Here is a 72,089-nt window from a genome sequence, read left to right on the forward strand (position 1 = left end):
GGTTTCTGCGAGTCTCTGTGGGACTTTATGATTCTATATGAGTATGGCTTTCTGTGGATCTCTGTGGAACTCTATGATTCAATATGAGTATTGGTTTCTGTGGGTCTCTGTGGGTCTCTATAGTTCCATATGAGTATGGGGTTCTGTGGGTCTCTGTGGAACTTTATGATTCTATATGAGTATGGGTTTCTGTGGGTCTCTGTGGGACTTTAAGATTCTATATGAGTATGGGTTTCTGTGGGTCTCTGTGAGACTTTATGATTCTATATGAGTAGGGGTTTCTGTGGGTCTCTGTGAGACTTTATGATTCTATATGAGTATGGGTTTCTGTGGGTCTCTGTGGAACTCTATAGTTCTATATGAGTATGGGTTTCTGTGGGTCTCTATGGGACTCTATAGTTCTATATGGGTATGGGTTTCTGTGGGCTCTGTGGAACTCTATAGTTCTATATGGGTATGGGTTTCTGTGGGCTCTGTGGAACTCTATGATTCAATATGAGTAGGGGTTTATGTGGGTCTCTGTGGGTCTCTATAGTTCTATATGAGTATGGGTTTCTGTGGGTCTCTGTGGGTCTCTATGTGTTTATATTAATATGGGTTTCTGTGGGTCTCTGTGGAACTCTATAGTTCTATATGAGTAGGGGTTTCTGTGGGTCTCTGTGGGTCTCTATAGTTCTATATGAGTATGGGTTTCTGTGGGTCTCTGTGAGACTTTATGATTCTATATGAGTATGGGTTTCTGTGGGTCTCTGTGAGACTTTATGATTTTATATGAGTATGGGTTTCTGTGGGGCTCTGTGGAACTCTATAGTTCTCTATGAGTATGGGTTTCTGTGGGTCTCTGTGAGACTTTATGATTCTATATGAGTAGGGGTTTCTGTGGGTTTCTGTGAGACTTTATGATTCTATATGAGTATGGGTTTCTGTGGGTCTCTATGGGACTCTATAGTTCTATATGAGTATGGGTTTCTGTGGGCTCTGTGGAACTCTATAGTTCTATATGAGTATGGGTTTCTGTGGATCTCTGTGGAACTCTATGATTCAATATGAGTATTGGTTTCTGTGGGTCTCTGTGGGTCTCTATAGTTCCATATGAGTATGGGGTTCTGTGGGTCTCTGTGGAACTTTATGATTCTATATGAGTATGGGTTTCTGTGGGTCTCTGTGGGACTTTAAGATTCTATATGAGTATGGGTTTCTGTGGGTCTCTGTGAGACTTTATGATTCTATATGAGTATGGGTTTCTGTGGGTCTCTATGGGACTCTATAGTTCTATATGAGTATGGGTTTCTGTGGGCTCTGTGGAACTCTATAGTTCTATATGAGTATGGGTTTCTGTGGATCTCTGTGGAACTCTATGATTCAATATGAGTATTGGTTTCTGTGGGTCTCTGTGGGTCTCTATAGTTCCATATGAGTATGGGGTTCTGTGGGTCTCTGTGGAACTTTATGATTCTATATGAGTATGGGTTTCTGTGGGTCTCTGTGGGACTTTAAGATTCTATATGAGTATGGGTTTCTGTGGGTCTCTGTGAGACTTTATGATTCTATATGAGTATGGGTTTCTGTGGGTCTCTGTGGAACTCTATGATTCTATATGAGTATGGGTTTCTGTGGGTCTCTGTGGGACTTTAAGATTCTATATGAGTATGGGTTTCTGTGGGTCTCTGTGAGACTTTATGATTCTATATGAGTATGGGTTTCTGTGGGTCTCTGTGGAACTCTATGATTCTATATGAGTATGGGTTTCTGTGGGTCTCTGTGGGACTTTAAGATTCTATATGAGTATGGGTTTCTGTGGGTCTCTGTGAGACTTTATGATTCTATATGAGTATGGGGTTCTGTGGGTCTCTGTGGAACTTTATGATTCTATATGAGTATGGGTTTCTGTGGGTCTCTGTGGGACTTTAAGATTCTATATGAGTATGGGTTTCTGTGGGTCTCTGTGAGACTTTATGATTCTATATGAGTATGGGTTTCTGTGGGTCTCTGTGGAACTCTATGATTCTATATGAGTATGGCTTTCTGTGGGTCTCTGTGAGACTTTATGATTCTATATGAGTATGGCTTTCTGTGGGTCTCAGTGGGTCTCTATAGTTCTATATGAGTATGGGTTTCTGTGGGTCTCTGTGGACCTCTATGATTCTATATGAGTATGGGTTTCTGTGGGTCTCTGTGAGACTTTATGATTCTATATGAGTATGGGTTTATGTGGGTCTCTGTGGGTCTCTATAGTTCTGTATGAGTATGGGTTTCTGCGAGTCTCTGTGGGACTTTATGATTCTATATGAGTATGGCTTTCTGTGGATCTCTGTGGAACTCTATAGTTCTATATGAGTATAGTTTCTGTGGGTCTCTGTGGACCTCTATGATTCTATATGAGTATGGGTTTCTGTGGGTCTCTGTGGAACTCTATAGTTCTATATGAGTATGGGTTCTGTGGGTCTCTGTGAGACTTTATGATTCTATATGAGTATGGGTTTCTGTGGGTCTCTGTGGGACTTTATGATTCTATATGAGTATGGCTTTCTGTGGGTCTCTGTGGAACTCTATAGTTCTATATGAGTATGGGTTTCTGTGGGTCTCTGTGGACCTCTATGATTCTATATGAGTATGGGTTTCTGTGGGTCTCTGTGGAACTCTATAGTTCTATATGAGTATGGGTTCTGTGGGTCTCTGTGAGACTTTATGATTCTATATGAGTATGGGTTTCTGTCGGTCTCTGTGGGTCTCTATAGTTCTGTATGAGTATGGGTTTCTGCGAGTCTCTGTGGGACTTTATGATTCTATATGAGTATGGGTTTCTGTGGGTCTCTGTGGGACACTATGTGTCTATATGAGTATGGGTTTCTGTGGGTCTCTCTGGGACTTTATGATTCTATATGAGTATGGGTTTCTATGGGTCTCTGTGGGACTCAATGTGTCTATATTAGTATGGGTTTCTGTGGGTCTCTGTGGGACTTTATGATTCTATTTGAGTGTGGGTTTCTGTGGGACTCTATGATTCTATATGAGTATGGGATTATGTGGGTCTCTGTAGTTTGTTGTTGTTGTGCTTAGTTTGATGTCCTTCCCCCGCACCTCCGATTGGGACGGTGACTATGTACGGTGTGAAGGAAGTTCAACATACATAGTACTACACACGACATTGCTATATACTACACTATACACTACACTATAAACTACACCACTATATTACATTGCTATTTACTACACTATAGACTACACGATAAACTACACCACTATACTACATTGCTATATACTACACTATACACTACACTATAAACTACACCACTATATTACAATGCCATATACTACACTATACACTATAAACTACACCGCTATATTACATTGCTATATACGACACTATACTCTACACTATAAACTATACCACTATATTACATTGCTATATACTACACTATACAGTACACTATAAACTACACCACTATATTACATTACTATTTACTACACTATAGACTACACTATAAACTACACCTCTATATTACATGGCTATATATTACACTATACACTATAAACTACACCGCTATATTACATTGCTATATACTACACTATACACTACACTATAAACTACACCACTATACTATATTGCTATATACTACACTATACACTACACTATAAACTACACCACTAAACTACATTGCTATATACTACACTATACACTACACTATAAACTACACCACTATACTACATTGCTATATACTACACTATACACTACACTATGAACTACACCTCTATATTACATTGCTATATACTACACTATACACTATAAACTACACCGCTATATTACATTGCTATATACTACACTATAAACTACACCACTATACTACATTGCTATATACTACACTATACACTACACTATAAACTACACCACTATATTACATTTCTATGTACTACACTTTACACTACACTATAAACTACACCACTAAACTACATTGCTATATACTACACTATACACTACACTATAAACTACACCACTATACTACATTTCTATATACTACACTATACACTACACTATATACTACACCACTATACTACATTGCTATATACTACACTATACACTACACTATAAACTACACCACTATACTACATTGCTCTATACTACACTATACACTACACTATAAACCACACCACTATATTACATTTCTATGTACTACACTTTACCCTACACTATAAACGACACCACTAAACTACATTGCTATATACTACACAATAATCTACACTATAAACTACACCACTATACTATATTGCTATATACTACACTATAAACTACACCACTATACTACATTGCTATATAATACACTATACACTACACTATAAACTACACCACTATACTACATTGCTCTATACTACACTATACACTACACTATAAACTACACCACTATACTGCATTGATATATACTACACAATACACTACACTTTAAACTACACCACTATATCACATTGCTATGTACTACACAATACACTACACTATAAACTACACCACTATACTACATTGCTATATACTACACTATACACTACACTATAAACTACACCACTATATTACATTGCTATATACTAAAATATACACTACACTATAAACTACACCACTATACTACATTGCTATATACTATACTATACACTACACTATGAACTACACCACTATTTTACATTGATATATACTACACTATACACTACACTATAAACTACACCACTATACGACGTTGATTTATACTACACTATACACTACACTATAAACTACACCACTATATTACATTGCTATATACTACACTATACACTACACTATAAACTACACCACTATACCACATTGCTATATACTACACTATACACTACACTATAACTACACCATTATATTACATTGATATATACTACACTATAAACTACACCACTATACTACATTGCTATATACTACACTATACACCAGACTATAAACTACACCAGTATACTACATTGATAAATACTACACTATACACTACACTATAAACTACACCGCTATACAACATTGCTATATACTACACTATACACCACACTATAAACTACACCATTATATTACATTGATATATACTACATTATACACTACTCTATAAACTACACCACTATACTACATTCATATATAGTACACTATACACTACACTATGAACTACACCACTATACTACATTGCTATATATTACACTATACACTACACTATAAACTACACCTCTATACTACATTGCTATATACTACACTATACACTACACTATAAACTACACCATTATATTACATTGACATATATACTACACGATACACTACACTATAAACTACACCACTATACTACATTTCTATATACTACACTATACACTACACTATAAACCAAACCACTATAGTACATTGCTATATACTACACTATACACTACACTATAAACTACACCGCTATACTACATTGAAAAGTCATTTCTTTAGAATTTGCTTTTTGTGTTTAAATTGTTGACGTTCCCCCCGCACCTCCGATTAGCTACGTACGGTGTGAAGGAAGTTCATACGTACATGCCTCGGGTCATCGGGAAAGCCACGGTGGCTATGAGATGTTAACTACCTCGCCCGGTATGCAGGAGGGCGTGGCGTCGATCCCGATCCCGATCCCGACGCCTGCTGCTGTCTATTTGGACTGTGGCCCTGTGGATTTTTCTCCGGGCACTCCGGTTCTTTTCCCATCCACATTTGGCTGCTATAAATGTCCACGTGATGATAAGCCACTTCGTTGAGCTATCATTTGTGATGCTGATGATGTTGCTGATGCTGCTGATGATAATGCTGCTGCTGATGATGATGCTGATGATGACGATGCTGCTGACAATGATGGTGATGATGATGCTGCGGATGATGGTGCGGATGCTGCTGATGATAATACTGCTGATGATGATGCTGATGATGATGCGGATGATGATGGTGCGGATGCTGCTGATGATAATACTGCTGATGATGATGCTCATGCGGATGATGATGGTGCGGATGGCGTGCAGACATCATGGACACCTCCACGCTGCACTGGCTGGCTGCTCTGCTGGTGTCCACCGCAGTCTCTATGGCGGCTCCTGCACGCTGGGGATTTCGGGACCCACAGTCGTGCGACAAAGTGGCCTACACACGGGAGCACGTGCGGGAACTCAAGAGCGTCATGGGGAAGCATGTGAGTGTCTATGGGTCTCTGTGTGAGTCTGTGCGTCACTGTGTGAGTGTGTATATGGGTTTCTGTGTGAGTCTGTGGGTCTCTGTGTGATTCTATGGGTCTCTATGTGAGTCTGTGCGTCACTGTGTGAGTGTGTATATGGGTTTCTGTGTGAGTCTGTGGGTCTCTGTGTGATTCTATGGGTCTCTATGTGAGTCTGTGCGTCACTGTGTGAGTGTGTATATGGGTTTCTGTGTGAGTCTGTGGGTCTCTATGTGAGTCTATGGGTCTCTATGTGAGTCTATGGGTCTTTGTGTGAGTGTCTATGGGTTTCTGTGAGTGTCTATGAGTCTCTGTGTGAGTAAATGGGTCTGTCTGTCTGTCTATGGATCTCTGTGTGAGTGTCTAAGGGTATCTGTGTTAGTCTTTGGGTCTCTACTGTGTACAGAGTCTATGGGTCTCTACTGTATACAGAGTCTATGGGTCTCTACTGTGTACAGACTCTATTGGTCTCTACTGTGTACAGATTCTATGGGTATCTACTGTGTACAGAGTCTATGGGTCTCTACTGTGTACAGTCTATGGGTCTCTACTGTGAACAGAGTATATAGGTATTCTTAGTTTTTTCGGTAAAGTCACGTTGAAGAGAAACAACAAAATATATATATTTTGTTATTTTGTTGTTTCTCTTCAACGTGACTTTACCGAAAAAACTAAGAATACCTATATACTCTGTTCACAGTAGAGACCCATAGACTGTACACAGTAGAGACCCATAGACTCTGTACACAGTAGATACCCATAGAATCTGTACACAGTAGAGACCAATAGAGTCTGTACACAGTAGAGACCCATAGACTCTGTATACAGTAGAGACCCATAGACTCTGTACACAGTAGAGACCCAAAGACTAACACAGATACCCTTAGACACTCACACAGAGATCCATAGACAGACAGACAGACCCATTTACTCACATTTACTCACACTCACACAGAGACTAACAAAATATATATATATTTTGTTATTTTGTTGTTTCTCTTCAACGTGACTTTACCGAAAAAACTAAGAATATGAATTACTGCAGTCACGAAAGCTTTAAATCAAAATTTAGAGTATATAGGTCTCTACTGTGTACAGAGTCCATGGGTCTCTACTGTGTACAGAGTTTACAGGTCTCTACTGTGTACAGAGTCTATGGGTCTCTACTGTGTACAGAGTCTATGGGTTTCTACTGTGTACAGAGTCTATGGGTCTCTACTGTCTACAGAGTCTATGGGTCTCTACTGTGTACAGAGTCTATGGGTCTCTACTGTGTACAGAGTCTATAGGTTACTACTGTGGACAGAGTCTATGGGTCTCTACTGTGTACAGAGTCTATGGGTCTCTACTGTGTACAGATTCTATATGTTTCTACTGTGTACAGAGTCTATGGGTCTCTACTGTGTACAGAGTCTATGGGTCTCTACTGTGTACAGATTCTATAGGTTACTACTGTGTACAGAGTCTATGGGTCTCTACTGTGTACAGAGTCTATAGGTTATTATTGTGTACAGAGTCTATGGGTCTCTACTGTGTACAGAGTCTATGGGTCTCTACTGTGTACATAGTTTATCGGTCTCTACCATGTACAGAGTCTATGGGTCTCTACTGTGTACAGAGTCTATGGGTCTCTACTGTGTACAGACTCTATTCGGTCTCTACTGTGTACATAGTCTATGGGTCTCTGCTGTGTACAGATTCTATGGGTCTCTACTGTGTACAGAGTCTATGGGTCTCTACCGTGTACAGAGTCAATGGGTCTCTACTCTGTACAGAGTTTATAGGTCTCTACTTAGTACAGAGTTTATGGGTCTCTACTGTGTACAGACTCTATGGGTCTCTACTGTGTACAGAGTTTATAGGTCTCTACTGTGTACAGATTCTATGGGTTTCTACTGTGTACAGAGTCTATGGGTCTCTCCTGTGTATAGAGTCTATAGGTCTCTACTGTGTACAGAGTCTATGGGTCTCTACTGTGTACAGAGTCTATAGGTTACTACTGTGTACAGAGTCTATGGGTCTCTGCTGTGTACAGAGTCTATAGGTTATTATTGTGTACAGACTCTATGGGTCTCTACTGTGTACAGAGTCTATAGGTCTCTACTGTGTACAGAGTCTATGGGTCTCTACTGTGTACAGAGTCAATGGGTCTCTGCTGTGTACAGAGTTTATGGGTCTCTACTGTGTACATACTCTATGGGTCTCTACTGTGTACAGATTCTATGGGTCTCTACTGTGTACACAGTCTATAGGTCTCTACTGTGTACAGAGTCTATGGGTCTCTACTCTGTACAGAGTCTATAGGTCTCTACTGTGTACAGAGTCCAAGGGGTTCTACTGTGTACAGAGTCTATAGGTCTCTACTGTGTACAGAGTCTATGGGTCTCTACTGTGTACAGAGTCTATGGGTCTCTACTGTGTACAGAGTCTATGGGTCTCTACTGTGTACAGAGTCTATGGGTCTCTACTGTGTACAGAGTCTATGGGTCTCTACTGTGTACAGAGTCTATGGGTCTCTACTGTGTACAGAGTCTATGGGTCTCTACTGTGTACAGAGTCTATGGGTCTCTACCGTGTACAGAGTCAATGGGTCTCTACTCTGTACAGAGTTTATAGGTCTCTACTGTGTACAGAGTCTATGGGTCTCTACTGTGTACAGAGTCTATAGGTCTCTACTGTGTACAGAGTCTATGGGTCTCTACTGTGTACAGACTCTATGGGTTACTACTGTGTACAGAGTCTATAGGTTACTACTGTGGACAGAGTCTATAGGTTACTACTGTGTACAGAGTCTATGGGTCTCTACTGTGTACAGAGGCTATGGGTCTCTACTGTGTACAGAGTCTATAGGTTACTACTGTGGACAGAGTCTATAGGTTACTACTGTGTACAGATTCTATGGGTCTCTACTGTGTACAGAGTCTATGGGTCTCTACTCTGTACAGAGTTTATAGGTCTCTACTGTGTACAGAGTCTATGGGTCTCTACTGTGTACAGAGTCCATGGGTCTCTACTGTGTACAGAGTTTACAGGTCTCTACTGTGTACAGAGTCTATGGGTCTCTACTGTGTACAGAGTCTATGGGTTTCTACTGTGTACAGAGTCTATGGGTCTCTACTGTCTACAGAGTCTATGGGTCTCTACTGTGTACAGAGTCTATGGGTCTCTACTGTGTACAGAGTCTATAGGTTACTACTGTGGACAGAGTCTATGGGTCTCTACTGTGTACAGAGTCTATGGGTCTCTACTGTGTACAGATTCTATATGTTTCTACTGTGTACAGAGTCTATGGGTCTCTACTGTGTACAGAGTCTATGGGTCTCTACTGTGTACAGATTCTATAGGTTACTACTGTGTACAGAGTCTATGGGTCTCTACTGTGTACAGAGTCTATAGGTTATTATTGTGTACAGAGTCTATGGGTCTCTACTGTGTACAGAGTCTATGGGTCTCTACTGTGTACATAGTTTATCGGTCTCTACCATGTACAGAGTCTATGGGTCTCTACTGTGTACAGAGTCTATGGGTCTCTACTGTGTACAGACTCTATTCGGTCTCTACTGTGTACATAGTCTATGGGTCTCTGCTGTGTACAGATTCTATGGGTCTCTACTGTGTACAGAGTCTATGGGTCTCTACCGTGTACAGAGTCAATGGGTCTCTACTCTGTACAGAGTTTATAGGTCTCTACTTAGTACAGAGTTTATGGGTCTCTACTGTGTACAGACTCTATGGGTCTCTACTGTGTACAGAGTTTATAGGTCTCTACTGTGTACAGATTCTATGGGTTTCTACTGTGTACAGAGTCTATGGGTCTCTCCTGTGTATAGAGTCTATAGGTCTCTACTGTGTACAGAGTCTATGGGTCTCTACTGTGTACAGAGTCTATAGGTTACTACTGTGTACAGAGTCTATGGGTCTCTGCTGTGTACAGAGTCTATAGGTTATTATTGTGTACAGACTCTATGGGTCTCTACTGTGTACAGAGTCTATAGGTCTCTACTGTGTACAGAGTCTATGGGTCTCTACTGTGTACAGAGTCAATGGGTCTCTGCTGTGTACAGAGTTTATGGGTCTCTACTGTGTACATACTCTATGGGTCTCTACTGTGTACAGATTCTATGGGTCTCTACTGTGTACACAGTCTATAGGTCTCTACTGTGTACAGAGTCTATGGGTCTCTACTCTGTACAGAGTCTATAGGTCTCTACTGTGTACAGAGTCCAAGGGGTTCTACTGTGTACAGAGTCTATAGGTCTCTACTGTGTACAGAGTCTATGGGTCTCTACTGTGTACAGAGTCTATGGGTCTCTACTGTGTACAGAGTCTATGGGTCTCTACTGTGTACAGAGTCTATGGGTCTCTACTGTGTACAGAGTCTATGGGTCTCTACTGTGTACAGAGTCTATGGGTCTCTACTGTGTACAGAGTCTATGGGTCTCTACTGTGTACAGAGTCTATGGGTCTCTACCGTGTACAGAGTCAATGGGTCTCTACTCTGTACAGAGTTTATAGGTCTCTACTGTGTACAGAGTCTATGGGTCTCTACTGTGTACAGAGTCTATAGGTCTCTACTGTGTACAGAGTCTATGGGTCTCTACTGTGTACAGACTCTATGGGTTACTACTGTGTACAGAGTCTATAGGTTACTACTGTGGACAGAGTCTATAGGTTACTACTGTGTACAGAGTCTATGGGTCTCTACTGTGTACAGAGGCTATGGGTCTCTACTGTGTACAGAGTCTATAGGTTACTACTGTGGACAGAGTCTATAGGTTACTACTGTGTACAGATTCTATGGGTCTCTACTGTGTACAGAGTCTATGGGTCTCTACTCTGTACAGAGTTTATAGGTCTCTACTGTGTACAGAGTCTATGGGTCTCTACTGTGTAGAGAGTTTATGGGTCTCTGCTGTGTAGGGAGTCGACGTGAATGCATGTCTCCATTCGTTGTTGTTTCAGGTGTGGAACCTAAACTTGACGAGCGACATGTCGGTGTATGGGAAAAAGATCGTGGGATCAGCTGAGCCAGGGAACCTCGCTGCTGTGTTGGAGGAGTTTAGCTCTGCCCTCAGAGAATGCTTCCTGAAATCCAAATGTAGCAGGTACCACGGGCATAGCCCCAGCCTCAACGATCCATCACACAGCCTACAACAGACTGTTCGGGGCAAGTGCTGTTAGTGAGTAGCAGCACCTATGAAAGCCGGGACTGTGGCGCACGAGGGGGTGAATGGCCAGCACCATGCCCGGCCGCCTTTGTCTCCCCAGTGGCGATATTTACTACACACCGAACCAGGTACTCGTTTGAGGCTGAGTCGACCTAGCGGAGGCCCAGAGCAGGTTCAGATAATCGTCACTGGGGATTGATGGCCGTGAGCGGGAATCAAACTCGGGTCACAGATGCGTTCGTAATTCTGACCACTGAGCTACAGCCCCAGCACCCCGCACACACAGACAACAACAACACGGATCAGCTTCTTTGGTTCTTTCGGTAAAGTCACCACGTAGAATGAGAATAAAATAATAAATTGATAAAATAAAATAACACAATACTATTCTCACGACGTTTCGGCCACAACACAAGCAGCCTTCATCAGGTGAAGGGACGAGACTGTCTGGTAGGACAGCGCTGGAGTGAAAAAGCCACGTTCAGATCACGACCTTCAAGCCTCAACTTTAGCAAGCCTCAACTTTAGCAAGTTGAGGCTTAAAGGTCGTGATCTGAACGTGACTTTTTCACTCCAGCGCTGTCCTACCAGACAGTCTCGTCCCTTCACCTGATGAAGGCCGCTTGTGTTGTGGCCGAAACGTCGTGAGAATATTATTGTGTTCTTTTATTTTATCAATTTATTATTTTATTCTCATTCTACGTGACTTTACCGAAAGAACCAAAGAAGATGAATCATTGCAGTCACGAAAGCTTTAAATCGAAATTTAACACGGATCAGGTCCAGCAACAGCAGCAGCCATGGTCTATTCACTGATGGACGAACACGTGTGTTTTTATTATTGTTTAATTATACTGGTAGGAACCTCCTGGTTACACCAGCCCACAGGGGATTATTATTATTGTTGTGTCCGTCCGTCCGTCGTGCATCCACAAATCGGAGGGGTGGGGCTGGGTGGAGAGGGAGGGGCTGGGTGGGGAGGGAGGGGAGGGGCTGGGTGGGGAGGGGAGGGGAGGGGCTGGGTGGGGAGGGAGGGGCTGGGTGGGGAGGGAGGGGAGGGGCTGGGTGGGGAGGGAGGGGAGGGGCTGGGTGAGGAGGGGAGGGGCTGGGTGGGGAGGGAGGGGCTGGGTGGGGAGGGAGGGGAGGGGCTGGGTGGGGAGGGAGAGGCTGGGTAGGGTGGGAGGGGAGGGGCTGGGTAGGGTGGGAGGGGTGGGGCTGGGTGGGGAGGGGCTGGTCACCCCGTGGTGCCCTTATAAATCTCAACGTGTAACCTACTCACGCCGGCTTGTGCCCGCCCTCACAGTCGGGCATATTGTGCTGAACACACCACGTGGTGGTGCCGCCGTGTGACCCTGGCCATTGACCGAGCAACCCAACGTTCCTACCAGCTCCTCCCTCCGCAGGAGAATGTGTTTACACGCTTTTATTTAACTCACTCCGTCTGTTGTATCCTCAAAAATGAAATCTTGTAACTAAATTTTTACCCACTTCCCAATGTGCCATCGACTGCAAACTTGAAATACCTATGTCATACTGACGACAAGACTATATTCTATCATAAAAAAAAATCCAAAAATATTTTAAAATATTTTGCACGATTTTATTTAACTTACTCTGTGTGTTGTCGTATCCTCAAATCTTGTAACTAAATTCCAACCGTCTTCCCAATATCGTATCGACTGCAAACTTGGTATAGGTATGGCATACTGATGACAATACTATATTCTATCATTGAAAATTACAAATCAATATTTTTAAACAATCTTTTTTACGGCTCTAATTGTCCACGTTTACGGCTGTAATTGTCCACGCTCAACTCACGTTGCCTGTAAATCACCACCACGGTCCCCTTACGTTACGGCAAGCCTCGGGGAGCCACGCCGAGGGGCGGGGGATGTGGAAGGAGGGGAGGGGCAATGGGGGAAGGGGGCAGAGGGGCAGCTCGGACAGTACATTTCATTAAAGCGTGTTTTTTTTAAAAAGTATTTTAAAATATTTTTTGTTGTAGTTGATCACGAAGCGTTGTATGTCAGACGCGGTGTGCGAGGCATGGAGACACTCCCAGGGAGCGTTCCACGTTGCTAATTATTCTGGGACATGCATTCATTCATTTTATAAGAACAATAATCATTAAAATGTATTGACTTTATAATACGTGAAATTACTTTTATAACAAATAATAAACTTCGTTAATTTTATAACCAAAAATATAACGTATTGATGCTATAACAAATAAATACCATTTATTAACGTCATAATACATTTAAAAAAATCACTTTCATAATAACTAACAAAATTCATTTCTCACACGCGTCCTTATTTATTCACTAACTTGAGAACGGCTCCGTTTGCTTTGTCCAAAGCGCCCGGGGCCGCGAGCAGGAGACGCGCTCCATCGTCAACAACATTGACATGGGCCTGGGGGTGCTGGCCTGCAACCTGCGGCACGGCGAGGCCGCCGCCAGCGCCGACAACTCGACGCTGAGCTCCCGCATCGTGGCCATGGAGGAGAAGTTCGACGCCGAGGGTAACGACTTCGCTCGCAGCCTCGTCGCCTACTCGCTGGCGGACCACCTCCAGCGCACCCTGGGGCACATCGGATGCTGAGCTACCACGACGGCCACAACCACAATAACAATCAGCATTATCAGGCGACAGCCAGAGTTGTGGAGAAATCATCAATTGTGGAGCTATGGCTCTCAGCACCACCACCGCCACTCAGTACCACCACCCCCACCGTTCACCGCCAGCATGGCCGCTTATCACCCGCTTCTCACCACCACCAACCTCACCGGTACCCTCTCACCACCACTTCCACTCAGCCTCACCACGTCCATCAGCTACTCACAAAGGAGACCCTCACCACGAGTCGCAGCGGAGTGGCGATTCCAGAAAGTGGGCGTCTCGTGTTATCATAAAGTGTGTCTCGTGTTATCATAAAGTGTGTCTCGTGTCATTCATAAAGTGTGTCTCGTGTCATTCATAAAGTGTGTCTCGTGTCATTCATAAAGTGTCTCGTGTCATTCATAAAGTGTGTCTCGTGTCATTCATAAAGTGTGTCTAGTGTCATCATAAAGTGTGTCTCGTGTCATTCATAAAGTGTGTCTCGTGTCATTCATAAAGTGTGTCTCGTGTCATTCAAAAAGTGTGTCTCGTGTCATTCATAAAGTGTGTCTCGTGTCATTCATGAAGTGTGTCTCGTGTCATTCAAAAAGTGTGTCTAGTGTCATTCATAATGTGTGTCTCGTGTCATTCATAAAGTGTGTCTCGTGTCATTCAAAAAGTGTGTCTCGTGTCATTCATAAAGTGTGTCTCGTGTCATCATAAAGTGTGTCTCGTGTCATCATAAAGTGTGTCACGTGTCATTCATAAAGTGTGTCTCGTGTCATTCATAAAGTGTGTCTCGTGTCATTCATAAAGTGTGTCTCGTGTCATTCATAAAGTGTGTCTCGTGTCATCATAAAGTGTGTCTCGTGTCATTCATAAAGTGTGTCTCGTGTCATTCATAAAGTGTGTCTCGTGTCATCATAAAGTGTGTCTCCTGTCATTCATAAAGTGTGTCTCGTGTCATTCATAAAGTGTGTCTCATGTCATTTATAAAGTGTGTCTCGTGTCATTCATAAAGTGTGTCTCGTGTCATTCATAAAGTGTGTCTCGTGTCATTCATAAAGTGTGTCTCGTGTCATCATAAAGTGTGTCTCGTGTCATTCATAAAGTGTGTCTCGTGTCATTCATAAAGTGTGTCTCGTGTCATTCATAAAGTGTGTCTCGTGTCATTCATAAAGTGTGTCTCGTGTCATCATAAAGTGTGTCTCGTGTCGTCATAAAGTGTGTCTCGTGTCATTCAAAAAGTGTGTCTCGTGTCATTCATAAAGTGTGTCTCGTGTCATCATAAAGTGTGTCTCGTGTCATCATAAAGTGTGTCACGTGTCATTCATAAAGTGTGTCTCGTGTCATTCATAAAGTGTCTCGTGTCATTCATAAAGTGTGTCTCGTGTCATTCATAAAGTGTGTCTCGTGTCATTCATAAAGTGTGTCTCGTGTCATTCATAAAGTGTGTCTCGTGTCATCATAAAGTGTGTCTCGTGTCATTCATAAAGTGTGTCTCGTGTCATTCATAAAGTGTGTCTCGTGTCATCATAAAGTGTGTCTCCTGTCATTCATAAAGTGTGTCTCGTGTCATTCATAAAGTGTGTCTCGTGTCATCATAAAGTGTGTCTCGTGTCATCATAAAGTGTGTCTCGTGTCATTCATAAAGTGTGTCTCGTGTCATTCATAAAGTGTGTCTCGTGTCATTCATAAAGTGTGTCTCGTGTCATTCATAAAGTGTGTCTCGTGTCATTCATAAAGTGTGTCTCGTGTCATCATAAAGTGTGTCTCGTGTCATTCATAAAGTGTGTCTCGTGTCATTCATAATGTGTGTCTCGTGTCATCATAAAGTGTGTCTCGTGTCATCATAAAGTGTGTCACGTGTCATCATAAAGTGTGTCTCGTGTCATTCATAAAGTGTGTCTCGTGTCATTCATAAAGTGTGTCTCGTGTCATTCATAAAGTGTGTCTCGTGTCATCATAAAGTGTGTCTCGAGTCATTCATTAAGTGTGTCTCGTGTCATTCATAAAGTGTGTCTCGTATCATTCATAAAGTGTGTCTCGTGTCATTCATAAAGTGTGTCTCTTGTCATCATAAAGTGTGTCTCGTGTCATCATAAAGTGTGTCTCGTGTCATCATAAAGTGTGTCTCATGTCATCATAAAGTGTGTCTCCTGTCATTCATAAAGTGTGTCTCGTGTCATTCATAAAGTGTGTCTCGTGTCATTCATAAAGTGTGTCTCGTGTCATCATAAAGTGTGTCTCGTGTCATTCATAAAGTGTGTCTCGTGTCATTCATAAAGTGTGTCACGTGTCATCATAAAGTGTGTCTCGTGTCATTCATAAAGTGTGTCTCGTGTCATTCATAATGTGTGTCTCGTGTCATTCATAAAGTGTGTCTCGTGTCATTCATAAAGTGTGTCTCGTGTCATCATAAAGTGTGTCTCGAGTCATTCATTAAGTGTGTCTCGTGTCATTCATAAAGTGTGTCTAGTGTCATCATAAAGTGTGTCTCGTGTCATTCATAAAGTGTGTCTCGTGTCATTCATAAAGTGTGTCTCGTGTCATTCATAAAGTGTGTCTCGTGTCATTCATAAAGTGTGTCTCGTGTCATTCATAAAGTGTGTCTCGTGTCATTCATAAAGTGTGTCTCGTGTCATCATAAAGTGTGTCTCGAGTCATTCATTAAGTGTGTCTCGTGTCATTCATAAAGTGTGTCTAGTGTCATCATAAAGTGTGTCTCGTGTCATTCATAAAGTGTGTCTCGTGTCATTCATAAAGTGTGTCTCCTGTCATTCATAAAGTGTGTCCCTTGTCATCATAAAGTGCGTCTCGTGTCATTCATAAAGTGTGTCTCGTGTCATTCATAAAGTGTGTCTAGTGTCATCATAAAGTGTGTCTCGTGTCATTCATAAAGTGTGTCTCGTGTCATTCATAAAGTGTGTCTCGTGTCATTCATAAAGTGTGTCCCTTGTCATCATAAAGTGCGTCTCGTGTCATTCATAAAGTGTGTCTCGTGTCATTCATAAAGTGTGTCTCGTGTCATTCATAAAGTATGTCTCGTGTCATTCATAAAGTGTGTCTCGTGTCATCATAAAGTGTGTCTCGTGTCATCATAAAGTGTGTCTCGTGTCATTCATAAAGTGTGTCTCGTGTCATTCATAAAGTGTGTCTCGTGTCATTCATAAAGTGTGTCTCGTGTCTTTCATAAAGTGTGTTTCGTGTCATTCATAAAGTGTGTCTCGTGTCATTCATAAAGTGTGTCTCGTGTCATTCATAAAGTGTGTCTCGTGTCATTCATAAAGTGTGTCTCGTGTTATTCATAAAGTGTGTCTCGTGTCATTCATAAAGTGTGTCTCGTGTCATTCACAAAGTGTGTCCCGTGTCCTTCATAAAGTGTGTCTAGTGTCATTCATAAAGTGTGTCTCGTGTCATTCATAAAGTGTGTCTCGTGTCATTCATAAAGTGTGTCCCGTGTCTTTCCAGTGAGTGGAAAGTTGAGTGTGGCTCTAGCGGTCAGCGGAGCGAATGAGGCGGTGTAGCCAGCCCAGTGTGAGTGTGGGGTCGGGGTGGAGGGGAGGGGCTAGGTACATGGGGGATTCGTGGGTGGGGTGTTTGGCGAGTGGAGGTGAGATAGGATGGTGGCTGGGGTGGTGGGGGGGGTTAGGTATAGAGATGGGGGTGGGTAGCTGGGGGTGGGTAGGAGCTAGGGGGTGAATTTGGTGGGGGGCGGAGGTGGTGGTGACGTGATGAGAGTTGGTGGTAAGATGTGGTGGTGGTTCGAGGTGGTGATGGTGAACGTGGTGCGGTGGTGGTGAGAGGTGGTGGTGGTGAGAGGTGGTGGTGAGGTGGTGAGAGGTGGTGGTAAGATGTGATGGTGGTTAGATGTTTTGGTGGTGGTGAGAGGTGGTGATGAGAGGTGGTGGTGGTAGTGAGAGGTGGTGGTGGTTAGTGGTGGTGGTGGTGGTGTGAGAGGTGGTGGTGGTGAGAGTTGGTGGTGAGATGTGGTGGTGGTGGTGGTGGTGAGAGGTGGTGGTGGTAGTGAGAGGTGGTGGTGGTTAGTGGTGGTGGTGAGAGGTGGTGGTGAGAATCAGAGGAGTGAAGCTGACGAAGCTTCTGCTCGAGAATGTGTGGGTGTAAACCTGCTAATATCGAAAGGGAGAAAGCGTTCCAGACGGGCGCAACATCACAACCATCAACCTCAAAACCCCCCAATTCCTCATCATGCGGCTAGGTCCTCAACATCACCACCATCACCACCACCACCACCATCAAGACCACCACCACCATCACCACCATCATCACCACCACCACGATCATCAACAACAACAACCGCCATTCGCCACTAAGTGGCGGGGACGTCACCACGACGCTTGTGCCAGGCCATGTGCACCTTGAGGCCACGTGAAGTGTCAAACGCCCGCGGGCAGGAGGTCACGGGGCAGACCCAGGTGCCACGGGTCGACTGAGATGACTGGCTGGTGCACCACTTGTGCCCCCTACTGTGCCAACCTGCTGTGCTTTAGCCACCCGGCGCTCCGCTCGCTGTTGTGAGCGTCGCTCCTCCGCCCTCCGCTGTTGTTGGAGGGCGACTACCTCCAACTGCCCAGTAGCGTCCTTCAGGAGCCTCCTCCACAGAGGCCGATCTTGACACCGCTGGTACCAGTCATCGGCAAGTCCACTCAGCTCCATGTCTTCCTGTACCACATCACTCCATCTCTTCTCTAGCCCATGCTGCGCCCGTTTAGCCCCCTCGATCCGGCCGAACAAAAGCTGTTTCAGCATGCGATGGCTGGGCATGCGGGCTACATGACCCAGCCATCGCAGCCTTGCCCGCCGGAGGAGCTCACCGATGGGACCTTGCCCAGATTTTTCAAGGATTTGTGAGCTCCTCACACAATCCAGTCTGGTTAAACCCAGGATGGATCGTAGGCAGGCCAGCCTAAATGTTTCTAACCGGCGAAGATATTCCATTAGGGGGGTCCACGTTTCGCAAGCGTAGAGAAGGGAGGGAATGACCGTGGCCGAGAAGACCTGAAGCTTAGTGCGGAGCGACAGACCAGGTAGCTTCCACACAGCGTTGCGCAACCGATGAAAAGATATTGCCGCTCGACTGATTCGGAGTGAGACCTCTGCTGTTAAATTGGAGCCGGTCATAAGCACACTGCCCAGATATGGGAAACTCTCCACTCTCTTCACAACTGCCCCATCACCGATTGGGAGTTGTGGGGGTGAAGTGTCCGATGGTTCAAAATACCCAGCAGGTGCTTAGTTTTGGTGGGGCTGATGGTAAGGCCCCATCTCTTACTGGCACGCTCCAGGCTCAGCAGCAGCGTCTCCAACTCCTCCTCTGAATGAGCAGCTATTACCAAATCATCGGCATCCATAACGTGGTTGAGCAATAGGGAGCCATCCCTTGACCTCACCCAGGCATCGATCAGCCTCCCATTTTATCTGTACCAAATGTAGATTCCCCCGGTACAGCTATTGAAGGCTTCACAAACTACGTGGTCAAAATAGATGTTAAATAATGTGGGAGCCAAAGGACATCCCTGTCGCACCCCAAGGTGTACAGGGAATGGCTCTGAATCCCGGCCACGTAGTTTTACCCGAGCCCGCTCACCATCATGAAGGTCCTTAATGATCGTGAGCAGAGGGTCAGGGACTCCAAAAGCACGAAGAACAACCCAGAGCCCAGGCCTACTGATGGTACCATAGGCCTTGACCAGGTCAATAAAGCAGAGATGTAGGTCTTGTTGGAATTCCCTACACCTCTGCTGTAGTAGACGGACAGAAAATATGGCATCTGTGCAGGACCGCCCTTTCCTGAAACCGCATTGTGGCTCCGCAAGCCTCTCCTCAGCGTGCCTGGCAAGGCGATGTTGAATAATCCTTGCCAGGAACTTTCCCGGCACACTGAGGAGTGAGATGCCTCTGTAGTTGTTACAGTCTGTGCGGTCCCCCTCCTTAAAGCGGGGGACCACCAGGACATCACCACCATCACCACCATCATCACCACCACCACCACCATCTTCACCACCATCATCACCACCACCATCATCATCATCACCACCATCACCACCATCATCACCACCATCACCACCACCATCATCACCACCACCATCACCACCATCATCACCACCACCATCATCACCACCATCACCACCACCATCATCATCATCACCACCACCACCACCATCATCACCACCACCACCATCACCACCACCATCACCACCATCATCACCACCACCACCATCATCACCACTACCATCATCATCATCACCACCACCATCACCACCACCATCATCATCACCATCACCACCACCACCACCATCATCACCACCACCATCATCACCACCACCACCATCACCACCACCATCATCATCATCACCACCACCACCACCACCATCATCACCACCACCACCATCACCACCACCATCACCACCATCATCACCACCACCACCATCATCACCACTACCATCATCATCATCACCACCACCACCATCACCACCACCATCACCACCATCATCACCACCACCACCATCATCACCACTACCATCATCATCATCACCACCACCACCACCACCATCATCACCACCACCACCATCACCACCACCATCACCACCATCATCACCACCACCATCATCATCACCATCACCACCACCATCATCACCACCACCATCATCACCATCATCATCACCACCACCACCACCATCATCACCACCACCACCACCATCACCACCACCACTACCATCATCACCACCACCACCACCACCATCATCACCACCATCATCATCATCACCACCACCATCATCACCACCACCATCATCACCACCACCACCATCATCACCACCACCATCATCAAAATCCACCATCATCACCACCACCACCACCATCATCACCATCACCACCATCATCATCACCACCACCATCATCACCACCACCATCATCATCACCACCATCATCACCACCACCATCACCACCATCATCACCACCACCACCACCACCATCATCACCACCACCACCACCACCATCACCACCACCATCACCACCACCACCATCATCACCACCACCATCATCACCACCATCATCATCATCACCACCACCATCATCACCACCACCATCATCACCACCACCATCATCATCATCATCATCAAAAACCACCATCATCACCACCACCATCATCACCATCACCACCATCATCATCACCACCACCATCATCACCACCACCATCACCACCACCATCATCATCATCACCACCATCATCACCACCACCACCACCATCATCATCATCACCACCATCATCATCACCATCACCACCATCATCACCACCATCAAGTTTAACTTTTTTCACGCCACCGTACGTGGCCCAACAAGTGCTCATCGGAGGTGCGCTGGGGGGGAGGAGGGGGGTGGCTGAGGACAACAAACTGAACACAACAACAAGAAACGAGAAGCATAAACGCTTGCGAGAAGAAGAAGAAGATCAACAGAGGGGAAGCGGCCACAGCTCAGCTCAAGCTCTGTCTCCGATCTCGTCGGCGAGATATATACCCCTTAGGGTTACTTGGGGGGCATGGGACTGCCCAATAGGGTTAAATGGGAGAAGTGGGGATATGGTTACATGGGGGAAATGGGGAAATCCCATAGGGTTAAATTGGGGGAAATAGGGATATCCTTCAGGTTAAATGGGGCAAATGGGGATATCCCATGGGGTTACATGGGGAAAACGTGGATATCCCATAGGGCTAAATTGGGGGAATGCGGAAATCCCATAGGGTTGAATGGGGAAATTGAGATATCCCACAGGGTTACATGGGGGAAAAGTGGATATAAAATATGGTTAAATGGGGGAAATAGGGATATCCCATAGGGTTACATGGGCGAAATGGGGATATCTTTCAGGTTAAATGGGGCAAATGGGGATATCCGATAGGGTTAGATGGGGGAAACGTGGATATCCTATAGGGTTTAATTGGGGGAATGCGGAAATCCCATAGGGTTGAATGGAGAAATTGAGATATCCCATAGGGTTACATGGGGGAAAAGTGGATATCAAATATGGTTAAATGGGGATATCCCATAGGGTTACATGATAGATGGGAATATCCCAGATGGTTACAGGGGGGAAATCGAGATATCCAATAGGGTTAAGTGGAAGAAATAACAATCCTATAGGGTTAAATGGGGATATCCCATAGGGTTCAATGGAGATATTCCAAAGGGTTAAATGGGGGAAATTGGAATATCCCATAGGGTTACATGGGGAAATGGAAATATCCCATAGGGTGACAGGGGAGAAATTGATATCCCATAGGCTTATAATGGAGAATCGGATATTTTCCATAGGATTACATTTGGGAAATGGAGATATTCCTTCGGGTTACATGCGGGAAATTGAGATTTCCCATAGGATTACATGGGGAAAAATGGAAATATTTCATAAGGTTACATGGGGAAAATTGGAATATCCAACATTGGAGAAATGTAGATACCCCAAACCGTTAAATGGAGATGTCCCATAGGGTTACATGGGGGAAATGGAAATCCCATTGGGTTACATGGGGGAAAAGTGGATATCAAATATGGTTAAATGGGGGAAATAGGGATATCCCATCGGGTTTAAAGGGGTAAATAGGGATATGCCATAGGGTTACATGTGTCGAGGAGTAATATGGAGACGTGATGTCATGAGCGCGGGGAGGTGCGAGGACGTCATGTCACCTCGGGGTACTTAAGGGGGTTCGGTTGACGAAAGTGGAGTCGTTGTGGGAGCCCGGCACGGAGAGCGTTTGAAGAGACAGCCAGGGGTAAGGCTGGGAGAAGTCTGCAAGTGGCAGCGAGGTCGGGCACTGTTGGTTAGGCCCCCGTCCCGACCCGAGTGAGAGAGCCAGAGATAGCCGAGCTATCAGCAGATAGAGCCCGAGTTCCCCGTGAAGGACCCAGTGTAGGGGCACCTACCTCTGGTGCAGTTAATGCTCCCTTGTGGTAATAAACCGGCGCAAGCCCTTACCAGGAAACCTGCCTCCGAGTCGTCATTCACCACTCAACATCTGGTGTCAGAAGTGTCTCCAGCCTTCGCGGCCATGCCGAGATCAAGGGCGAAGAAGAAGAAGAACCCTCAGGTGGTGAGGCCCGAAGACGAACAGGGCTTGGAGGAGGCTCCCGTGACGTTCCCGGAGACCGGGGCCCCGGAGATGCGCCCCGTGGAGTTGGGCCGTCCCGAGTTAGAGGAGGCGGGGGCCGTGGGTGGCTCCTCACCGCAGCCGGACACCTGGCGGGTCCTCACGGGCCGGCTCGGACCGCTCCTGCAGTCGGCCGCCCAACTCGTCGCGACGATTGCCGAGGTTGGATCGCATCCACGCTCGCTCGGCACGCTTTCGGAGTGGGATCGGCGGGTTCCCGCCACCGCGCCTCCCGCTTCATTTGGAATTGGCGCCGTTTCCCCACCGGATGCGACTCCGGTGTTGGGCGCCATTGCTGACGCGGATCGTCAACCCGGCGTCGCCATGGCTCCTGCAGCGGCGTCTCCGAGCGCGCCGGTGGGTGCGCCCTCGCTCGCGGTTGAGTCCGGTGGCCGGAGGCTCCGCCGATTGCCTCCCGTGCGCCAATTCATCGCAAACGGGTGGCGATTGGTCGGCGTTTCAGGAGCGGTTTGACGCGGCGTATGCGTCGGTTGGATGGCCCATGGAGGAGGCTCTGAAAGTGCTCCCCACAGCACTGGACGAGAGGGCTTTGGTGGCATGTATATCCATTCCGCCTGCTGACAGGGCGACGCTGAAAGACGCGTACGCCCAGATGGCCGCAATCTTTGTGCCGCCTTCAAGCGCACGCCTCAAGTTTTCGATGCGGAGGCGGAAGCGGAAACACCGCTCGCCTACCGCAGCTGTTTATTGGCGCTGGCAAGGGCGGCCTTTCCTAATATGGACGGGTCAGCACTGGAATCGCTGGCCTTGGAGCGGCTGCTCTGCCTTGCGCGGGAGCTGGGTGTAGCGCTGGCGATTGCCCAGTTTGTGCCGCCGTTGACGGCGGCGGAGGACGGAGACACGCTGTGGAATGGCAAAGAAGACGCGACCAGCCTCCATGAAACTTCCCTCGTCCGGGCTCCAGGCGCATCGTCGGCTACAATAGCGGGCGGCCGGGACACGTCGCCTTGGGAGTGCCGGGCGCCGCGCCGAGGACGCTTCGGGCCACCAACCCCATCCTCCCGGCTGCCGTCGACTGCAAGGGGCCCCCAGGCGAGTCGCGGTGCACCATACATTCGGTTCCCGTTCCCACCTCACCCATGTTACGATCGCGTAGACCCGCGTACTGCTGTCGCTCGTCCTCGTCGGGGTGCGGCGCGTAAGGGATCCTTTGCTTCGGGTGAGGATTGGCCTTTCGGGCCTGACCAGTGGTCGCAATTAGCCCGTCGAGTTATCGCCGGGGCCGCCGGGTCATCCGCGGTCGTCGGCACCATACAGGGCACGGATGTGCGGACCCTTATTATTCAGATGTTAAATGTGGGGCCCGACGCGTCAGTCATTCAGGAGGGCACGGTGCTCGCTCACGCGTCGGCCGCAGCGGTTCAGGGTGATGATAGGGGGCGTTGAAGTTTTGCATAACGCGGGGTTCGCGCAGAATGACGATGACAGGTGGGCGGATGCACTTTGCGTGAAATTGTTAATTGAATTCGGGGATGTTTTCAGCTGGGGTGAATTTGATCTTGGTCGCACGACCTTCCTGAGCCGCCATATTGATACAGGTGACTCTCCCCCCATCCGGCAAAACCCTTACCGGTTTAGCCCAGCTGAAAAGGAACACATGCGTCTCGCGGTCGACGAAATGTTGAGGTGCTCCGACCGTAAAGAAGCACGACGGGAGTCTGCGCTTCTGTGTAGACTTCCGCAAACTTAACAAAATGTCTGTGGCGGATGCGTATCCCCTGCCCCGTATGGATGATTCATTAGACGTGTTAGCGGGGGTGCAATTTTTCTCAACGCTCGATCGACTTTCGGGGTTCTGGAAGTTACCCCTCGATGATTGCTCAAGGCCTAAGATGGATTTCCGGATGCCGCAAGGATTGTTCGAGTTTAATAGACTCCCGATGGGCCTACATTCGGCCCCGGCAACTTTTCAGAGGTTAATGGAGCTGGTTTTAGCAGGACTCCAGTGGGACTCCTGCCTGATATATTTGGATGACGTTATTGTATTCAGCAGCACGTTTGAGGAGCACCTCACTCGGCTGCGTGCTGTGGTTCTTACAATGCGGCAGGCTAATCTTAAGTTTAAAACCTCAAAAGTGCCATATGTTGAAGACGTCCGTACGATACCTCGGGCACATCGTTAGGGAATCGGGTATCGTGACCGATCCCGATAAAACTGCGTGTGTGCACACGTGGCTCACCCCCAAGTCGGTGGGTGAAGTTCGCAGTTTTATCGGTTTCGCTTCCTTTTACCGTTGCTTCGTGCCCGGGTTCACCACCATTGCCATGCCCCTCCACGCCCTGATGGCGAAGGGACAGAAATTTTGTTGGGGAGTGGAGGAGGCCACTTTTGTTACCCTCCGCGATGGCTTGGTGAGCGCCCCTCCCCTCCGATACCCGGATTTTTCCTTACCGTTCATTTTGGAAACCGATGCTAGCAACACGGGCATTGGTGCTGTTTTATCCCAGGTGGTGAACGGCGTAGAGAGGGTGGTAGCGTATGGCAGTAGTGTGCTCTCGCCGGCAGAGCAACGTTATTGTGTAACGCGCAGGGAACTACTCGCCATAGTTTTCTTTGTACAGCAGTACCGGCCCTATTTGTATAGCAGGACGTTCGAGGTGCGCTCCAATCATGCCGCCCTCCAGTACGCCTTGCGCGTTGAGCAACCATCGGGCCAGCTGTCGCGCTGGTTAGAAATCCTGCAGGATTACTCATTTCGGGTTTCCCATCGTAAGGGGACGCGGCACACTAAAGCTGACGCGCTGTAGCGACTTCACCCGGACGGCGACTGTGCCTGTCTTTCAGATTCGCTCCGCTGCAAGTCGCCGGACACAGTCGTCTGCCCCCATCGTTGCGTCGGCGTCGACACCTTCCCCTGAGGAGCGAAGCGCTCCCATGGCTTGTGACGCTGCCCTCGGGTTGACCCACTCCGAATGAGGGCGCCTCCAGGGAAAGGACACTTCCCTGTTGAAGATTTGCCGCGGTGTAGGGGAGTTGTGTGGCGTCTCAGGCCGACATAGGGTGGCCCCGTTATCCTCAAGGGGGGCTTGTTGATGCATTGGGACGGCGGGTTGCAGCGCTACAGTATTGTTGTGCCTACGTGCCTCAGGGACAGGCTGATTGTGGCCGTCCATGAGCAGCTGATACATTTCGGGGTTCATAAAACCATGGTCACCATTAGGCTCGATTATCTTTGGCCCGGCATGGCAGCGGACGTTAAAAATGTCCTGATGACGACCGCTTGTGTTGCGATCGAAACGTCGTGATTTGTTTTTTTTTATTTCTAACTACGTGACTTTACCAAAAGAACCAAAGAGTATGGATTCCTGCAGTCACGAAAGCTTCAAATCAAGAATGTCCTGAAAGGTTGCGTACAGTATGCTCGTCGCAAACCACCGCCTGTGAAGTGCTGCCCGCCCTTACAGTCAATTAAAGTGTCACGCATCAATGAGCTTGTGGCTCTGGACATATTGGTTTAACAAATACCTACTTGTGGGCGTTGAATACTTTTCCCACTGGCCTGTGGCTTGGCCGCTCCCGAATCAGTCGGCCGCCAGTATCACTGAGGCGTTCCTGCACTGGACAAAGGGCCCCCGGAGCACCTCCTCACTGACCAGGGGAGAAATTTCTCGGCTAGGTTGCTGAAGGAAGCGTGCGACCTCCTGGGCACGGAAGAGGTTCGCACCTCGCTCTATCATCCCCAAACGGATGGTAGAGAGGCTCAATAGGACTCTGGTTGCGATGTTGAGTCAGCAGGTCGATTAGTCACAGGATTGGGATTTACGCATCAGTGGCGTGCTTGCGGCCTACAGAATGGCCCCGCATGTTTCCACTGGCTACTCGCCATTCTTTCTGATGTATGGGTGGGAACCTAACCCCCCCCCCCCCCCCCCCCCATTGACGTACCAACTTAAGACGGGTCCTAGTAAGCCGGAAGTTGCCATTTCGTAACCTATGCGGTTTACCCTTCAACGCGTTTCAGAGGCTCGAGAAAATTCTGCCGCACGGCAGTTGGCCAATGAGCGGTTGAGAGGTCGTCGCGAATCGGGCAAGCAGTGGACCCCAGGAGACAGGGCTTGGCTGCACTGTCCACAGTTGCCTGTCGGCACGTCCCCCAAGCTATACAGGCCCTGGCGGGGTCCGGTCGTAGTGGTGTGGGCCGACCGGCCTCAGTGTGTCAAGATCCGGTTCGGCCGCCGGACTTGGTTCATACATCCGTCGCGACTCAAGCCATTTGTTCAACTCCGTCGCATTCACTCATCCCCAATCCCCGAGGGCCGAATGTCTGGTGGTGTGCCGGTGGAGGTGGTCCCTCAGGGTGGCTCTGTGGTCCCGTCCACAGGATCGGAGCTCGTGAACCCCTCGGCACCGCCGGCTGCAGCTCCTTTAGACGCCCCGCTGAATGTGGAGCAGCTAACAGCCGACCGCCCACCGTCGACACCGCCGCCCTTGACGGAGAGGCCGCAACCGTCCGCCAGCAGTGACATTACCCCCGGCCTCAAATACCGGAGATCTTTGTCTTTATCCTGTGTAACTGTGTGTGTAGAGCGGTAGTGTAGCGGTTAGCGAGCTGCGCTACCAACCTGGCTACCCGAAATCAATTCCCGCTCACGGCCAACACCAGTGACGATGATCGGAACCGGTCCTGGGCCTCCCCTAGGTCGACTTAGCCTCAAATGAGTACCTGTTGAGGTGTGTAAACATCGCCACTGGGGAGACAAAGGCGATCAGGCGTGGTGCCGGCCACCCACCCCATCGTGTGCCGTGCCAGCCTTCATAGGTGCTTGCTAACAGCACTTGCCCCAACAGTCTGTTAAGGCTACACGCGGGATCTTTGTCTTTGTGCTCACAACGAGCGGAGCACCGGGCGACTAAAACGCAGCAAGTTGGCACCAGCGGGGCTGCGCACAGCTGGGTGCATCTGCCGGTCACAGCAGCCAGCTCACCCACAGCACCTACGTCTACCCCCGTCGCTTGCCAGCAGAATAGCTTCAAGGTGCACCTAGCCTGGCACAAGCAGTGTGACGTCGCCGCTCACACTTGTCGCCGCTGCCAGTAATCAGATTTGGAGAAAACTTTCTCGACCGGCGGGCACCACAGAGGGTACCACAGAGGGCACAACAGAGGGCACCAGAGGGTAAAACAGAGGGTACTACAGAGGGTACTACAGAGGGTACTACAGAGGGCACCACAGAGGGCACCACAGAGGGCACCACAGAGGGCACCACAGAGGGCACCACAGAGGGTACTACAGAGGGTACTACAGAGGGCACCACAGAGGGCACCACAGAGGGTACTACAGAGGGTACTACAGAGGGCACCACAGAGGGTACTACAGAGGGCACCACAGAGGGCACCACAGAGGGTACTACAGAGGGTACTACAGAGGGGTGTGAGGCCCGAGCGATTCTTTGGGGATTTTTTTTATCGTGCCCCACCCTCCCCCCCCCAAGGCGTCTGAAACGTCACAACCCCCTATCGTTTTCAACGCAGCAGACGCTCACATGAAGTGGAACCTCCCAGACGGCAGGAACGCGTTTCTCAACCTCGCGCACACTCAATCTCTCGAGCACGGCCGACACATTTCGCCCACGATAGGTTAAATCGGCGTGCGCTTTATTTCCGTTTGTCCAGCAACCCATCTGGCGCCCGGAACCCCACAACCGTCCCTTCTGGCGGACTGCGGCGGCGGCGGCTACGCCGTGATCCGGCACCGCGGAGGTAGCGACGCGTGGCGGATCACACGCACAACCGCGGCATGCTTCAAGACGGTCACCGCTTCGCGCGGCGCTTTCAGGTGCGCTGCTCCGGCGGCCGTCTGGAACGCTCTTCCCTTCCGACATTAAGGAAGCCACTGGGAGCTGTGCACTTTTATTTCAATCGTCTAGACCGACAAAACTCATTTCTTCAGAACTGTGTTTAGTTTGTCTTCTCCCGCACCTCCGGTTAGCACGATTGGCTACGTAGGGCGTGAAAGAAGTTCAACGTACAAACTCGCTCCCCATTCCAGGGCGTTGAGGGAGGTGGCAATACCCTCGGCTTGCCAGGAGATGGGCGGCACAACAACAACAACAGTGTGGACTCAAACCGCGGTTCAGTCCGTCTGGGATACAACGTTTCCCCCTCGCACGCACATCGGGGGGGTTCCGGGTTCCCTCCCACATGTAAACACTGATTGGCCGACAACACCTTGATATATGGAGGACCGCAGAGCATGGGGCAATTTGTTGTTGTACCATCGTTAATTCACTGCACAGCGATTTGATTAAAGCGCTTTATATATGTAATTAAGTTAAGTTGGTGGCACCGGAAAAATCGCGTGGTCGCCTGCCAGCTTCGCCCCGTGGCTCCTCATCACGCCTTCCGAATCGCTCGCTCGCTCTCCCCGCCTCTCTCCTCTCCCCCTACGACGGAGCGAATAACTGCGCGACGCGTGACGAAATTAAAATCATTCCGACGGATGTTCACTCGTCCGACCTTTTGCTTGTCCACATCCGCGTGCCCCCTCACCCCCGTGAGCAAGTCGTACACACGCGACGCGCCACCCCACCCCGCACACGCCGCTTTCGGAGCCAAGAATTCCGCGCCCTGGCGATGCGAGCCAACGGGGGTGCCGACCCGCCCGCCCGCCCGCCCGCCCACCGGCTCCGTGGCACCTTCTCCATTTGTGCAAGTCCTCACATCTACTGCGGACGAAGGCCACCTGGGAACAACCGCCGCACGTTTAAAAAGACTACAAGCCATGACCGCCGCCGAGATAGCCGTGTGATCTACCCGCGAAGGGCTGAGATTAAGGCCACACCAACGGTTTAGTTTTATTGGCGAGTTTATGAAAAGTTTAGAAGCTTTACTCCCCTACCCACCCTGCCCGATCCCATCGCCCTCAGCCCCACAAACACCGTGCGCAGCAAGGCCACCCCCAATAAATAAAAAATTGAAAACAAAATAACAGCGGTGCCCTTGTCAAAGCAAGAGTCCAGTTCAAGCACGGGCATGGAACGAACATGAAGACTCACATGAGTTAGAGAAGAAAAAATATTCAGAACCAAAGCGTGTGGGCTTGATTTAGAACAGGCGCTAGGGAGCTTAAATGCTACTTTTTTTGTTGTCACTTTTTTTAAACGTAAACTTTCCAGGAAACCGGCAACTCGGAATGGACATTTTGGGAGTGGCTTTCCAGGATTGAGGATTGGAGATGACACTCACTCAGGACAACAGTGGAACTGCGTTTTTCGGAATCAATGTCTTTGAAACTCGGCTCAAAGGGAGACCATCGTTTAGATTGAGATCAGCTCCAGACGACCAGCTGTCAGGATCAGTCTTGAGACTGAGATCCAGGAGACTGGATGTCAGGATAAGTGGCTTGAGACTCGGTCCCAGTCTGGCTTCTGTGTGGGTGATGGGTGTACTGACAATGTAGGCGATCGTGACTGATGCTGCAGGTGTGAGCGACGCTGCGGGTGGTTGGTGGAGGTGTGAGTGGTGACGTCAGTGTGAGTGGTGGTTGGTGGAGTTGTGAGTGGTGGTGAGTGGAGGTGTAAGTGGTGACGTAAGTGTGTGTGGTGGTGAGTGGAGGTGTGAGTGGTGACGTCAGTGTGTGTGCTGGTGAGTAGAGGTGTGAGTGGTGACGTCAGTGTGTGTGGTGGTGAGTGATGACGTCAGTGTGTGTGCTGGTCAGTGGAGGTGTGAGTGGTGACGTCAGTGTGTGTGCTGGTGAGTAGAGGTGTGAGTGGTGACGTCAGTGTGTGTGGTGGTGAGTGGAGGTGTGAGTGGTGACGCCAGTGTGAGTGGTGGTGAGTGGGGGTGTGAGTGGTGACGTCAGTGTGTGTGGTGGTGAGTGGTGACGTCAGTGTGTGCTGGTTAGTGGAGGTGAGTGGTGACGTCAGTGTGTGTGCTGGTGAGTGGAGGTGAGTGGTGACGTCAGTGTGTGTGGTGGTCAGTGGAGGTGAGTGGTGACGTCAGTGTGTGTGCTGGTCAGTGGAGGTGTGAGTGGTGACGTCAGTGTGTGTGGTGGTGAGTGGTGACGTCAGTGTGTGTGGTGGTCAGTGGAGGTGTGAGTGGTGACGTCAGTGTGTGTGGTTGTGAGTGGTGACGTCAGTGTGTGTGGTGGTTAGTGGAGGTGTGAGTGGTGACGTCAGTGTGTGGTGGTGAGTGGTGACGTCAGTGTGTGTGGTGGTCAGTGGAGGTGTGAGTGGTGACGTCAGTGTGTGTGGTGGTGAGTGATGACGTCAGTGTGTGTGCTGGTCAGTGGAGGTGTGAGTGGTGACGTCAGTGTGTGTGCTGGTGAGTAGAGGTGTGAGTGGTGACGTCAGTGTGTGTGGTGGTGAGTGGAGGTGTGAGTGGTGACGCCAGTGTGAGTGGTGGTGAGTGGGGGTGTGAGTGGTGACGTCAGTGTGTGTGGTGGTGAGTGGTGACGTCAGTGTGTGCTGGTTAGTGGAGGTGAGTGGTGACGTCAGTGTGTGTGCTGGTGAGTGGAGGTGAGTGGTGACGTCAGTGTGTGTGGTGGTCAGTGGAGGTGAGTGGTGACGTCAGTGTGTGTGCTGGTCAGTGGAGGTGTGAGTGGTGACGTCAGTGTGTGTGGTGGTGAGTGGTGACGTCAGTGTGTGTGGTGGTCAGTGGAGGTGTGAGTGGTGACGTCAGTGTGTGTGGTTGTGAGTGGTGACGTCAGTGTGTGTGGTGGTTAGTGGAGGTGTGAGTGGTGACGTCAGTGTGTGGTGGTGAGTGGTGACGTCAGTGTGTGTGGTGGTCAGTGGAGGTGTGAGTGGTGACGTCAGTGTGTGTGGTGGTGAGTGGTGACGTCAGTGTGTGTGGTGATGAGTGGAGGTGTGAGTGGTGACGTCAGTGTGTGTGGTGGTGAGTGGTGACGTCAGTGTGTGTGGTGGTGAGTGGAGGTGTGAGTGGTGACGTCAGTGTGTGTGGTGGTGAGTGGAGGTGCGAGTGGTGACGTCAGTGTGTGTGGTGGTGAGTGGTGACGTCAGTGTGAGTGGTGACGTCAGTGTGTATGGTGGTGAGTGGTGACGTCAGTGTGTGTGGTAGTGAGTGGAGGTGTGAGTGGTGACGTCAGTGTGTGTGGTGGTGAGTGGTGACGTCAGTGTGTGTGCTGGTCAGTGGAGGTGTGAGTGGTGACGTCAGTGTGTGTGGTGGTGAGTGGTGACGTCAGTGTGTGTGGTGGTGAGTGGAGGTGTGAGTGGTGACGTCAGTGTGTGTGGTGGTGAGTGGTGACGTCAGTGTGTGTGCTGGTCAGTGGAGGTGTGAGTGGTGACGTCAGTGTGTGTGCTGGTCAGTGGAGGTGTGAGTGGTGACGTCAGTGTGTGTGGTGGTGAGTGGTGACGTCAGTGTGTGTGCTGGTCAGTGGAGGTGTGAGTGGTGACGTCAGTGTGAGTGGTGGTGAGTGGAGGTGTGAGTGGTGACGTCAGTGTGTGTGGTGGTGAGTGGTGACGTCAGTGTGTGTGCTGGTCAGTGGAGGTGTGAGTGGTGACGTCAGTGTGTGTGGTGGTGAGTGGTGACGTCAGTGTGTGTGGTGGTCAGTGGAGGTGTGAGTGGTGACGTCAGTGTGTGTGGTGGTCAGTGGAGGTGTGAGTGGTGACGTCAGTGTGAGTGGTGGTGAGTGGAGGTGTGAGTGGTGACGTCAGTGTGTGTGGTGGTGAGTGGTCACGTCAGTGTGTGTGGTGGTTAGTGGAGGTGTGAGTGGTGACGTCAGTGTGTGGTGGTGAGTGGTGACGTCAGTGTGTGTGCTGGTCAGTGGAGGTGTGAGTGGTGACGTCAGTGTGTGTGGTGGTGAGTGGTCACGTCAGTGTGTGTGGTGGTTAGTGGAGGTGTGAGTGGTGACGTCAGTGTGTGTGGTGGTGAGTGGAGGTGTGAGTGGTGACGTCAGTGTGTGTGGTGGTGAGTGGAGGTGTGAGTGGTGGTGAGTGATGGTGTGTGTGGTGGTAAGTGGTGGTGGTGAGTGGTGACGTCAGTGTGTGTGGTGGTGAGTGGTGACGTCAGTGTGTGTGGTGGTTAGTGGAGGTGTGAGTGGTGACGTCAATGTGTGTGGTGGTGAGTGGAGGTGTGAGTGGTGGTGAGTGATGGTGTGTGTGGTGGTGAGTGGTGGTGGTGAGTGGTGACGTCAGTGTGTGTGCTGGTCAGTGGAGGTGTGTGCGACGGGGGGTGTGATCGTGAACACGTGGATGCGAAGGTGCTTGGAAATCTGATGGCAAACAGCGACACAGTAGCACAGCAGGTCACTCATGGACAACACCTGAAAGAAAAACAGAAACAGAATCTTCATTTATGCTGGAGGAATCCGATGAGCTATAAAGCTCTTTGTCACAGATGTTCAGTAGGGGCAAGGGGTCAGAACATTACAACAAACACAACAAAAACACATGATTGGAGTGCAAAGTACATGAAAGCTAAACAAATCCCTTAAAATAAAACTAAACTTTTTACTTTACCAGATGGAGCAGGTCGCTTCTTTTTCAGAAGCAACTTGCTCACTTATCACAAATTATAGCTCAACGCAGTGGATTTGCATTGTGTGGAAATGCATAGCAGTCAAAATAAGTCTGAATGCCACCGTGATGCCTTAGGAGGCCCCTTGAAGGGTGGGGAAAGGGTTCGGGATGGGTGTGGGGTGGGTGTTGGTGATGGTTGTGGTGGTGGTGGTTGTCGTGGTGATTGTAGGGTGGAGCGGTAGTGTAGTGGTTATTGTGCTGCGCTATGAACCCGGAGGCCCGAGTTCAATTCCCGTTGACGGCCAACACCAAGAACGAAAATTAGAACCAGGGGTCGGCTCAGCCTCGAATGAGCACCTGGTGTAGCGGTGTGTAGTAAACATCACCACTGGGGAGACAAAGGCGGCCGGGTGTGGTGCTGGCCACCCACCCCCTCGTGTGCCGTTCCGGCCTTCATAAGTGCTCGCTAACAGCACTTGCCCCGACAGTCTGTTACAGGCTATATGGGGATCTCTGTCTTTGGTGGTGATTGTGGTGGTGGTTGCTTTCGTGACGTTATTTATTAAAGCTCCGTCTCACGTTGCATTGCGGTTGTCGAAACATTGAGGTTTTTTGTTTTACAAATTTGCAACAACAACAACAACAAAAACTACTACTAGGCTCCTCTCGTCATTTTCGTTTGCCGGACCGCCCGTCCATGTCCATAACAACGCTCCTAGAACGAAACAAACCCGAGTTACTCACCAGTGCAATCCAGAGTACCGTAAACTCATCGACAAAGCAGTTGCAGTACTGGTTGAGGAAGAGGAGGCCTGGCCCCAGGAACGCCGTGTCTTGCAGGAACATCTCACTGCGCGTCATGTGAGCCACCTGCCATGTGGAACAAAAGACAAAGATCCCCCGTGTAGCCTTAACAGACTGTCGGGGCAAGTGCTGTTAGCGAGTAGCACCTGTGAAGGCCAAAACGGCACACGAGGGGGTGGGTGGCCAGCATCACGCCCGGCCGTCTTTGTCTCCCCAGTGGCGATGTTCACACATCGCACCCAGGTACTCATTTGAGGCCGCGTCGACCTAGGGAAGGAGGCCCAGGACCGGTTCAAAGAATCGTCACTGGTGTTGGCCGTGAGCGGGAATCGAACTAAGGTCGCCGGATTCGTAGCGCAGCGCGTTGACAGCTACACTGCCGCTCCCCACATGCGGAGCAACACACACAAGGTTAAGGAGGTCACGGGGACAGAGCCAGGTGTGAGAACAATAATAACAATTTCAATTTGTGACGAAGGTGCGGGAGAGGAACCGCAGCACATGTCCAAACCTGTTCCCTGGGGGTCGGAGATTGGATCACCGTTCTTTCCCCTAATGATGGTAATAGGTGTGGCGTTGCAGGTTACTTTTTTGATGGAATTAAAGAGCGATTTGTGATCGCGGGCCACCGAGGCAGACTCCATCTCCTCAGCAACCGGCGACCACCACCCATCCTTGCAGCGCCACACGGCTCTCCGAACTTCCGAGCGAAGGCTGCGGTAAGCCTCCTCATTCTCCGACGTGGGATGCTATAGACGGTGGGAGCGGGCTTGTCGCTTTTTCTTAGCCAGCTGGAACACCTCCTCCATCAGCCAGGGTCTTTGGGTAGGTTTGGACCGCATACCCAGAGCAGCCATTGCAGCTGCATGAGTCACAGTCCTAAACCTCGCCCATGTCCCCTCGGCATCAGGAGGAGTGGGGGACGATTCCAACCCCAAATACAAGCGATCGCATAAATATATAAATGTTGTGTCGTTAAAACCCGCCACCACCCAACACAGCCAACTAGTAAGGGTTGTCACGTAAACAGAACGTGCCAATTCGTCACTAGTACAGCACTAGTGTGTAGTGTAGTGTATCGTAGTGTATAATGTAGTGTATAATGTAGTGTATAGTGTAGCATACTAGTACAGCCAAGCCACAACATTTACAATCTGAGTCCGACGTTTCGCCAGTAATTAAAACTAGCTTCATCAGGCGACAGCCAGATTTGTGGAGAAGTCTTACTGTTTCGTTCCTTATATAGAGGCGTAGATGTGGTGACCACCCTTCTGTGCTGTTGCACAATGTGGGGGGCATTACTGAGGCAATGTACATGATGCATGTGCATTATGCGAGCCCTTTGAACTTGTCCTTCCTATTTTGTGTTTATTAAAATAGCCCTACCAATTATTGAAGTACGCTGCTCTTTGTAGGCATGCAGCTAGCGAAGACCAGGCCACTGTGAGGTTGAATGGGGTCCTAGATGGACACCCACCACCGGAGTGGAAGAATGGCAGGGGCATCTTACAGATGATAAGCCGATGGTCAGTGGGCGGATGAGCTCCATGGTATATTCTAGTGACAAGGACACTATCCGCTGTTCCGTCACTATACAGGTAGTCCCCGAGTTACGACAGTCCCCGAGTTACGACGGTCCCCGAGTTACGGTGGTCCGACTTACGATATTTCGATCTTACGATAGCGATACGACTAAATTGTTAAATATTAAAAATTTCGCGCGGCAGGCAAAAGCAGCAGCGAACGATACGTTCAATGCATGTGTAAAGTTTTTTTTTTTTTATAGCAGATAGGATTGTTTCCTGAAAAAACTTTTTATTACATTGTAGTTCATATAGGTAGGCTAAGAATTTACCTTGTTTTTACTTTACATTTTACTGTGTAATACAGTATTGTAATTAATAAATACATACAGTATATAGTTTATACAGTACGGTACTGCAAATTGCTCTGTTTTGCTAAATTATCACCATTCTTTAAGACTCCCGGGTAGGCTAAGGCCATCTTCGACTTACGATATTTTTGACTTACGATGGGGTCGTCGTAACGCATCTCCATCCTAAGTAGAGGACTGCCTGTATAGTCTAGCAGATGTTCTTGCTTGGACCCGGTGGGCATCCATGATCTGTGGATGTGTGGGGACGTGAGTACCGTCTCTACGGCGTATAAGCCAACTACAACCACAACTGGTAAGTAAAGGAGTGTGCATGCACCCCTCCATGGGGCCGACGGAGACGTTGCGGGGAAGCAGGCCCTACAGAGCAGGGTCCCGTCCCAAAGAGAGATAGAGAGAGGGACGTGCTGACATGGAGTGGTGAAGGGGGCCCAGAGGACACGTGACGCTGGCTCCGGTTCCGTCGCGAGAGACCGAGGAAGGGGCGTGGCCGGAGGCGGAGCGAGGCCACGCTCGGATCGATAAGAGGGACGGAGGCGGAGCGAGGCCACGCTCGGATCGATAAGAGGGACGGAGGCGGAGCCATCGTGGTTGTCTGGCGGGAAGAGCTTACCATGCAGGGTTGCTTCAGGGTTGTCGGGGACTCAGTTTACATAGAGAGACCCCTTTGGGGGTCTAGGATAACACCGAGTTTTGTTAACCCGTAGCCCTGTTCAGTTTGTTTAATAAATCGTGGTGCCCCCAGGCTTCTGTGTGTGCCTCGTGAGACGCACACTACAGATGCGCCGATGCCTGAACAGTCTAGCAGCCTCTTACCGTTATTATTGAGTTGATCTGACCCAGCCCAGGTGCCAGCGTCATGACCAACTCGGGCAGAAAAGTCACCCAACAGGATGACTCTATCCCGAGGGGACACTTTAGCGAGCACCTGTGACAGGAGGTCATATAAAGTATCTGACTCATCGGCCTTGCCTGCATCCCTCCACTGATATTCATCTTCGGTGGGGGCATAAGCAACCACCACCATTCCTCGCCTCCCGTTAATGGAGAGGCGAGCCCACAGTAGCCTGGGGCTTACAGCTTCGTACACCTCACCGCCACGCTCCCACGCCCCTTCATTCTTTTGTTCAGAAGAAGAGCCAATCCTGCTTGTTTAGCAGTCTCCCGGCTCGAGTGGAGGACTCTCCATCCCTCATGGTAGCAGGAATCAGAGCCAGTCCACTGGACCTCCTGAATACCGCAGAGATTCAGGCAGTACCGGTCCAGCTCCCGACAGAGGAGTGGCAGCCTCTCCTCTGCAGCGAGCGTTACCATCAAGGAGATAAGGGGTTGTTTTGCCGAACATACATACAGTATAACACATCGGTATCCATACTCAGACACCCACAGATTAGCACAGTTGGCTATGTACGGTGGGAAAGAAGTTCAACATAGAAATCCACAGACATCCAGACCCACAGAGACCCACAGATTACCACGGCTGGCTACGTACGGTGCGAAAGAAGTTCAACACACACACATGAAGAGACCCACAGACACCAGACCCACAGAAGCCCACAGAGACCCACAGATCAGCACGGCTGGCTACATATGGTGCGAAGTAAGTTCGACAGACACATACGCACGCGCGTACCACGAGCTTGTTGGTGATCTTGGCGGCCACGCAGCCGAACGTGAGGATGTAGAGGCACGGGTTGCGCTCAAAAAGACTCGACGGAGACTTCTTGGCGATCATGGCGGCCAGCACGACCACGGTGCCGATATGGAACGCGGGCGAGATCACACTGGTGCCCTGGGCGACAAAACACACAAAGACAAAAATCCCCCCACCCCGCCGTGTATAGCCTTCGACAGACTGCTGGGAGAAAAGTTATGTGAAGCGAGCAGCATCCATTAAGAATGGTGTGCGTGTGTGGGCACCTGCCTGTGCATGTGTGTGTGTTTGGGGAGCGGTGGCGCAGTGGTTAGCGCTATGCTGCACTACGATCCCAGCGACCCGAGTTTGATTCCCGCTCACGGCCACCAACATCAGTGGCGATTATCTGAACCGGTTCTGGGCCACTTCTACGTCGACTCGGCATCAAATGGTATATTCTGGTGCAGTTTGTAATAGGTACTCGCTAACAGAACTTGCCCCAACAGTCTGTTAAGGCTAGACAGGGGATCTTTGTTTTTTGTGCGAGTACCTGTGTCTGTGTACGTGTCTGTGTGTGTGTGCATTAGTTGGCACAGCAGGGGGCACAGGTGGTGCATCAGCCAGTCATCTAGGTCATCTCAGTCAGTCGACCCGTGGCACCTGGGTCTGCCCCGTGACCTCCTGCCAGCGGGCGTTCGACACTTCAAGCGGCCTCAAGGTGCACATGGCCTGGCACAAGCGTTGTGGTGACGTCACCGCCACTTAGTGGCGAATGGCGGTTGTTGTTGTTGTTGTCCGTGTGTGAGAGTACCTTGAGCAGCTGTGCCTGCGTACAGGTTTGTGTGTGCATGTGCGGGCACCTGTCTGTGCCCATGTGCGTCTGTGTGCGTGTGTGTGCGATGTACCTGCATCTGTGTGCGTGTGTGTGCGATGTACCTGCATCTGTGTGCGTGTGTGTGCGATGTACCTGCATCTGTGTGCGTGTGTGTGCGATGTACCTGCATATGTCTGCGTGTGTGTGCGCGATGTACCTGCATCTGTGTGCGTGTGTGTGCGATGTACCTGCATCTGTGTGCGTGTGTGTGCGATGTACCTGCATCTGTCTGCGTGTGTGTGCGCGATGTACCTGCATCTGTGTGCGTGTGCGACGGCTCACCGCGATGGTGGAGCCGTTCTTGCCGACGCCGCCGGTGAAGATAATTCGGAAGTTGGTGATGCAGGTGAAGAAGGAGGCGAGCACCTCGAGCAGCACAGGCACCAGCTTGAGACGCATGTCCAGCACGGGCACCTACACACGCACACACGCGGGCACACGCGCACACACGCGCACACACGCACGCACATAAAGACAAAGACACCCCGTATAACCTTCACCAGACCGTTGGGGCAAGTGCCGTTCACGACTGCCGAAGAAGGCCAGCACGCCACATGAGGGGAGTGAGTGGCAAGCACCACGCCCGGTCGCCTTTGTCGCCTTGGTGGCGATGTTTTACGCATTGCACTGGGTACTCATTTAGGGCCGAGTCAACCGAGGGGAGGCGAGTGACTGTGTGAGCGAGTGACTGTGTGTGTGAGTGACTGTGTGAGTGACTGTGTGTGTGAGTGATTGTGTGAGTGAGTGACTGTGTGAGTGAGTGACTGTGTGAGTGAGTGAATGTGTGAGTGAGTGACTGTGTGTGAGTGACTGTGTGAACGAGTGACTGTGTGAGTGAGTGACTGAGTGAGCGAGTGACTGTGTAAGTGACTGTGTGTGTGAGTGGCTGTGTGTGTGAGTGACTGTGTGAGTGAGTGACTGTGTGTGTGAGTGACTGTGTGAGTGACTGTGTGTGTGAGTGACTGTGTGAGTGACTGTGTGTGTGAGTGACTGTGTGAGTGAGTGACTGTGTGAGTGAGTGACTGTGTGAGTGAGTGAATGTGTGAGTGAGTGACTGTGTGTGTGAGTGACTGTGTGAGCGAGTGACTGTGTGAGTGACTGGGTGAGTGAGTGACTAGGTGAGTGAGTGACTGTGTGAGTGAGCGACTGGTTGAGTGAGTGAGCGACTGGGTGATTGAGTGACTGTGTGAGTGACTGTGTGAGTGAGTGACTGTGTGAGTGACTGTGTGAGTGAGTGTGTGAGTGTGTGAGTGACTGGGTGAGTGAGCGAGTGACTGGGTGAGTGAGTGAATGTGTGATTGACTGGGTGAGTGACTGGGTGAGTGAGCAAGCGACTGGGTGAGTGAGTGACTGTGTGATTGACTGGGTGAGTGCGTGACTGTGTGAGTGACTGGGTGAGTGACTGGATGAGTGAGCGAGCGACTGGGTGAGTAAGTGATTGTGTGAGTGACTGGGTGAGTGACTGGATGAGTGAGCGAGCGACTGGGTGAGTGAGTGACTGTGTGAGTGACTGGGTGAGTGACTGGGTGAGTGACTGGATGAGTGAGCGACCGACTGGGTGAGTGAGTGACTGTGTGAGTGACTGGGTGAGTGACTGGATGAGTGAGCGACTGGGTGAGTGAGTGACTGTGTGAGTGACTGGGTGAGTGAGTGACTTTGTGAGTGACTGGGTGAGTGAGCGAGCAACTGGGTGAGTGAGTGACTGAGTAAGTGACTGGATGAGCGAGTGACTGGGTGAGTGAGTGACTGTGTGAGCGAGTGACTGTATGAGCGAGTGACTGTGTGAGCGAGTGACTGTGTGAGTGACTGGGTGAGCGAGTGACTGTGTGAGTGACTGGGTGAGTGAGTGACTGTGTGAGTGACTGGGTGAGTGACTGGATGAGTGAGCGACTGGGTGAGTGAGTGACTGTGTGAGTGACTGGGTGAGTGAGTGGCTTTGTGAGTGACTGGGTGAGTGAGCGAGCGACTGGGTGAGTGAGTGACTGGGTGAGTGACTGGATGAGTGAGCGAGCGACTGGGTGAGTGAGTGACTGTGTGAGTGACTGGGTGAGTGACTGGATGAGTGAGCGAGCGACTGGGGTGAGTGAGTGACTGCGTGATTGACTGGGTTAGTGAGTGACTGTGTGAGTGACTGGGTGAGTGAGTGAGCAACTGGGTGAGTGAGTGACTGTGTGAGTGACTGTGTGAGTGACTGCGTGATTGAGTGACTGGGTGAGTGATTGGGTGAGTGACTGGGTGAGTGACTGGGTGAGTGAGCGAGCAACTGGGTGAGTGACTGTGTGAGTAACTGGGTTGGCAAGTGACTGTGTGAGTGACTGGGTGAGTGACTGGTTGAGTGAGCGAGCGACTGGGTGAGTGAGTGACTGTGAGTGACTGTGTGAGTGACTGGGTGAGTGAGCGAGTGTCTGGGTGAGTGAATGACTGTGTGAGTGACTGGGTGAGTGACTGGGTGAGTGAGCGAGCGACTGTGAGCGAGTGACTGTGTGATTGACTGGGTGAGTGAGTGACTGTGTGATTGACTGGGTGAGTGAGTGACTGGGTGAGTGACTCTGTGAGTGACTGTGTGAGTGACTGGGTGAGTGACTGGGTGAGTGACTGGGTAAGTGAGCGAGCGAATGGGTGAGTAAGCGAGCATCTGGGTGAGTGAGCGACTGTGTGAGTGACTGGGTGAGTGACTGGGTGAGTGACTGGTGTTAGTGAGCGAGTGACTGTATGAGTAACTGTGTGAGTGACTGTGTGATTGACTGGGTGAGTGACTGGGTGCGTGGGCGAGCGACTGGGTGAGTGAGCGAGCGTCTGGGTGAGTGAGCGAGCATCTGGGTGAGTGAGCACTGTGTGAGTGACTGGGTGAGTGACTGGGTGAGTGACTGTGTGAGTGACTGGGTGAGTGACTATGTGAGTGACTGTGTGAGTGACTGTGTGAGTGACTGTGTGAGTGACTGGGTGAGTGACTGTGTGAGTGACTGGGTGAGTGACTGGGTGAGTGAACGTCTGGTTGAGTGAGTGACTGTGTGAGTAACTGGGTGAGTGGCTGTGTGAGTGACTGTGTGAGTGACTGGGTGAGTGACTGTGAGCGAGTGACTGTGTGAGTGACTGTGTGAGTGACTGGGTGAGTGACTGTGTGAGTGACTGGGTGAGTGACTGGGTGATTGAGCGAGCGACTGGGTGAGTGAGCGAGCGTCTGGGTGAGTGAGCGACTGTGAGCGAGTGACTATGTAAGTGACTGTGTGAGTGACTATGTGAGTGACTGTGTGAGTGACTGTGTGAGTGACTGGGTGAGTGACTGGGTGAGTGACTGTGTGAGGGACTGTGTGAGTGACTGTGTGAGTGACTGGATGAGTGACTGTGTGAGTGACTGTGTGAGTGACTGTGTGAGTGACTGTGTGAGTGAGCGAGCGACTGGGTGAGTGAGCGAGCGTCTGGTTGAGTGAGTGACTGTGTGAGTGACTGTGTGAGTAACTGGGTGAGTGACTGTGTGAGTGACTGTGTGAGTGACTGTGTGAGTGACTGTGAGTAACTGTGTGAGTGACTGTGTGAGTGAGCGAGCGACTGGTTGAGTGAGTGACTGTGTGAGTGACTGTGTGAGTAACTGGGTGAGTGACTGTGTGAGTGACTGTGTGAGTGACTGTGTGAGTGACTGTGAGTAACTGTGTGAGTGACTGTGTGAGTGAGCGAGCGACTGGTTGAGTGAGTGACTGTGTGAGTGACTGTGTGAGTGACTGTGTGAGTGACTGTGTAAGTGACTGGGTGAGTGACTGTGTGAGTGACTGTGTGAGTGACTGGGTGAGTGACTGTGTGAGTGACTGTGTGAGTGACTGTGTGTGTAACTGTGTGAGTGACTGTGTGAGTGACTGGTGTGAGTGACTGTGAGTGAGTGACTGTGTGAGTGACTGTGTGAGTGACTGTGTGAGTGACTGTGTGAGTGACTGTGTGAGTGACTGTGTAAGTGACTGTGTGAGTGACTGTGTGAGTGACTGTGTGTGAGTGACTGTGAGTGAGTGACTATGTGAGTAACTGAGTGAGTGACTGTGTGAGTAACTGTGTGAGTGACTGTGTGAGTAACTGTGTGAGTGACTGTGTGAGTGACTGTGTGAGTGAGCGAGCGACTGGGCGAGCGCCGTACACGGTGGTCCCACACGTCAGGCCCACAAGCGGCAGCCAGGAGGAAGATGCCCACAATGACGAGCTGCACCTCCGTCACGTCGATCCTGTTTGCACACACACGCACGCAACAACAACCCCCACACGCATCCTGAAGCCAGAAAGTCAGCATTCAGGACCAGACTCGCAGCCTCCGGCAGTCAAATTCTAAACCCTGACCCCAGTCTGCACAGGTAAACTGCTTCTTGTTGTTGTGCTTAGTTTGTTGTCCTTCACCCCCCACCCGGCCACACCTCCCATTAGTGCAGTTGGCTACGTACGGTGCGAAAGAAGTTCAACGTACAAATTACTATACACTGCACTATACACTGCACTATACACTGCTACACTTTACACTACTGGACACCACACTACTACACATTACTGTACATTGCACTGCTACACTATACACTGAACCACTCTACTACATTGAGAACTTATTTTTTAGAACTGCTTCATGCGATTAGCTTGTTGTGCTTACTTCCGCACCTCCAATTGGCGTAGTTGGCAACAAGCGTATGAGCATGGGTCTCTACGGGTCTCTACGGGTCTCTACGGGTCTCTGTGGGGTCTCTACGGGTCTCTACGGGTCTCTATCGGTCTCTACGGGTCTCTATCGGTCTCTACGGGTCTCTACGGGTCTCTACGGGTCTCTATCGGTCTCTACGGGTCTCTATGGGTCTCTATCGGTCTCTACGGGTCTCTATCGGTCTCTACGGGTCTCTATGGGTCTCTATCGGTCTCTATGAGTGTCTACGGGTCTCTACGGGTCTCTACGGGTCTCTACGGGTCTCCTGTGTTTCTGTTGTTGTTGTTGGTTGCATTGTGCGGCTCTCCACATCGACGTGGCAGAGCTGCACACTAAACAAAATTAAGCTAAAAACTTTTTTTATTTTTATTTTGCTAGGTACAAGGCCCCACTGAGCTCGTTTGCAGAAGCGACTCTGGCTGTCACAGATGCAAGCAGCTCAACAAAGTGGGCACATCATCATCATTATCATCATCATTATCATCATTATTATCATCATCATTATCATCATCATTATCATCATCATTATCATCATCATTATCATCATTATTATCATCATCATTATCATCATCATTATTATCATCATTATTATCATCATTATTATCATTATTATTATCATCATTAATATCATCATCATTATCATTATTATCATCATCATCATTATCATCATCATTATTATCATCATTATCATCATTATTATCATCATTATTATTATCATCATTATTATTATCATCATTATCATCATCATTATTATCATCATTATCATCATTATTATCATTATTATCATTATTATCATCATTATTATCATCATTATTATCACCGTTACCATCATCATCATTATCATCATTATTATCATCATCATCATTATTATCATCATTATTATCATCATTATCATTATTATCATAATTATCATTATTATCATCATCATTATCATCATTATTATCATCATCATTATCATCATTATTATCATCATTATCATCATTATCATCATCATCATTATCATCATCATTATCATCATTATCATCAACATTATCAACATTATCATCATTATCATCATTATTATTATCATTATTATCATCATTATTATCATCATTATTATCATCATTATTATCATCATCATTATCAGCATCATTATTATCATCATTATCATCATTATTATCATCATTATTATCATCATTATTATCATTATCATCATTATCATCATCATTATCATCATTACCATCATCATTATTATCATCATTATCATTATTATCATCATCATTATCATCATTATTATCATCATCATTATCATCATTATCATCATCATTATCATCATCATTATCATCATCGCGTGTAAATTTGCCACAGCCAAATACTATGAACGCGCGTTTCTACATTTGGAGTCAAAAATCGGAGGGCCTGGATAAAAATCGACATGACCATGGGGAGGGAGAAACGCAAACTCCAAAAATACGGCTGGTGTCATGGTCGTGATCAAGCCCATGACCTTCTGTATACCAGGCGAGGTAGTTAACAGCACGTAGCATCATTATTATCATCATTATCATCATTATCATCATTATTATCATCATTATTATCATCATTATTATCATCATTATCATCATTATCATCATTACCATCATCATTATTATCATCATTATCATTATCATCATCATCATTATCATCATTATTATCATCATTATCATCATCATTATCATCATCATTATCATCATCGCGTGTAAATTTGCCACAGCCAAATACTATGAGCGCGCGTTTCTACATTTGGAGTCAAAAATCGGAGGGCCTGGATAAAAATCGACATGACCATGGGGAGGGAGAAACGCAAACTCCAAAAATACGGCTGGCGTCAGGGTCGTGATCAAGCCCATGACCTTCTGTATACCAGGCGAGGTAGTTAACAGCACGTAGCCGCAGGCTTCCTGAAGCCAGAACTCAGCATTAAATAATCTCCTGCAGTGAAATCCTAACTCCAGTCCGCAGAGAGACAGTCGGTTGTCCATTATCCGGCGGCTTCGGGGGGGAAGGAGGTGCCAGAATTTTAAAAACGCTAGATAATCACTAAATCATCATTCTGTAAAATAGCTTATTTTTGCACTTTCTTGCGTAACATTATGTTTTAGTTGTTGTGTATCTGAGAATAGATTTTGCTGCCAGATAAAAGGGGAAAAAAACCTGTGTTAAGTTGTGAAAACACCAAACTGAAACCTTTTACAAGGAATCATGTCTGCATTAACCACAATACTTGTGGTCTAAATTCAAACAAAAAACACACTATTCTTGGTTCTTTCGGTAAAGTCACCACGTAGAAGGGAAACAATACAATAATAAAAATATAAAACAATAAAATGTATCACGATGTTTCAACTGCAACACAAGCAATCCACAGCAAGAAAATTTGAAAAAAGTGATGATTGGTTGTGTTGCAGTCGAAACGTCGTGAGAATTTTATTGTTTTATATATTTTTATTATTTTATTGTTTCCCTTCTACGTGGTGGTGACTTTACCGAAAGAACCAAGAATATGAATCCCTGCAGTCACGAAAGCTTTAAATAAATAAAAAACGTACTACGATAATATATGCATTGTCTTTGACACTGATTGGTCCGCACCAGACTAGAAGCTCTCCCCGCCGGGCACTCGTTAACTTTGATAGTGGCGTTGTCTTTGTGCTGTGAATGCATTTTGGCCTCCTCTGGTCTAACACCGTTTGAGACCAAGCTCAACAGAAAGCTGTCACCCAAAGACATTCCGTAGTGTGACACTCCCCCCCACCCGCCGTTCCCTACCGTATTTAATCAATTATCTTAACTTTACCTCATGTTTAAGATTTTTTTTTTTTCACGGCTGCGGCCGCAAAGGAGGGAAGCCAAAGCGAGACACACAGAGTTAGACTCACAAAGTTACACAGAGACCAACAGAATTACATAGAGACCCATAGGGTTACATAGAGACCCACAGAATTACATAGAGACCCACAGAGTTACATAGAGACCCACAGAGTTACATAGAGACCCACAGTTACATAGAGACCCACAGAGTTACATAGAGACCCACAGAGATACATAGAGACCCACAGAGTTACATAGAGACCCATAGAGTTACATAGAGACCCACAGAGATACATAGAGACCCACAGTTACATAGAGACCCACAGAGTTTCATAGAGACCCACAGAGTTACACAGAGACCAACAGAATTACATAGAGACCCATAGGGTTACATAGAAACCCATAGGGTTACATAGAGACCCACATAATTACATAGAGACCCACAGAGATACATAGAGACCCACAGAATTACATAGAGACCCACAGAGATACGTAGAGACCCATAGAGTTACATAGAGAAGCATAGAGATACATAGAGACCCACAGAGTTGCATAGAGACCCACAGAGTTACATAGAGACCCATAGAGTTACATAGAGACCCACAGAGTTACATAGAGACCCACAGAGTTACACAGACAGTTTAACATGTAGGCTTTCGCGACCAATATTATTCATAATAAAGGTTTTTGGGTTAGATCGCGTTATTTATAAATGTGTCGTAACCCTCCACCACCCGACACGGCCAATCAGCAAAAAAAAAATGTGTCACGTTGACAAAAGACAAATAATTCACTACTTTAGCCCACCGGTGTGTTGAAGAGTGAATCCACAACATTTACAGTTTGAGTACGACGTTTCGCTGGTAAATACATCCAGCATCATCGGGCAATTCGCCAGAATGGTAAAGCCCTCGCTTGCTCCCGGTTTTATATAGAGCAGCAGGGTGACGTCATCACTTAACTCATATCAGGTGCAGTGATTAGAGGCGGAGGGGGGGTATTGTAATTATATAATCGATTAGTAATCAGTCATTGGTTATGATTAGTAATGAGTTGTAGATTAGTAATTAGTTGTAATGTGTGTTAGTGATTATATGCTATGTTAGTAATCCGTTAATTGGTATGTGTTTCCCCTATAAGGAATTGTAATGTGCATTCATATTCTTAGCTTCCTCGGCAAAGCCACGCCGAAGGGAAACAACAAACATAGATATTCTATTATTTTATTGCCTCCCCCCCAACGCGACTCCACCGAAAGAGCCAAGAACATGAATCACTGCAGTCACGAAAGCTTTAAATCAAAATGTAACGTGTATTATTTAATAATACGCTTCCAGGCCGCACTAAGCCTGTAGCTGTCAGAGCGATTAAAGTTATTCTTATTACTCTCAATTTCAATGGATTCTATAATTAGTCTTTGCCAGTAATAATTAGTTTTACACACCACTGCAACATTGTCAAAATCAATTGAGTGTCCTTGTTGACAAGCATGTTCTGCCACTGCCGATAGTTGTGTTTGAGATAATTTAATATTTCTCTGATGTTCTTTTAGTCTTACGCTGATGTTACGTCCCGTCTGTCCAATCTAGCATCTGCCACATAAACAATTAATCCGATATACACCTTCTGTTGATAATTTAGGAAATGCGTCTTTAGTGCAAGATACTAGTTTTAGAATTGTGTGTACTGTAACATCAGCGTAAGACTAAAAGAACATCAGAGAAATATTGAATTATCTCAAACACAACTGTCGGCAGTGGCAGAACATGCTTGTCAACAAGGACACTCAATTGATTTTGACAATGTTGCAGTGTTGTGTAAAACTAATTATTACTGGCAAAGACTAATTAGAGAATCCATTGAAATTGAGAGGAACAAGAATAACTTTAATCGCTCTGACAGCTACAGGCTTAGTGCAGCCTGGAAGCGTATTATTAAATAATACACATTACATTTTGATTTAAAGCTTTCGTGACTGCAGTGATTCATGTTCTTGGCTCTTTCGGTGGAGTCGCATTGGGGGGAAGCAATAAAATAATAGAATATATATGTTTGTTGTTTTGTTGTTTCCCTTCGGCGTGGCTTTGCCGAGGAAGCTAAGAATATGAATGCACATTACAATTCCTTATAAGGGAAACACATACCAATTAACGGATTACTAACATAGCATATAATCACTAACACACATTACAACTAATTACTAATCTACAACTCATTACTAATCATAACCATTGACTGATTACCAATCGATTATATAATTACAATACCCCCCCTCCGCCTCTAATCACTGCACCTGATATGAGTTAAGTGATGACGTCATCCTGCTGCTCTATATAAAACCGGGAGCAAGCGAGGGCTTTACCATTCTGGCGAATTGCCCGATGATGCTGGATGTATTTACCAGCGAAACGTCGTACTCAAACTGTAAATGTTGTGGATTCACTCTTCAACACACCGGTGGGCTAAAGTAGTGAATTATTTGTCTTTTGTCAACGTGACACTTTTTTTTTGCTGATTGGCCGTGTCGGGTGGTGGAGGGTTACGACACATTTATAAATAACGCGATCTAACCCAAAAACCTTTATTATGAAGAGTTACATAGAGACCCATAGAGTTACATAGAGACCCACAGAGATACACAGAGACCCATAGAGTTACATAGAGACCCACACAGTTACATAGAGACCCACAGGGTTACATAGAGACCCATAGAGTTACATAGAGACCCACACAGTTACATAGAGACCCACAGGGTTACATAGAGACCCACAGAGATACATAGAGACCCACAGAGATACATAGAGACCCATAGACTTACATAGAGACCCATAGAGTTACATAGAGACCCACAGAGTTACATAGAGACCCACAGAGTTACATAGAGACCCATAGAGTTACATATAGACCCATAGAGTTACATAGAGACACATAGAGATACATAGAGACCCATAGAGTTACACAGAGACCCACAGAGATACATAGAGACCCAACGAGTTACATAGAGACCCACAGAGTTACATAGAGACCCATAGAGTTGCATTGAGACCCATAGAGTTACATAGAGACCCACAGAGATACATAGAGACCCACAGAGTTACATAGAGACCCCTAGAGTTACATAGAGACCCACAGGGTTACATAGAGACCCACAGAGTTACAGAGACCCACAGAGATACATAGAGACCCATAGAGGTAAATAGAGACCCATAGAGTTACACAGAGACCCACAGGGTTACATAGAGACCCATAGAGTTACATAAAGACCCACAGAGTTACATAGAGACCCATAGAGATACATAGAGACCCACAGAGTTACATAGAGACCCATAGAGATACATAGAGACCCACAGAGATACATAGCGACCCACAGAGATACATAGAGACCCACAGAGTTCCATAGAGACCCATAGAGTTACATAGAGTCCCACAGAGATACATAGAGACCCACAGAGTTACATAGAGACCCATAGAGATACATAGAGACCCACAGAGTTACATAGAGACCCACAGAGTTACATAGAGATACATAGCGACCCACAGAGATACATAGAGACCCATAGAGATACTTAGAGACCCATAGTGATACTTAGAGACACATAGAGATACACAGAGATACATAGAGTCCCACAGAGATACATAGAGACCCACAGAGATACAGAGACCCATAGAGATACATAGAGACCCACAGGGTTACATAGAGACCTACAGAGATACATAGAGACCCATAGAGATACAGAGACCCATAGAGTTACATAGAGACCCACAGAGATACATAAGACACCCACAGAGTTACATAGAGATACATAGAGTTACATAGAGACCCACAGAGTTACATAGAGACCCATAGAGTTACATAGAGACCCACAGAGATACACAGAGACCCACAGAGTTACATAGAGACCCATAGAGTTACACAGAGACCCACAGAGTTACACAGAGACCCACAGAGTTACATAGAGACCCACAGAGTTACATAGAGACCCATAGAGTTATATAGAGACCCATAGAGTTACATAGAGACCCACAGAGATACATAGAGACCCATAGAGTTACATAGAGACCCATAGAGTTACATAGAGACCCATAGAGTTACATAGAGACCCATAGAGTTACATAGAGACCCACAGAGATACATAGAGACCCACAGAGTTACATAGAGACCCACAGAGTTACATAGAGACCCATAGAGTTACATAGAGACCCACAGAGTTACATAAAGACCCATAGAGATACATAGAGACCCACAGAGTTACATAGAGACCCATAGAGATACATAGAGACCCACAGAGATACATAGCGACCCACAGAGATACATAGAGACCCACAGAGTTCCATAGAGACCCATAGAGTTACATAGAGTCCCACAGAGATACATAGAGACCCACAGAGTTACATAGAGACCCATAGAGATACATAGAGACCCACAGAGTTACATAGAGACCCACAGAGTTACATAGAGATACATAGCGACCCACAGAGATACATAGAGACCCATAGAGATACTTAGAGACCCATAGTGATACTTAGAGACACATAGAGATACACAGAGATACATAGAGTCCCACAGAGATACATAGAGACCCACAGAGATACATAGAGACCCATAGAGATACATAGAGACCCACAGGGTTACATAGAGACCTACAGAGATACATAGAGACCCATAGAGATACAGAGACCCATAGAGTTACATAGAGACCCACAGAGATACATAAGACACCCACAGAGTTACATAGAGATACATAGAGTTACATAGAGACCCACAGAGTTACATAGAGACCCATAGAGTTACATAGAGACCCACAGAGATACACAGAGACCCACAGAGTTACATAGAGACCCATAGAGTTACACAGAGACCCACAGAGTTACACAGAGACCCACAGAGTTACATAGAGACCCACAGAGTTACATAGAGACCCATAGAGTTATATAGAGACCCATAGAGTTACATAGAGACCCACAAAGATACATAGAGACCCATAGAGTTACATAGAGACCCATAGAGTTACATAGAGACCCATAGAGTTACATAGAGACCCATAGAGTTACATAGAGACCCACAGAGATACATAGAGACCCACAGAGTTACATAGAGACCCACAGAGTTACATAGAGACCCATAGAGTTACATAGAGACCCATAGAGTTACATAGAGACCCATAGAGTTACATAGAGACCCACAGGGTTACATAGAGACCCACAGAGACACATAGAGAACCACAGGGTTACATACAGACCCATAGAGTTACAGAGACCCACAGGGTTACATAGAGACCAACAGAGATACATAGAGACCCACAGAGTTACAGAGACCAACAGAGTTACATAGAGACCCACAGAGTTACATAGAGACCAACAGAGTTACATAGAGACCCACAGAGTTACATAGAGACCAACAGAGTTACATATAGACCCACAGAGTTACATAGAGACCCATAGAGTTACATAGAGACCCATAGAGTTACATAGAGACCCATAGAGTTACATAGAGACCCATAGAGTTACATAGAGACCCACAGAGATACATAGAGACCCACAGAGTTACATAGAGACCCACAGAGTTACATAGAGACCCATAGAGTTACATAGAGACCCATAGAGTTACATAGAGACCCATAGAGTTACATAGAGACCCACAGGGTTACATAGAGACCCACAGAGACACATAGAGAACCACAGGGTTACATACAGACCCATAGAGTTACAGAGACCCACAGGGTTACATAGAGACCAACAGAGATACATAGAGACCCACAGAGTTACAGAGACCAACAGAGTTACATAGAGACCCACAGAGTTACATAGAGACCAACAGAGTTACATAGAGACCCACAGAGTTACATAGAGACCAACAGAGTTACATAGAGACCCACAGAGTTACATAAAGACCAACAGAGTTACATATAGACCCACAGAGTTACATAGAGACCCACAGAGTTACAGAGACCCACAGAGTTACACAGCGACCCAATGAGCCAATGAGTTACGCTGGAGGAGGGGGTGGTGGTGGGTGGCACCGTGAGACAGAACGGGACACGGGTGCCACCATCGGGGGGGGGGGGGGGGGGGGAGCGTCGGCACTCACTTGCCGAAGCGCATGGTGCCGGTGACGTAGGTCTGCCAATGGGCGCAGTAGAACATGAAGACGCCCAGGAAGAAGAGGAGGAAGAGGAGGTCACAGTCGGTGCCCAGCCGCAGCGTCACCACCACGCCCATCGCCAGGAGCACTGCGCGTGGGAGAGGCGTGCAGGGGTCACCCCGCGTAGCCCACTCCGGGGCAAAGTGCCCTCACCGTTTACACCGAATTAATAAATAAGACGAGTGTTGTAACCTTTGAGGCAATACAATAGGAGTTGTGTTATAACACGTTCAAACAGAGACCCGTTTGTAAGGTGCAAACCTTTTCTGATTTTTGATACGGACAAAAAGGTATCCCGTGACGTAAATGATGTGACACGCGCTTTGTGTTTGTGCTGTTCGCCTTGAGGTGTTGTTGTCTGGTCTGACACTGGTGGTGAGTCTGGGCCATAAAGAAGGCTGAGCTGTCATCTCTGGCGTAGGCCAATCAGTTGCAAAGACAATGCGTGTATATTGTCACTTTCGGAGCTTGTGTGTTTGCATGTTCACTACAAGTACTGTGTGGGGTTGATGCAGTCACTTGATTCCTTGCACAATGTATTTATTTGGTGTTTGAACATCTTAACACCGACCGTTTTATTGCCAGAAGGGGTAAAACCTATAAAACCTATTTTTCACACTTTCATATTAGCAAAAAGGTCCCGTGAAACTGTTTATACTACGACTATTGTTTTATTTTACCAGGCAAGGCACCGCTAAGCTGCTTTGTGGCTCTTTGTCAGAAGTCCGTCGTGGCCATCGCCAATGTTAGCTTGAGGACGTGGCCTACAGTGTGGAGATTTAAAGCCGCCAAAATAACTCCAAAACGCGCGGTGACGTCAAATTCTAAATGAGGGGAGAAAAAAAAGAGGACCTGGAGAATAATCCACGCGGCCACGGGGAGAGATGAGAGAGACACGGAAACTCCAAATATACAGCAGCAGGCGTCAGGGTCTGGGTCGAACGCATGAAACCCACGACCTCCTGAATAATAACCGGGCGAGGTAGCTAACATCTCCTAGCCACTGCGACGCTACATCGATCTCCATCCAGCAGTGGACAGACCACGATGATGAATGCGTGGAGAGACGCGTGCTTGATTTTCCGCTGGGAGGCGGAGAGAGGAGCACGTGGATTAGAGACACTCCAGACGTACAACAGGCATCAGGGTCGGGATCAAAGCCTCGAAACCCACGACCTCCCGTACACCGGGCGAGGTAGTTAACATCTCCCAGGCACCGCGCGCACCTCTGAAGGCCAGCGCCCGCACATGCAGCACTCAGCGCACGTTCTCCTCCTTCCGTCTCGCCACGTAATTCCACGCGTGCGTCGCTCTCCCACACCTCACAACCACGTGACGATGACGCCAATGTTGATGGAGGCTGTGGCCGGTGGCGATCGCGGTACCGCTGTAGATGTTGATGGTTTTGAAGTGTCCCCCGTGGTGACGGTGGCACCGGTGTTAGTGACGTTGATGATGATGAAGCTGCTGCTGCTGCTGCTGCTGGCAATGTCGATGTATGAATTATAGAGTGGACAATCCACTTAATCTGTGCCTCTCTGGTCTATGTATAATGCATGTTGAACTTCGTTTGCACCGTACGTAGCCAACCATGACAATCGGAGGTGCGGGGGAAGTAGAAAAAACTAAGCCCAAAAAGCTGTTCTAAATAAATTAGTTTGTCAATCTCGACCAGGGGTAGGGAATCTTTTTCCTGCCAAGGGCCATTTGGATATTTAAACAACATCATTCCAAGGGCCATACTAAATTATCAGCTAAAAAATTAGCCTGTTAAATTTGGTCAAAAATGTAATTAACTCGCCCCTAATGTGATGGCTGGAACTGCTTCTCTTTGGCGAGGCGTGTGATGATGTTAGCTGGGTATTGACGATGTTGTTGCTACTTGCAACTGCTTTTGCAGGTTTGCTCTACCTAGATTTATTTAATTTCGAGTCCCGCCTGCGGTTGCCTTGGCAGGGCCACACCAAATGATTTCGCGGGCCTCACACGGCCCGGGGGCCGGACGTTCCCCACCCCTGATCTAGACGACGATTTAAAAGTGCAACACAACTCCAGTGGCTTCTTAACATCAGAAGGAAGAGCGTTCCAGACGGCCGCACAAGCGCATCTGAAAGCGTGCAATGCGGTGAAGGTGCTGCTGTTGACGATGATGATAAAGCTGCTGCTTCTGGTGCACCTGCTGATGACGACAACGACGATGATGATGATGATGCTGCTGCTAACTGGTGTCACTGCTCGTGATGGTGGCGGTGATGATGATGACGACGCTGCCGCTAACTGGTGTCACTGCTGGTGATGATGATGATGACGATGACGACACTGCTAACTGGTGTCACTGCTCGTGATAGTGGCGGTGATGATGCTGCTTCTGCTAACTGGTGTCACTGCTCGTGATGGTGATGATGATGATGCTGCCGCTAACTGGTGCCACTGCTGGTGATGGTGATGATGATGATGACGCTGGTGCTAACTGGTGTCACTGCTCGTGATGATGATGATGCTGCTGCTAACTGGTGTCACTGCTGGTGATGATGATGATGACGATGACGTTGCTGCTAACTGGTTTCACTGCTCGTGATGGTGATGATGATGATGATGCTGCTGCTAACTGGTGTCACTGCTGGTGATGGTGATGATGATGACGCTGCTGCTAACTGGTGTCACTGCTGGTGGTGATGATGATGACGCTGCCGCTAACTGGTGTCACTGCTGGTGATGATGATGGTGATGATGCTGCCGCTAACTGGTGTCACTGCTGGTGATGATGATGGTGATGATGCTGCTGCTAACTGGTGTCACTGCTGGTGATGATGACGACACTGCCGCTAACTGGTGTCACTGTTGGTGATGATGATGATGACGCTGCCGCTAACTGGTGTCACTGCTGGTGATGGTGATGATGATGATGATGACGCTGCTGCTAACTGGTGTCACTGCAGGTGATGATGATGATGATGCTGCTGCTAACTGGTGTCACTGTTGGTGATGATGATGACGATGCTGCCGCTAACTGGTGTCACTGCTGGTGATGATGATGGTGGTGGTGATGATGCTGCTGCTAACTGGTGTCACTGCTGGTGATGATGATGGTGATGATGCTGCTGCTAACTGGTGTCACTGCTGGTGATGGTGATGATGCTGCTGCTAACTGGTGTCACTGCTGGTGATGGTGATGATGATGATGACGCTGCTGCTAACTGGTGTCACTGCTGGTGATGATGATGATGATGCTGCTGCTAACTGGTGTCACTGTTGGTGATGATGATGATGATGACGCTGCCGCTAACTGGTGCCACTGCTGGTGATGATGATGATGCTGCTAACTGGTGTCACTGCTGGTGATGGTGGTGATGATGATGATGATGACGACGCTGCTGCTAACTGGTGTCACTGCTGGTGATGATGACAATTCTGCCGCTAACTGGTGCCACTGCTCGTGATGGTGATGATGACAGAGTTAGATGATGATGATGATGACGATGTCGACGTTCACGCGGCGGTGATGGGTTTTAACCGGTGGAGATGGCATCGCAGCCGTGGTCAAAGAGCTCCCCTAGTGGCGAGGAGGAGCCCGTGCGTCGGGCCTGCTTCCCGTCGATGGCGTCCAGGGACTGATAGATAAAGAGTCCAAGCGCGCAGAAGGCGTAAACCCAGCGGGGAGCCTGCGGGGGGACGGGCGGGCAGGCACACAGGCGGAAGGTGTACGGGGACACACAGGTGGAGACAGGAGGGGAGACGGAGGAAGATCAGGGCACAGGCAGACACCACCACCACATCTTCTACACCTTCACAACCACCACCACCACCACCACGTGAACCTTCACCACTTCCACCACTTCCACCACTACCATCTCCATTTTCTACACCTTCACCACCACTACATCATCAACCTTGATCAACACCAACACCACCACCACATCTTCTCAGGTTCCACAACCACCACTGATACACCATGAACTCCATCACCGCATCAATCTTCTACACTGCTCAGAAAAAATAAAAACATCAAATATTTCAAGAAGCGCAATGCACTGTGGTGGTGACCACGTGACGGGGATTTAATAAAAGACGTCACGAGAAGAGCCGCAGGTTGCCGACCTCAGATCAAGAACATTCACAACAACCACAACCACCACCACAACCATCACAACCAGCACAACCACCACCACAACCACCACCACAACCACCACAACAACCACCACCACACCAGCACCACAACCAGCACAACCACCACCACAACCACCACAACAACCACCACCACACCAGCACCACAACCACCACCACAGCCACCAGCACAACCACAACCAGCACAACCACCACCACAAACAGCACAACCACCACCACAACCACCACCACAACCACCACCACAACCACCACCACAACCAGCACAACCACCACAACCAGCAGCACAAGCACAACCACCACAACCAGCACAACCACCAGCAGCACAACCACAACCACCACCACCACAACCACCACCACAACCAGCACAACCACAACCACCACAACCATCAGCAGCACAACCACCACCACAACCACCACAACCACCACCACAACCACCACCACAACCACAACCACCACAACCACCACCACAACCACCACCACACCAGCACAACCACCACCACAATCACCACCACACCAGCACCACAACCACCACCACACCAGCACAACCACCACAACCAGCACAACCACCAGCACAACCACCACCACAACCACCACCACACCAGCACCACACCAGCACCACAACCACAACCAATACAACCACCACAACCACCAGCAGCACAACCACAACCAGCACAACCACCACCACAACCACCAGCACAACCACAACCACCACCACAACCACCACCAGCAGCACAACCATCACCACAACCACCAGCACAACCACAACCACCACCACAACTACCACCAGCAACACAATCACCACAACCACCAGCACAACCACAACCACCAGCAGCACAACCACCACCAGCAGCACAACCACCACCACAACCACCATCACAACCACAACCACCAGCACAACCACAACCACCAGCACAACAACCATCATCACAAACACCACAACCACCAGCAGCACAACCACAACCACCACCACAACCAGCACCACAACTACCAGCAGCACAACCACAACAACCACCATCACCACAGCCTTCACAACCACCACAACCACCACAACAACCACTAGCACAACCACCACAACCAACACGCGCGCCATTCGCCACCACGTGACAGCGACGTCACCACGGCAACTGTGCCAGGCCAGGTGCACGTGAAGAGCACTGCAGAGACTGCTGGGGCGACGTCTGGAGTTGAGGCTGCTGACGGGACACGAGGAAAAGTTGGCAAGGCCGACGCTGGCGGGATGCGGCCACGGGGACAGCCCCGGGAGATGCCTCCACAGACCAACACCACCACCCCCTCGTCTCCCCAGCCGGTGGGTCGGTGGGTCTCCACCCCACACCACCACCCCACACCACTCCCACAACACCACCCCACACGACCCCACACCACCCCAACCCACACGACCCCACACACCGCCCCACACGACCCCACACGACCCCACAAGACTCCACACCACCACCCCACACGACCCCACAAGACTCCACACCACCACCCCACACCACACCCCCACACCACACCCCACACCACCACCCCACACGACCCCACAAGACTCCACACCACCACCCCACACCACACCCCCACACCACACCCCACACCACCACCCCACACCACCACCCCACACGACCCCACAAGACTCCACACCACCACCCCACACCACACCCCCACACCACACCCCACACCACCACCCCACACCACCACCCCACACGACCCCACAAGCCCCCACACGGCCCCACAAGCCCCCACACGACCCCACACCACCACCCCACACGACCCCACACGGCCCCACAAGCCCCCACACGACCCCACACCACCACCCCACACCGCCCCACACGACGACCCCACAAGCCCCCCACCCCGCCACCCCCCTCGTACCGCCTCGGTGGCCGTGGGGCAGAGCGCGACGAGCAGGAGCGTGGTGGCGGCGTTGCAGGCGAGTCCGCCGAGGGTGATGAGGTTCGGCGCGAGCCACAGCGGGGTCCGGGCCACGAGCCAGCACCACCAGGCGTGCAGGCCGCCGCCCTCCAGCACCGAGCGGCCGCTCGCGCTGTAGCGGTGCAGCTCCAGGCGGCGCAGCTGCTGCTGGCTCAGAGGCTCCGGGGCGGGCCACATCTGTACGATGCCGCTGCTGCTGCTGCTGCTGCCGGTGTGTGGGTGGTGTGGGTGGTGTGGGTGGTGGTGTGGGTGGTGTGGGTGGTGTGTGTGTGGGTGGTGTGTGTGTGGGTGGTGTGTGTGTGGGTGGTGTGTGTGGGTGGTGTAGGTGGTGGTGTGGGTGGCGTGTGTGGGTGGTGTGGGTGGTGTGGGTGGGTGGTGTGTGTAGGTGGTGGTGTTGGTGGTATGGGTGGTGTGTGTGTGTAGGTGGTGGTTTTGGTGGTGTGGGTGGTGTGGGTGGCGTGTGTGGGTGGTGTGGGTGGGTGGTGTGGGTGGTGTGTGTGTAAGAGCTGCCGTCAATGAAGATCCTTCACCCGCTACCACCGCTCACCCTTCCCCTAAGATCGGCTGCGGCTCCTCCACCACCACCCGCCACGTTAATCTTGTTGACCAACCACCACCACCACCACAAGGTTCAATCCTCTCCACCGCCTCAACCTTCGTCACCACCACGACCACCCTCAATATTCCACCAGACCGCGGCTTCAGCCTTCTCCACCAGCAGCAGCGCCACCAATCTTCAATATTCACCACCACCACCACAATCTTCACCACCACCACACTCTTCACCACCACCACCTCAATCTTCACCACCACCACACTCTTCACCACCACCACACTCTTCACCACCACCACACTCTTCACCACCACCACAATCTTCACCACCACCACCTCCACCACAATCTTTACCACCACCACAATCTTCACCACCACCACAATCTTCACCACCACCACCTCGCTCTTCACCACCACCACAATCTTCACCACCACCACAATCTTCACCACCACCACCACAATCTTCACCACCACAATCTTCACCACCACAATCTTCACCACCACCACAGTCTTCACCACCACCACCACAATCTTCACCACCACCACCACAATCTTCACCACCACCACCACAATCTTCACCACCACCACCACAATCACCACCACAATCTTCACCACCACCTCGCTCAACGCCGGGGATGGGAGGAATGAGCAGGAAGAAATCGATCCAGGCAGGTCAACTCAGGCATTCGTCGATTCCTCCGCAGGACTAAACGTCAATCGATTCCGCGAGACCAACTGTCGATTGCCGGTAGATCGATTCCTTCCCCCATATTGAAGACAAGCGCTGCAAGCGGAATCGATTAAAGTTAGAAGTGCGATTTCGTCGACGTCGATTCCGGATATGCGATGCGCGGCGTGCAATCCCGCTGAGACGAAGTGCGGCGGAGCTGCGATTGGTTCCGACTCGACGTTACCGTAATGTCTAGACTATAAGACCCCTCGCTGGTGTTACCGTAATGTCTAGACTATAAAACCCCCTCACTGGTGTTACCGTATTGTCTAGACTATAACACCCCTTCACTCTGGTGTTACCGTATTGTCTAGACTATAAAACCCCTTCACTCTGGTGTTACCGTATTGTCTAGACTATAAGACTCCTTCACCCTCAATGGTGTTACCGTATTGTCTAGACTATAAAACCCCTCACTCTGGTGTTACCGTATTGTCTAGACTATAAAACCCCTCACTGGTGTTACCGTATTGTCTAGACTATAAAACCCCTCAATGGTGTTACCGTATTGTCTAGACTATAAAACCCCTCCCTGGTACCGTATTGTCTAGACTATAAAACCCCTCCATCTCACTGGTGTTACCGTATTGTCTAGACTATAAAACCCCTTCACTCTGGTGTTACCGTATTGTCTAGACTATAAAACCCCTCACAATCAATGTGTTACCGTATTGTCTAGACTATAAAACCCCTTCACTCTGGTGTTACCGTATTGTCTAGCATATAAGACCCCTCAATGGTGTTACCGTATTGTCTAGCATATAAGACCCCTCAATGGTGTTACCGTATTGTCTAGACTATAAGACCCCTCATTCAATGTGTTACCGTATTGTCTAGACTATAAAACCCCTCACATTCAATGTGTTACCGTAATGTCTAGACTATAAAACCCCCACTGGTGTTACCGTATTGTCTAGACTATAAAACCCCTCACTCTGGTGTTACCGTATTGTCTAGACTATAAGACCCCTCATTCAATGTGTTACCGTATTGTCTAGACTATAAAACCCCTCACATTCAATGTGTTACCGTATTGTCTAGACTATAAAAACCCCTCAATGGTGTTACCGTATTGTCTAGACTATAAGACCCCCACCCTCAGTGGTGTTACCGTATTGTCTAGACTATAAGAACCTTCACCCTCAATGGTGTTACCGTATTGTCTAGACTATAAGACCCTTCACCCTTACTGGTGTTACCGTATTGTCTAGACTATAAGACCACTCACTCTCAATGGTGTTACCGTATTGTCTAGACTATAAGACCCCTCACCCTCAATGGTGTTACCGTATTGTCTAGACTATAAGACCCCTCACTCTCAATGGTGTTACCGTATTGTCTAGACTATAAGACCCCTCACTCTCAATGGTGTTACCGTATTGTCTAGACTATAAGACCCCTCACTCTCAATGGTGTTACCGTATTGTCTAGACTATAAGACCCCTCAATGGTGTTACCGTATTGTCTAGACTATAAGACCCCTGACCCTCAATGGTGTTACCGTATTGTCTAGACTGTAAGACCCCTCAGTGGTGTTAACGTATTGTCTAGACTATAAGACCCCTCACCCTCACTGGTGTTACCGTATGGTCTAGACTATAAGACCCCTTCACTCTGGTGTTACCGTATTGTCTAGACTATAAGACCCCTCAATGGTTTTACCGTATTGTCTAGACTATAAAACCCCTCAATTGTGTTACCGTATTGTCTAGACTATAAGACCACTCACCCTCAATGGTGTTACCGTATTGTCTAGACTATAAGACCCCTTCACCCTCAATGGTGTTACCGTATTGTCTAGACTATAAGACCCCTCAATGGTGTTACCTTATTGTCTAGACTATACGACTCCTTCACTCTCAATGGTGTTACCGTATTATCTAGACTATAAGACCCCTCAATGGTGTTACCGTATTGTCTAGACTATAAGACCCCTCAATGGTGTTGCCGTATTGTCTGGACTATAAGACCCCTTCACTCTCAATGGTGTTGCCGTATTGTCTAGACTGTAAGACCCCTTCACCCTCAATGGTGTTACCGTATTGTCTAAACTATAAGACCCCTGACCCTCAATGGTGTTACCGTATTGTCTAGACTATAAAACCCCTCAATGGTGTTACCGTATTGTCTAAACTATAAGACCCCTGACCCTCAATGGTGTTACCGTATTGTCTAGACTATAAGACTCCTTCACCCTCAATGGTGTTACCGTAGTCCAAATGAAAGAAACTAAAAGCTCAGTGGACTTTACCTAATAAAATAAACATGTTTTTAGTGAACCTCTGACACTTCCGATACCACTACACACGTTTTCACAACCGAACCCCGTGCCCCCTTACTGCACGTCTGCGTGAAGAGCTTTATAGCTCATCGGATTTCTACAATTAGATTATATTTTAAGATACACAACGCTTCGTTTATTTTTGTGTGGAAATTGTTAACGGTATTTAAAAAAACACATATATATATTAAGTTAACTGGCATACGCAGATTGTTGTAAATCCTAAGCGATTGAAAGGAAATGTTAGCACTGTATCGAGTTTGATGTTCTTGTGTCAACACTTCAAAGATCACCCCTTAATGCAGTTATGTATGTAAACAACTTTATTGCATCCATAACTTTATTGCAGTAATATCTCATGAGGTAAACAATACAGCTGTTAACGACCATTATTAAACATGTCATAATGTTTTAAATGTAATCATAAATGTAATCGTGGTTTCTTACATTGTTCGAGGTAAAGCTGCCGTTATAAACCGCAAGTTACATTAACATAAAGTCTATAAACGTTTAAAATTACATTTCCACAACACCCAAGCATTTTGGCGGGAACGAGTTAAAGTGATCAATTATCGATTAAAAACACCAATTAAACGTTAATAACGTTCAAGATAATTTACCATGCGTGGTTTGTATGGTAAAGCATAGTCTTAATGTAAACAATTTCACTTCAACAAAATCACATTTCTTTACACTTTTTAAGGTAAAGTTGCCCCTTGTAAACTGCATTCTCATCTTACGTTAAAATAAATATTAAAGAAATACTTAAAGACGAAATTTTACCTTTGGCCGGAAGCGAGCGCTGGGACCGAACAAATAAAACTTTAAAATGTTATTTTTGTTTTATTACAGATTGCCTTAAGAAATCCCACGGTAGTCGATTACTTTCTCGCTAATTTAGTAACCGAAGACTGGATAATCAATTTTTTTTGTTATATTTTACTGAACGTTGATAATGTGGAGCGGCATTGTCCACAGGGAGTCAATGCTGACAACGCGTTCATAATAAATAAGGTTTTTTTGGGTTAGATCGCGTTACTTATAAATGTGTCAAACAATGCTTCACAAGGCCTTAGAGTAAACATTGGGGGGCTGTCCCCCCCCCCCCCCCCCAGAAAAAAATAAAAATTATAAAACTAATTTCCTGCCTAAAATATTTTAAAAAGTAACTAACACGTAGGATGGAATTTGTATTCCTTTTTTTACAATGTCTAATAGTGTTATTGTATTACATTGCTCTGGGTTTTGTATTCATTGTTTCAGTGTAAGTAATGGCAGAGGTTAGGGATTAATAACGTATAACCCATAACCACAATCATATAAACATAAATCTATTTTATAATATATTGGGGGGGGGATGCGTCCCCTTCAATATTTATTATAATTATATTTATTATAACTACGCCCTTGATGCATCATACAAGGTGCATTTAAACAAAATAAAACGATACCTTTAAGGACAAAATACTCCAGGGAGATATAAAAATACCGCAAAAGGCGGATCGATAATGAAGCCTTTCAGGTGAGGGGCAAGATGTTTCTTGGAAGACTTTCTTTGTTAAAGTTGAAGATTAATCGTACAAAGTATTTCCAGCAGACAATGGTGCACACAACCTTCGTAAATCCGTCTGTACGCGTACAAAACTTCACTTTTATTGAAGTATTTATGATTTTTGTTAATGAAAAAGGCATTTTTTATGGTAGCGCGTCATTAACATTCACAACGATTCAAAGTTCAGCAAAGTCGTCATCACACGACCTCTCATCTCTCCTGCACCACCTCGTCATCGTCCACCTCGTCATCGTCCACCCTCAGCCACCACTAACCCCACCTCGTCCACCTCGTCATCGTCCACCTTCAGCCACCACTAACCCCACCTCGTCCACCTCGTCATCGTCCACCTTCAGCCACCTCGTCCACCTCGTCATCGTCCACCTTCAGCCACCTCGTCCACCTCGTCCACCTCGTCATCGTCCACCTTCAGCCACCACTAACCCCACCTCGTCCACATCGTCATCGTCCACCTTCAGCCACCTCTAACCCCACCTCATCATCGTCCACCTTCAGCCACCACTAACCCCACCTCGTCCACCTCCAGCCACCACTAACCCCACCTCGTCCACCTCGTCATCGTCCACCTTCAGCCACCACTAACCCCACCTCGTCCACCTCGTCATCGTCCCCCACAACTTCAGCCTCGTCCGTTTCGTCCGCGTCGTCCACCTCCACCGCGTGGCGCCTCGTCCACCACCACCTCGTCCACCACCGCCTCCTCCTCGCGCGCCTCCTCCGCCTCCTCGTACACCTCTTCCACCGCCTCCTCCGCCTCTTCCACCACCTCGTCCACCTCTTCCACCGCCTCCTCCGCCTCTTCCACCACCTCGTCCACCTCGTCTTCCACCACCTCGTCCACCTTCTCGGCGCCCTCCACCTCGACCGCCTTCATCTCTCGATCTGGAGGCGGACAAACGAGGGGCGAGCATCGAAAACCGCCGCATCGCAGGCAAATAAAAAATAAAAAAACTTAAAACAATCGCACCTGGCCGCCCGCTCTTATATATTAAAGAAGAAAGAAATCGACACGAACCACTGTACATCTATACAAGTATATCGGATTCCCCCGGTAATTAAACAAAAACAATCCTAAAAACCGCCACGCACCACTGTGAGGAGAGTTGTGGTCGGACTAAACAACAGAGGCCTTCGACCGCGTGGTGCTTAAGTTACAGCAGAAGTTCAACTAAACATGATCGATATAAATACCGCGTGTGTTGACGATCGATATAAAGTTACCGCGTGTGTCGATGATCGATATAAAGTTACCGCGTGTGTTGACGATCGATATAAAGTTCGATGGTGTGTCGATGGTTCCGTCGAGGTGAGGAGAGACAAACTCGTTTAGAGTTGTCGCCGTCTGTGCCGCGACGTCCTTCAGAGCGCCGCTCAGCCACGCGCGCTCACGCCGAGGATGTTTGTGGTGGACGTCCACGCCACTGCTTGCTTGCTAAGAGAAGTTAACTTCAACATTTTGGCGCCAAAGTGAAGCCGGCGTCGCCATCTTACGCCGGGGACCTCTGGCCGGAGGGAGGGGGTTAAAGCCGTGCGTTGACGTCATTAATTAATTATAATTTCAATTCATGTTCGCTATTATTTATCGGCATTAGTGGTAATCGTATCCTACGACGCCGCACGTGAATTGTTTATTGTGATATTTATAGTAATATATTAAAGGTAGGGGGGTTTTCCCTACCCAAAATGGCCGCCAGTTCTCATCACGTGAAAATGACGTCACCCCCTAAGTTTTTCCCACGCGCCTCGTAAATAAATTGGCGGGAATTTGCAGCAAACATATACAGTATATATGCACGCACTGTATATCTTTATATATACCATCAAGAATTACTCGGCTTTGCTCGGGGGTAAAAAAATAAAAACATTTCAAAACTTGTCTTCTATTGAAAAAATAACATTTACATGCACACATCCTAATCTATTTAAAAATCCCGGCGTTCCGTTTGTCCATTTATCCGTCAACCAGATGGTAATACGCTAATACCCTTATTATCATCTAGTTTCAGAAAGCCTGAATGAACAAGTTACATATACAAACACAAAGACAATTTCAAGCGAGAAGATGGATTTGGCTTAGCAATCATTGGAAGTATTTGATAAACCATTTCGGGTCTTAATTGATTGTTCACGCTTAAGGTGGCTTTCAGAGCGCATCCATTATTTTCGTCTCCCCCCTCCTCTTTTCCGAACATAGATGGACTCGTCCATCTGAATAACTGTCAAATCGCTCTCCGTGGTGCTAACGTTAAAAATAACCGCCACTTTTTTCAAATTTTCTTGCTGTGGTTTTCACACCTGATGATGATTGCTTCTTGTGTTGCAGTCGAAACGTCGTGAGAATTTTATTGTTTTATATTTTTATTATTTTATTGTTTCCCTTCTACGTGACTTTACCTATTCTTAGTTCTTTAGGTAAAATAATAAAAATATAAAACAATAAAATTCTCACAACGTTTCGACTGCAACACACCTGATGATGATTGCTTGTGTTGCAGTCGAAACGTCGTGATAATTCTATTTTGATTTAAAGCTTTCGTGACTGCAGGGATTCATATTCTTGTTCACGCTTGCTGTGGTTCACGCTTGCTGTGGTTTTCACACCTGATGATGATTGCTTGTGTTGCAGTCGAAACGTCGTGAGAATTTTATTGTTTTATATATTTTATTATTTTATTGTTTCCCTTCTACGTGACTTTACCGAAAGAACCAAGAATATGATAATTTTATTGTTTTATATTTTTTTATTATTTGATTGTTTCCCTTCTACGTGGTGACTTTACCGAAATAACCAAGAATATGAATCCCTGCAGTCACGAAAGCTTTAAATAAAAATTTATACAAACATAGGTCACTCCCACACACTTTGTACGATTATAAAGCGCTGTAATAGAGCGATAAAATCGTACTCCCGATGAAATCAATTAGAGGTTTGCTCACCCGACAATCATCAATCACAGATTTGCCCACCTGACAAAATCATCGATCACAGATTTGCCCAGCTGACGAAATCATTGATCACAAATTTTCACACGTGACAAAATCACTGATCAGAGATTTGCCCACCTGACGAAATCACGATCACAGATTTGCCCAGCTGACGAAATCACCGATCACAGATTTGCCCACCTGACGAAATCACTAATCACAGATTGGCCTGCCTGACGAAATTTTCGATCAGGGATTTGCACATCCGAAAAAATAACCGATCACAGATTTGCCCCCCATGTATGGAAGTAAGTGGCCATAGCTTTAGCTGAAGGGGCGGTGTCTTTGCCCACTATATGTGGCCGTTGTGGATCGTGAGTCGAGGCAAAGTTAGCATCGATTCTGCTCAGTCGATCTGGCACCACCCGGCTCAAAGTTGATCAGACAGCCATTTTGAAAATCGATCGGGTGGCCATTTTGAAAATCTATCGAGCAGCCATCCTGAAAATCGATCGGGCAGCCATCTTGAAAATCTCTCGGCAGCCATCTTGAAAATCTATCTGGCAGCCATCTTGAAAATCAATCGAGCAGCCATATTGAAAATCGATTGGGCAGCCATCTTGAAAATCTATCTGGCAGACATTTAAAAAAGATCTGCCAGGCAGCCATCTTGAAAATCGATTGGGCAGCCATTTTTAAAATGCAGCGGACAGCCATTTTGAAAATCGATCGGACAGCCATTTTGAAAATCGATCAAGCAACCATCTTGAAAATCGATCGAGCAGCCATCTTGAAAATCGATCGAGCAGCCATCTTGAAAGTCGATCGGACAATCATTTTGAAAATAGATCGGGTGGCCATTTTAAAAATCGATCGGGCAACCATCTTTAAAATCATTCGGGCAGCCATTTTGAAAATCGATCGGGCAGCCATTTTGAAAATTTATCAGACAATCATTTTGAAAATCCATCGGGTGGCAATTTTAAAAATCAATCGGACAGCCATCTTGAAAATTGATCGGGCAGCCATTTTCAATTCTATCAGGCAGCCATTTTGACAATCGATCGAGCAGCCATCTTGAAAATCGATCGAGCAGCCATCTTGAAAATCGATCGGACAGTCATTTTGAAAATAGATCAGGTGGCCATTTTGAAAATCGATCGGACAGCCATCTTTAAAATCGATCGGGCAGCCATTTTGAAAATCGACCAGACAGTCATTTTGAAAATCGATCGGGTGGCCATTTTGAAAATCGATCAGACAGCCATCTTCAAAATCGATCGGGCAGCCATTTTGAAAATCGATCGGACAACCATCTTGAAAATCGATCGGGCAGCCATTTGGAAAATTTATCAGACAATCATTTTGAAAATCGATCGGGTGACCATTTTAAAAATCAATCGTACAGCCATCTTGAAAATTGATCGGGCAGCCATTTTCAAATCTATCAGGCAGCCATTTTGAAAATCGATCAAGCAGACATCTTGAAAATCGATCGAGCAGCCATCTTGAAAATCGATCGAGCAGCCATCTTCAAAATTGATCGGACAGTCATCTTGAAAATCGATCAGGCAGCCATCTTGAAAATCGATCAGACAGCCACTACCCGGCTCAAAGTTGAACGGACAGCCATTTTTAAAATCGATCGGACAGCCATCTTGAAAATCGATCGGGCAGCCATATTGAAAATCCAGCAGTAATTTTTAAAATCTATCGGGTGGCCATTTTGAAAATCGATCAGACAGCCATTTTTAAAATCGATCCAGCAACCATCTTTAAAAAATATCGGGCAGCCATCTAGAAATTGATCGAGCAGCCATCTTGAAAATCGATCGAGCAGCCACCTTCAAAATTGATCGGACAGTAATCTTGAAAATCGATCAGGCAGCCATCTTGAAAATCGAATAGACAGGCACCACCCGGCTCAAAGTTGATCAGACAGCCATTTTTAAAATCGATCGGACAGCCATCTTGAAAATCGATCGGGCAGCCATATTGAAAATCGATTGGACAGCCATTTTGAAAATCGATCGAGCAGCCATCTTGAAAATCGATCTAGCAGCTATCTTGAAAATCGATCAAGTGGCCATTTTTAAAATCGATCAGACAGCCATGTTGAAAATCGATCAGGCAGCCATTTTGAAAATCAATCAGGCAGCTATTTTGAAAATCGATTAGGCTGCAATTTAGAAAATCGATCAGGCATCCATCTTGAAAATCGATCAGGCAGACGTCTTGAAAATCGATTTGGTAGCCTTTTTGAAAATCGATTGGGCAGCCATTTTGAAAATGTATCGAGGATCCATCTTGAAAATCGATCGAGCAGCCATCTTGAAAATGGATCAGGCAGCTATTTTGTAAATCTGTCTGGCAGCCATCTTGAAAATCGATTGGGCAGCCATCTTGAAAATCGATCGGGCAGCCATTTGAAAATCTGTTGGGCAGCCATCTTGAAAAATCGACCGCATTGATTGTGACCACAGCTGAACCCCCAAGTTTTGTCCAGTTTCAATAAAGTTATACAAAGCCTTCACACACACTTGATTATAAGACGCATGATGTACCTTTGTCCAGTTTCAATAAAGTGATACAAAATTATGACTGGGGGACAGGAAGGTGCGTCTTATCGTCCAATAATGTGGTATCCATTGAGACGCAAAATAGATTTTGCTGATGTGAGTACAGCTGTGGTGCCACGGCCGCGGAGGAACTCCGCAAGTGCCGCGATTCCCTCCCGGCCCCCGCACTAAACACACACAGACACACGCACGCAGCACAACCCACAGAGCGTCCTGGCGGGGGATTGCCTGGCACATCGGGTTTTAACCCGAAGGGCCCCTAGGGGGAGAGTCCCACGGTTTCCCGGTGCCAGGAGATTGGCCGACCCTCGCGGGACAGGTCACATTGCGGCGCCACTAAAATTGGCTTAAAATTGTATGGGCGCAGAAAGAAAAGGTTCCCTGGGCCAACCGCAATGAGTTACTCGGAACATTGGGGGGAGGACGGAGGGTGGAATATTAGGCATAAAGAGCAGACCTGTAGACGAGAACTACTGGGCACGGGAGAACAATGGGTGGGCGGAGCAGCCGCACGGGTAAGCGCCCGATTGGCTGCACGGTATAACGGCACCCTGGGCCATTATTCCGCGCAGCCAAGTTTAGAGAATTAAAAGGGTGGCCCCGGACGATTTGGAGTTCAGTTGTCTGCAACCTCCGGGGCCGTCACGACCGACTCGCTGCCTGCCGTCCTGCCTCTTCAAGCCGCTCACAGCGTCCGTGTGATGCCGGCGAGTGCTGCTGCGAGGCAGTGACTGGGCAAGTCTTCTCTCGTCCTCCTCCCTCTGACTCTCTCAGCGTCCGTGGGACGCCGCGAGTCCAGCTTCGAGGTTACGCGGTCGGACGTTCGTCTAGTTGGGTTCATACGCAGAATAAGGCGAGGCTCTCCTCACGAAATATTCCTGCTCCCGGTACTGTGTATTGGCGCCGTTAATACACTTTAGTTCAGAATATCGCTGCAGTGTGATCTCTTTGTGTGTGCGGGTAGAACCTCGGCGTGGTGTCTGCGATTCATCCGCGGTGCGTCTGCGCGTGGAGACGGTGTCCGCGAGGGAGCGAGCGCGGGGCTGCAGCGTCGGCACGGCGTTGGTAATTTGAGCGCGTGGGTAGAAAGCGCGCCCCTGCAGCGCCGCGTCAGTAATTGGGGCGGGGTGCGATCAACCCGTTCGCCAGCCGGCGGTCGCGCGCGTTTCCACAGCGCGTTTGCACGGTGAGGCGCGCGTGTATTGAAACATACACGGTCGCCGGCGCCCGCGCGAGGGTTGGCACAGCGGATTAAGGCTCAACCACCCGGAGGGGCGCGTGCACGTTCACACTGCCGCCGTTCCTTTTGTTCAGCGCCAGCCTTTGCAAGAGACAAACGCGCCTGCAGCGGCGCGCGCGTGTACGCCTCCGCGTTCGTCTGTGCGGTGGTGTAATTTGAGCGCGCGAGAGGTAACCCCTGGCGGTGGTGAGCCAGCCGAGTAGCGATGTCCCTCAGAGAGGGCGCTGGCGTGGGGTGGGGGGGGGCGATCACCCGGCTAGAGGCGGCCGACGAGGAGGAGGGGAGTTGGGAGGGTGGACGTCGCGCCCCGCCTGCTCACGGGGAGCGGGGCGGTGAGCGTCAGCCCCCACACAGCCACGATGGCAATGTGTATAATTAGGGGAAGACGTTTGTGTTATGACGCGGGTACGAGTTGAATATAATGCGGATGAGACTTGGATTTCACGTGGATGCGGCTTGAATATAATGCGGATTGAGGCGAACGGAGCTAAGGTCGTGGCGTGAGTAGGAGTAAGCGATGATTTGTAGCGGCTGCTACGTCGACGTAGCATCATCGTCATCACACGCATGGGGCGTTGGGATGATGATGATGCTTCTAGAGCAACGGTCCCCTTCACCTTTATTGCAGCCTTGTTCCACCCCCCTTTGGTTCTCATTCGTTACAACAAATGTTTTTAAAATGTTCATAAACACACACGGGGGGGTTGGTGAAACGAAATAAGTTGTAACTTAACGTGCCCCGTGGCTTAATTTGTGTTTTTGGATGATTTACCTTGTAAAAAATAAATCTGGCCATGTCTCGCTACCACCAAGAAAGGGCATCTCGCATACCCAGGGGATGTAGCGTGCACCCCAGGTTAATAACCACTGGTGTAGTGTATAGTGTAGTGTATAGTAGTGTATAGTGTAGTGTATAGTATAGTGTAGTGTATAGTAGTGTATAGTGTAGTGTATAGTGTAGTGTATAGTAGTGTATAGTGTAGTGTATAGTAGCGTATAGTGTAGTGAATAGTAGTGTAGTGTATAGTAGTGTAGTGTATAGTGTAGTGTATAGTAGTGTATAGTGTAGTGTATAGTGTAGTGTATAGTAGTGTATAGTGTAGTGTATAGTGTAGTGTATAGTAGTGTATAGTGTAGTGAATAGCAGTGTAGTGTATAGTAGTGTATAGTGTAGTGTATAGTAGTGTAGTGTATAGTGTAGTGTACAGTGTAGTGTATACTGTAGTGTATAGTGTAGTGTATAGTAGCGTATAGTGTAGTGTATAGTAGCGTATAGTGTAGTGTATAGTAGTGTAGTGTATAGTAGTGTATAGTGTAGTGTATAGTAGTGTAGTGTACGGTGTAGTGTATGTCTGGTGTATAGTGTAGTGTATATTGTGGTGTATAGTGTAGAGTGTAGTGTGTAGTAGCGTATAGTGTCGTGTATAGTGTAGTGTACATTGTAGTGTATAGTGTAGTGTATAATGTAGTGTATAGTAGTGTATAGTGTAGTGTATAGTGTAGTGTATAGTAGCGTATAGTGTAGTGTATAGTGTAGTGTATAGTGTAGTGTATCATCACGTAAGGCGTTGTGAGATGCTGCTGGATGATGCTTCTAGACCCTACTACACCACGCACCACGGTCTTTGTTCAGGCCCTGCGTTATACGTCTCACGCCGTTATCGCGGACTGTGCTTTACACCCTATATTATATATCATTTATTATAACATGATTTTTCCATA

At 48.1% G+C, this 72,089-nt stretch overlaps 1 protein-coding gene across 3 annotated transcripts; it reads right to left on the bottom strand.

Annotated features, from left to right (window-relative positions):
- Positions 1-28,748: 28,748 nt before the first annotated feature.
- On the bottom strand, positions 28,749-59,764 carry LOC116956389 (choline/ethanolaminephosphotransferase 1-like). 3 transcript variants are annotated; one of them, XM_076054222.1, is made up of 9 exons: positions 59,658-59,764; positions 58,428-58,686; positions 55,948-56,095; positions 52,380-52,521; positions 42,917-43,001; positions 39,076-39,207; positions 37,917-38,075; positions 34,330-34,455; positions 28,749-33,389 (listed from the first exon to the last, which is right to left on the bottom strand). In XM_076054222.1, the coding sequence occupies exons 2-9, from the start codon at positions 58,662-58,664 to the stop codon at positions 33,258-33,260; spliced, it is 1,161 nt and encodes a 386-aa protein (XP_075910337.1). In that variant the 5' UTR covers positions 58,665-58,686; positions 59,658-59,764; the 3' UTR covers positions 28,749-33,257. The 3 variants fall into 3 exon arrangements, with proteins under 3 accessions (XP_075910337.1, XP_032833868.1, XP_032833867.1); XM_032977977.2 differs by having other exon boundaries at positions 58,428-58,689; XM_032977976.2 differs by having other exon boundaries at positions 58,428-58,692.
- Between the last annotated feature and the right edge of the window lie 12,325 nt (positions 59,765-72,089).

The sequence above is a fragment of the Petromyzon marinus genome, chromosome 65 (assembly GCF_048934315.1).
Source record: "Petromyzon marinus isolate PM22_M1 ecotype Great Lakes invasive population chromosome 65, UKy_Petmar_22M1.pri1.0, whole genome shotgun sequence".
Taxonomy (NCBI): Eukaryota; Metazoa; Chordata; class Hyperoartia; order Petromyzontiformes; family Petromyzontidae; genus Petromyzon; species Petromyzon marinus.

Excerpts from the sequence above, each read along its gene's own strand:
- LOC116956389 (XM_076054222.1), bottom strand. The coding sequence starts at position 58,664 with ATGTGGCCCGCCCCGGAGCCTCTGAGCCAGCAGCAGCTGCGCCGCCTG. Across the intron at positions 52,522-55,947 it reads CTGCGATGCCATCTCCACCG|TGCTCCTGGCGATGGGCGTG; the intron begins GTTAAAACCCAT and ends TCCCACGCGCAG. Across the intron at positions 39,208-42,916 it reads CTGACGTGTGGGACCACCGT|GTGCCCGTGCTGGACATGCG; the intron begins GTACGGCGCTCG and ends GTGCGTGTGTAG.